The 72,089-nt window shown below is 37.6% G+C and overlaps 1 long non-coding RNA gene across 1 annotated transcript; it reads left to right on the plus strand.

Annotated features, from left to right (window-relative positions):
* Positions 1-39,689: 39,689 nt before the first annotated feature.
* LOC122004008 lies at positions 39,690-40,858 on the plus strand. The gene is made up of 2 exons (XR_006118185.1): positions 39,690-40,357; positions 40,523-40,858. It is a non-coding gene; the product is annotated as an uncharacterized LOC122004008 (long non-coding RNA).
* Positions 40,859-72,089: the final 31,231 nt, after the last annotated feature.

Here is a 72,089-nt window from a genome sequence, read left to right on the forward strand (position 1 = left end):
AATTCTTCTAAGGAAATAGTTTCTAAGTCCTTAGATATATAAAAAGCATCTACTAGCGATGCCCATTTAGTATTTCTAGGAAAAGAATTGAGTGCGTACCTTAGCGAATCTCGGTTACTTACCTTTTCTCCGATATTTGAAAGTTCAGTGATAAGCTCCTTAATTCTCGAGTGCAGATGCGCAACTGTTTTGTCTTCTTCAAGTCTCAGGCTGGTGAGCTGGTTGCGAAGTAAATCTCGTCTTGCGAGCTTGACTTTGGACGCCCCTTCGTGCAACTCAAGGAACTTTTCCCACAATTCCTTTGCTGAGTCATAGTTGCCGATCCAATTGACTTCTTGTGGTAGAAGGACGCTCAGCAGATGGAATTCTGCTTTGTCGTTTGCCACGTAGTCGGCCTGCTCCTTTTTCGTCCACTGGTATTTTTCTTTGCCCTCCGGTACTACAAAACCAATTTCATAATTAGAAGTAAATCAAAGTCAGTTTTGAAAAATACCTGCATTCTCTTTTTCCAGCTGGTGAACTCCCCCTCGAACTTCGGTGGGAATATGCTTGGTCCGACCATTTGTTCGGTGCTTCAATCGGCGGTTAGTCCTCCTGAAGCGTCCTGACTCTGATACCACTTGTTGGACCGCGTTGGCTGGCTAAAAGGGAGGTTAAATAGCCTGTAAAAATAAAAAACAAAACTACCCTTCTCGAACTTTCCAAAGAACACTTGCATAAATAATTTAAAAGCGATAAACTAAAAGGAAGAGGCACAGGAGTTTCCTTGGTTACAACCGGGGAAGTTGTTAATCCAAGAAAAGAACCGCACTAGTATCTCCTTCAGACGGAGAAGCCTCTTACAACAATGACGTACAAAAAATAGAAGCTAAACTGAAAATGGAAGCGCACAAGTGTTGAATTGCTAATTCTTGAATTGAATGAATAGCTTATGGACCAAGGCTGTATTTATAGCCTTGGTCGGGGTGCCTGGATGGTACCAGGCACCTGGGAGGGGGATAAAATTTTATTCCCTTCGCAACGGATTGCGTTTGACCGTGATCTGGTCAAAATCCAATTCTGGGCGCTCGGAATGGATCTGGGTGCCTGGGCCACTAGAGTTAACCTAGTTGACTTTTGGTCCGAGCCCTCTGCTCCGGTGCTGCTCGCCTCGGTCTGGGTCTGCTCACCTCGGTCCGGGTCTTCCGCTCCGGGTCTGCTCGCTTGTGTGATTTCAACCAATCGAAATAAGACTCACCCAAACCCAATTTCGGCCTTCTCGAGCAACCTTCCGCTCTGGCTTCTTGTCCCTCGGAAACGTCGCACGCTTCCTTCTCGTCCGCTCGCGTACTCTTCTGCAGCCCCTCGTCCCTCAGACACACCAAGCCCGTCGGCTCTCTCCTATGTCGCCCTTCTCGCTAGCTGTGTCTTTTGCTCGACCCCCTGTGCTCCTAAGCTCCTGTACACTTAGACACAAGGTTAAAACACCACACGACCTAACTTAACTTGTTGATCACATCAAAACAACCTTGGGGTTCCAACATCTATGTGGTCCATCTCTGATAACAATTGTTGTTATGGTGGAAGCGATTTAGATTGCTAGAGGGGAGGATTGAATAGTGACCAACAAATTAAAATCAACTATTTCTCTTGCTGACGATTTAGTAAGGGTACATACATTAAAAATAAAAGGCAATAATAAAAGAAAGAGGACATGAAGTTTAATTAGTTACAACCTTCGGGTTGTTAGTCCAAGAACTATGAAAGCTCTACTATATTCTTTTTCTACATAAATCTATCCAGAGGCGGGAAAATCTCTTACAACAAAGTAGTATAAACAATCGTAAAGACACTAGAGAATAGAAACAAAAGTATTCGAATTGTGTGTTGTTTTTGACTTCGAACTTCAACCCTCTATTTATAGTCTTTATCTTTAATCTGACCGTTTGTTGACGTAGCACTCTCCAATCGCCCAAAAGCGCTCCGGGCTCCTATATTCATCAAACTCAATCCACTCTGACAATGGTTGACTAATGCCTCTGGATGATAAGGCACTCTTTGGTCGCCCGAAAGTGATCTGTGTGCTTATATTCATCTGACATGGACGTCATCCTGATCCGTTTTGGCAGTGACTACTGCTAATGTAGCGAGAGCATCCAGGTGCCTAGTGAGTTTCAGGCGCTTGGACTTTGGGCATCTAGAATGGTCAAATTTTGGACTTAACCATTTGTTATCTTCTGGTAGCTTGTATATCTACTCGGTCGCCCGATCAGACTTCATCTTGATTGCAGTCTTGAGTAGTCTTCCTTTCAGCTTCTCATCCCTCGGATGCACCTAACCCTTCTGGCTTGATCCCATGTGTCATTCTCGCTCCATTGGAGTATTCTTCTGCATCTCCTCGTACCTCAGATGTACTTGTTGGGGTTCAATTAAAGTCTCATATTGGAAAGATTTGGTAAAGATCATGGGTTTAAAAGGATGTAGAATATCTTCATTGGCATAAGGCCTTTTGGGTAGAGCCCAAGAGCAAAGCCACGAGGGCCTAGGCCCAAAGTGAACAATATCATGCCATTGTGGAGATATGTAGACATCCTTTGGGCACAACAAATGGTATCATAGCCATGGTCCAAACCAGATGCAATGTGGGGTGGCCTTGAACGAAGTTAAGGGTGGGCCTGGAGTAGGTCAGGGTGATCGGATGCTTGCGAGGAGGTCCAGAGCAGGTCAGAGTGGCTGAATGCTCGCGAGGAGGCTCGAAGTATGTCAGAGTGACCGGATGTTCGCGGGGAGTCCAGAGTATGTCAAGGTGATCAGATGCTTGCGGGGAGGCCTGGAGCAGGTCAGGGTGATCGGATACTCGCAAGAAGACCAGAAGCAGGTCAGGATGACCGGATGCTCGCGGATAGCCCGAAGTAGGTCAAGCAAGATTGACCGGATCCAATTGCTTGCGGGGAGGTCCGGAACAGGTTAGGATGACTGAATGCTCACTAAGGGCTCAGACCATGAGAGTAATTGTGGTCCTTCGTTTGAGGGGAGGATTGTTGAGGTTCAATTAAAGTCCCATATTAGAAAGATTTGGTAAAGATCATGGGTTTAAAAGGATGTAAAATATCTCCATTGGCATGAGGCCTTTTGGGTAGAGCCCAAGAGCAAAGCCATGAGGGCCTAGGCCCAAAGTAGACAATATCATGTCATTGTGGAGATATGTGGACATCCTTTGGGCACAACAAATGGTATCAGAGCAAGACGCTTCAGGTGTTAGAGTGTATACTAAAAGCCTAGCTTTTGTAAACATTTATTTTTGAAATAATAGAATCACATTGGTCAAACGTCTATATTTATTTGTTGAATATAGTTGTTCAATTAATTTATAAAGTAGATAACATGGTGTGTGGTGTCACACACAGAAGATCATGTTATCGGCTCTTTATAAATTATAAACAGTTGCTCACGACTAAGATGAAAAGGAACAAACCATTGGTATAGTTGTAGTGTAATTAGGTGTTAGTTTATCTTGACTAATAAATTATACTAGTACACTCTAAGTGTATTGAGTAGGACCATTTTAGGTAAGTTCTTTTTATACTGACTTAATAAAAGAACTAGACTTTAGTTATTATGGAAGTGTGTACTCTTAATCCTAATATAATAACAAGCATATATATTTAGTATTTATTTCTTTAACTTATCAAAGGGTGAGATTTAGCTCGATAAATCAATAGGCCCAATAAGTTGAGAAATGATATTACTTATAGTGTGTGTTGTTGATTATAAAAGGAAACTATGTCCTAGTTATCTAGGTTGAGAATATCCCCAAGAGGAGCTCATAAGGATTGCCATGTTAAACCCTGCAGGTGGACTTAGTCCGACATGACAATGAAGTTGAGTGGTATTACTCTTGGAGCTAGATATTAATTAAGTGAGTTGTCAGTAACTTACTTAATTAGTGGACATTCGTTATCTTAAACACAGGGAGACTAATACACTCATGATAAGAAGGAGCCCATAATGTAATTTGGGATTGGTGTGGTAGTGCGATAATAACTCTCTAGTGGAATGAGTTATTATCGATGAACTTGAGTTGTGTGTTTGGGGCGAACACGGGATACTCAAGCTCATCAGAAGGTCAAACCCAATTTCTCCTCTAGGTCCCTGTCGTAGCCTCATTAAACCCTCAAGTCCATCCAAAGAAAGGCCCGTCTTGGTGTCCAAGAAGGGGGTCGATCCATTGCTTGGTGACCAAGCAATGGTCGACCACATCTCCTCTTAAAGGGCCAGCCCTTTGCTTGGTGCCCAAGCATGTAGGGGCCGACCACAATAATTCAAACAAGGAGGGGTGTTTTGAATTTTTAAAATCTTCTCTTTGTAGAAATCTACAAGTTGTAAAAGAGAGATTTTAAATTTTAAAACTTTCCTTATTTGAATTAGGCCACATGTTTTAAAAGAAAGTTTAAAAGTTTTAAAACTTTCCTTTTTTAACCATCTTCATGGTTTAAGAAAAAAAAGGAAGAGGAGTTTTAAAATTTAAATTTTCTATCACCATGTTAAAAAAGGAAATTTTATAAGAGAAGTTTTAAATTTTAAAACATGGTTTTAATTTTTTAAAATTTTCCTTTTTTAACTCCTACTTTAGGAAATTAGAAGAGAGCTTGTAAAATTTTATAAGGGATTATAAAATTTTATAAAAAATATTTTTTCTTTCTTGATGAGGTGGTCGGCCACCTTGCTTGGTGCCCAAGCAAGGGGCCGACCAAAATAAATAATTATAAATCATCATCCAATTGATATTTGGTGATTGATTCAATCAAGATGAAAGAAAATGAAAAATTAAAAGGGAAAAGGAAAACTATGAGGAAGATTTTAACTTTTGTAAAAAGTCTTTCCTTATTTGCCTTGGGCAAGTAATATAAAAGAAGGGGTGAGGAGGCCTCATGATACATCAATTCTTATTCTCTTGGTGGAGTCTCTCTAGGTGGTCGGCCCTCCCTCTCCCCTCTTCTTTTCCCTTTTGCTCTCTTCTCCTTGGTGGTGGTGGTGGCCGGATTTTAGAGGAAGAGTAAGAAAGCTTTTGGGTGGTGTTCATCTTGGAAGATCGTCGCCCACACGATGTCCAAGGCGAGGCGAGGAATACGACAGAAGATCTCGAGGTCATTAGCATACAAAGAGAAGATATAATTAGCAATTGTTTTCTGCATCATGTCAGTTATTTCTCTTTGTAAGAATTCCAAACACAAGAGGCACTAGATTTAGTTTTTCGAATTTATTTTTCGAGTTTGTGTTTTCTTTGTTTTTCGAATTTGTGATTCGATTGTTCTTTTTGATTAAACCTAGAGTTATTTAAGGAAATTAAATATTAGTTTTCCTTAAAAGGCTTTGTCTAGGCGGTGGTGGTTGCTCCCATATCCAAGAAGGCCATGTGCCTCGCCATGCAGTCCTGGAAGACAATTTTAGAAGTTAATATTTAATGGAATTACTAACATAGGTGGATTTAGATCAATAGTGTTAAGTTTCGCTTGCGATCCAAATCTAAATCATCAAGAACAGATAAGTTAAATTTGGAATCAATGATGTTAAGTTCCGTCTGCGATTCCTAATTTAACTTCTAAAGAACACAATAGGTTATTTAAGGAAAGGTTCGACACTTGTACAAAATTTTTGTACAGTGGAACCGGTACGATTTTCCTAGGATTAACCAACATCAGGAAGACTAACCGTAAAATGAAGCACACGAGATGGCCGAGCCAAGCATCTACCCATCAAAGTTCAAGGGGGAGTTCACGAGCTGAAAAAAGCAAATGGAGATATTTTTTAAAATCGATTTTGAATTGCTTTTAATAATGAAGTTTCGTTTTGTAGCACCCAAAGGTAAGGAAGAATACCAGTGAATGAAGAAGGAGCAGAGCGACTTCGTGGCAAACGGCAAAGCAGAGTTCCATCTGTTGAGCATCCTACCGCCACAAGAAGTCAACCAGATCGGCGCCTACAACTCAGCAAAGGAGTTTTGGGAGAAGTTTCTTGAGCTACATGGAGGAACATCCGAAGCCAAGATCGCGAGATGGGATCTGCTAAGGAACCAGCTGAGTAACATAAAATTGGAAGTAGAAGAAATTGTTGCACATCTTCACTCAAGAATAAAGAAACTAATCACCGGACTCATGAATCTCGGAGAAAATGTAAGAAACTGAGATTTGCTAAGGTAGCGCTTAATGCGTTTCCTAGAACTACTGAGTGAGCATCATTAGTAGATGCTTACTATATATCTAAAGATTTAGAATCTGTCACCTTAGAAGAAATATTTTCAACATTTGAAGTCTATGAAACGAGATGTGCAGATTCGAAGAAGGAGCCGAAGCACAATATTGCACTCAAGGCGAAGATGGATGAACTAGATTCAGAATCCTCTCTTGACGACGATGACGAAACGGCAATGATGGTAAGGTGATTTAAAAAATTATTTAAATCTAGAAAAACTAACCATATGCAGGGTAGAAAGAAAAAAAATTATGAAACAACATTTGTACGCTTTTATTTTTCTGTTTAGCCTTCTGATTCTGTGCGTTCATTGCTGTAAGAGGCTTCTCCGTTCAGAGGAGATTTTTAGTGTGTTTTTTCATCTGCCTTGGATTAACAACCTCCCCGGGTATAACCAAGTAAATATGTTGAGCCTCATCTTTTTAGTTTATTATTATTTCTATGTTTATGCAAGTGTTTTAATTAAGTTATAAGTTCGAGAAAGATTTTTTTGTTTTATTTTTGTGTAGGGGCTATTCACCCCCCCCAGCCGACCGCCAAGGATCCTAACAGCACTGAGCTCGTTGGCTTCTTTCCCGTGTCATCCTTCTAGTCCGCTTACATCTTTTGCCATGGCTAGTTGTCTCCGATGCTCCTTAGCCATCGACTACATGTGTGTTCTCCTAAGTTTCTTTACATTTAGACACACATATTAAATCTCACAATCACCTAACTTAAACTTATTTGATAACATGTCAAAATACCTCTAAGCACATACCCTCGGAAAAAAAAACTCTTCCCACCTCCTAGTCAACTTGACAATTGATTATAAATTAACTCCATAATTTATATCCTTTCACATAATATAAGAACAGATTATGAGAAATGTCTAGAATAAGCCTAATCACTTTTTTACTATAAAAATATACATAAACTAATTAATACTAAAAGTTGATACTTATAATACGATTATAGAAGCTTCTATAGACATTCAGTGTTTTTATTTATTTTGTTTGAGTCTTATATAATATATTTTGATCAAAATTATTAAATAGATTAAATCCAATCAAATTTCAAAATCGTCTCTCTATTACGTTCCTTGGAGCATCTCTATCCAGCTCAACACTACTAGAAAATGATGCTTTCAAAATTAGATTGTTTTGATATGTTTGACAGTGTGTAGTTGGATGGAACTTATTTTTCTAACTATATCGATTGTATAAAGACTTGGAATATCTGTACATCAGCTCATGGAACTTGATGACTAAACGTAGTCAAGTTGATTGGTTTGGGTTCGATGGCTTGAAAGTTTAACGAAGCTTAATGCATTCGAGAGATACTCGATAGTGATAAAAAAGTGACTATGTTCATCTTTAGCGTCCTCGTCAATTCGTCTCAGGATCAACACGAATGAGATAAATTATGGATAGTTATTAGACTTCAGAATAATGACTAACGTATGAGGAAGACATTTACCTCGGCTATACCGAGATTCGAACTCTAAATTTTATGATAATAATATTTTATGTATTAATCACTAGATCGGACACATCCGAGAGATTCTTGAGTCCTAATGTAAGGTGACCCTAAGATGGACTCAAAAGGCAAGGATAGAAAATGACATGTGGATCGGGTTTGAGAAGCTTGATGCATCCAAAATATCAAAGGCCTTCATGTGAGTTGTAATCTATGCGGACCCAAAGCGAAATGCATAGGTGAGAGGCGAAGGATGCCTGACATGTGGTGTATCCAAGGGGTAGGAGGTTCGACACAAGATGGATTCAAGGGCAATAAGAAAACATCTATAATTTTGAAGACTTGGCATGAAAACTAAGACATTGTGAGTGATGTATAATCTCGTGCTTTTACTTTTGATGAAGGTTATTTCGCTCATCCTTGAAAAGAGATAAATCACGTACGGAGCTATCCATTAGGCGGAAGGACATTTAATTTAATTCTCAAGAGAATGGATCCTATGAGAACATCAACGTGATGATGTATCTAGTCAATAGGATCTAGTATATTTGATGGTTATTTAGTTGATTGGACCGTTCAATTAATAAATGAGTTACCTAAATGTGAAGTTATATTTTTTAGCAACCAAGTTCTCATGTGAAACGCTCCTTGAGGAAACAATCCAAATTGAAGACATCACACACAATTCTTTAGTAGTCTCACCTCCTAAAGTGTTGCATTCCATTTCTATCTGAGAGGAGAGTGTCGTTGTAATCATCTATTGTGAAGGAGCAAAACTTGAATATTTTTATTAGACAATTTTATCTGAGATAGAAAGAAAGTAGTCTGAATTGAAATTATAAATTAAATCAAATTTATTTATTGAGTTGACTTAAATGGATAATTTCATATTGTTAAGTAGGGAAGGAAGAGCTATTTAGGATGATCGAGCTGGCTATAAAATTATACTGCCATGTATGCCCAAGTGCAGACTCCTAATTGCCGAGTTCAAGTACAGATTCCAGACTCCCGAGTGTAGACTCCTGACTGTCGATTCTGAGTGCAGAATCCCGACTCCCGAGTGCAGATTCCTGACTGTAGAATCCATGTGCAAACTCCCGACTGCAAAGTGTAGACTCCCGACTCCCAAGTGCAGACTCCCGACTGTCGACTCCAACTCCGAGTGTAGACTCCCAAGTTCGAGTGCAGGAAAGAAGATGTCGAGGCTTACTTTCAAACACTTTCTTTAAAACAGATTTGTCCTCTTTCAGCTGCGCTTTGAGGTTATGTTAGATGTCTATTTTTTAGGATACAATAATAGAACCATGTACATGATCAAGCACTGGTTGTTCATGATAAACTAAGAAAATACTATATTGCTATCACGAGAAAACCACCAAGCAAAAGTGCACAGCGGAGAAAAGATTTGGGGAACGAAGGTGGATGGAGATTCACTTCTTTACTAGAGCTTTCGCTTCTGCATCACCCTCTTGCTCAAGACCATGGTCTCCTTATATAGGAGCATCATTCCTCATTTACATTGAATGCTAAGTAAAGGTCATTCAATGTCCAAGGTTTAATGATAGTTGTTGGCCCTTAATGATCTACCATTACTATTTGGGAGGTTACAAAATCACCATTGATAATAGTTAATGCTTCCATTATCCTCTTGAGTAGCAAGCAAAAAGAATTCATGTGGCAATTGATTGTTCTACTTGGATAAATTTTGTCTCGATTGATATGACATTCGATGCGCAGGTCATGATCACACTCATTTTGGTTAATCGGTTGTGGAAGCTTTTACTCGAGGAGGTGCTACCGGTCCAGTGAATATCACTTATTCCCATGTTTATCAGTGGTGGTATACAATCGGATTATGCACTAATGAAGATCTTTATACTAGAGTTCTTTTTTTGAACAGGGCTAAGAGATCTTCCGAAGTTGTGGGATGTAAAAATGCATCGATGGGGAGTGTTCCACCTTAGAGCGAAGCACCCACGTAAGCATGTGTGGACAAAGCGGAAGGGAGAATGTCAGCTTAAGTAACATAAACATTCGTTTAAGATGATGGAATTATTGGAACCCTAAGGTTGTTTTGATGTGATCAAACAAGTTAAGTTAGGTTATGTTGGTTTTGATCCCTGTGTCCAAGTGTGGAGGAACTTAGGAGCATAGGAAGTTAAGCAAAAGATGCAACTAGCGAGAAGGGCGGCACAGGAGAGAACCGACGGGCTCAGTGCGTCTGAGGGATGAGGTGTTGCAGAAGAGTACACTGGCAGACGAGAAGAGAGCGTGCGATGTTTCTGAGGGACGAGAAGTTGGAGCAGAAAATTGCTCAGGGATCTAAAGACGTGGCTAGCAAGAAGGTCAGCACGAGAGAGAGCTGACGGGCTCGGTGAGTCCGAGGGACGAAGCTGCGGAAGAGTATGCTAGCGGACGAGAAGAAAGGATGTGACGATTCTGAAGTACGAGAAGTCGGAGCGGAAGCTTACTCAAGGAGAAGGCCGGAAGTTGGGTTCCGGTGAGCCCTATTCTAGAGGGTCGAAATCACCCAAGCGAGCGGAGCCAAAGTGGAAGACCCGGACCAAGGCGAGCAGAATCGGAGCAAAGGGCCCGAAACCTCAAGTTTATCATTATCGGCGTGGACTTTGACCGACGCGTCGGGGATAGAATTCTATCCCACTCCAGGCGCCTGAAATCGTTCTAGGCGCCCTGACTAAGGCTATAAATACAACCTTGGTCTAGAAGCTAAATACAACAAGAAATTTCATTTACAACACTTGTGCGCTTTCCATTTGTGTTTAGCTTCTTCATTTTTGTGCTTTCACTGCTGTAAGAGGCTTCTCCGCCTGAAGGAGTATTTAGTGCGCTTCATTTTCTTAGATTAACAACCTCCCCGGTTGTAACCAAGTAAATCCCTTGAGTCTCTGATTTTTTTGTTTATTCTAATTTTATTTATGCAAGTGTTCCTTTAAGTCCGAGAAGAGTATTTTTCTATTTTATTTTGTGTAAGGTTATTCAACCCCCTTTCTAACCGGCCCAACGGTCCCAATAAGTGGTATCAGAGCCAGGACGCTTCAGGAGGACTAACCGTCAATCGAAGCAAAAACGATGGCTGGAGCTAGCATCTACCCACCAGTACTCGAGGGGGAGTTCGCTTTTTGGAGACGTCGAATGAAGGTTTATTTTAAAACCGATTTTAATATTCTACTAACAATTAAATATGATTTTAATATGCCCAAAAGCAAAGAGGGAAAAGAACTTGAGAAACATCAATGGACTGAAAAGCAGCGCAACGACTTCATGGCTAATGGTAAGGCTGAATTTTATTTTTTAAGCGTACTACCGGTTGAAGATCTCGATAAAATTGGTGACTACCAAAGTACAAAAGAACTTTGGGAAAAATTCTTGAAGCTTCATGAAAAACCAAAAGAAGTTGAATCCAACTCCTCGATGGACACCAAGTCATCAGATGAATCTGAAATCGAGGAAATGCCGGAACAACTCTAATAGCTGAGTACCTACCAGAAAACGAACATGAAGAAAACTCGTTCGAAATGAGCATCGAAAGCATCGATGAAGGGGGAGCTATATCAGAAGAAAGCAGTAGTTCAGGGGGAGCTACGGACAACGAGATCGACAAGATAAGTTAGGTATGATCTCTCTCACCTAACAAGTTATTTAAATTTGTTAAAGAAATTAGAGCTAAAATTAAAGATAAAATTAAAGACTATTGCAAATTAGAAAAAGAAATTAAAGACCTAAAATTAATTCTAGCAAAATCTTGTCCATTAGAAGATTTTGATAAATTAAAGCAAAGAAAATGATCAATTAAAAATAGAAGTAGAAAATTTGAAAAATCATACATATTCAAAATTCTCTGCTTCAAATTTTAGAAATTATAAAGAACTACATTGGAAATTTAAATATCATAAAGGACAAATTAGGAAAATTTCAAAGAAATACGTTCCTAAAAAATATTTAATTAACCCAGTTGGCTGGAACCTATATTGGGTTCCAAAGTCTTGTTTAACTTAAACTTTAATTTGACTTAGCACTTTCAGTGATAAAATTAGACGTTTAATTTCCTTATGAGGCTTTGACTAGAAGTAGTTGATGATCCAATAACCAAGAAGACTTAGTGTCTTGCCACAGCTTGGAATCCAAATATTGAAATAAAATGTTTAATTGACTAACTGATAAAATATTAAAATTTAAATTAGATAATGCTTTGAATAGTCATTCAATTTTTGGAAAATTCTAAATTTTTCTGTGCATATCTGTTTAACTTCTTAGAAAATCTTTCTTTAGAATTTTTTAAAGAAATTTTTTACTTAAAGTTTTTTTTAAAATATCAGATTAACTTTACCAAAATTTCTACAAAAATTAATTCTTGAAAACTTGTTAAACCGAGGATTTTTTTTTTACTTAGAAATTTTTCTAAAAATTATTACAGTTTTAGAGCTATCAGAGTTTTACTAAGAATTTTTTTTTCTTGATTTTTTTTTTAAAATTCAAATTTTTATAAAAGTTACTCTTAGATTTTTCTTGATACCCCATTTTTTATGTGATCAAAGGGGGAGAAGGGAAAAATTAAGTCTAGGGGGAGGTAGCTTAAAATTAGATTTCCTTCTTTTTGTGCTTTATTACAAAATTTATTTTTACTTTGACTTTATTTATTTACCCTAGCTTAACTTGGGTTGCTCACATAAAAAAGGGGGAGATTGTTGGAATCCCAAGGTTATTTTGATGTAATCAAACAAGTTAAGTTAGGTCTTGTTGGTTTTGATCCCTGTGTCTAAGTGTGCAGGAACTTAGGAGCATAGGAAGTCGAACAAAAGACACAACTAACGAGAAGAAAAGTACGGGAGAGAGCCAACGAGCTTAGTGCGTCTGAGGGACGAGGTGTTGCGGAAAAGTACACCGACGAACAAGAAGGGAGTGTACGATGTTTCTGAGGGACGAGAAGCTGAACGGAAGATTGCTCGAGGAGCCAAAGACGCAGCTAGCGAGAAGGTAAGCACGGGAGAGAGCTGACGGGCTCGGTGCGTCCGAGGGACGAAGCTGCAGAAGAGTACGCTAGCAGACGAGAAGGAAGGATACGACGATTCCGAGGTACGAGAAGCCAAAGCGGAAGCTTGCTCGAGGAGAATGCCGGAAGTTGGGTTCCGGTGAGCCCTATTCCGGAGGGTCAAAATCACCCAAGCGAGCGGAGCCGAAGCAGAAGACACGGACCGAGGCAAGTAGAATCGGAGCAGAGGGCCCGAACCCATTCCAAGTGCTCGGAGTCCGGGCGCCCGGAACCTCAAGTTTATCATTATTGACGTGGACTTTGATCGACGCGCCGGGGATAGAATCCTATCCCACCCCAACTAAGGCTATAAATACAGCCTTGGTCCAGAAGGTAAATACAACAAGCAATTTCATTTACAACACTTGTGCGCTTTTCATTTTTATTTAGTTTCTTCATTTTTGTACTTTCACTGCTGTAAGAGGCTTTTCCACCTAAAGGAGTATTTAGTGCACTTCATTTCCTTAGATTAATAACCTCCCCGGTTGTAACCAAATAAATCCCTTGAGCGTCTGGTTTTTTTGTTTATTCTAATTTTATTTATGCAAGTGTTCCTTTAAGTCTGAGAAGGATATTTTTCTGTTTTATTTTGTGCAGGGCTATTCAACCCCCTTCTAGCCGGCCCAATAGTCCCAACAGGAATGTCTATGCTTTTTTTCTCCTGTGGGATTAATTGGATTGTTGCGAGCGGAACGGGTGGGGTGCGTTTTGGATGAAGTGATCTCTTATCGTGCAATCATATTGGGAATAACAAGGATATCTTTGAATACTCAAAGTTTCATATCCGAAGCACTCGTAAAATGAAATTTCCATGGAAGAGAAGCAAATGAAACAATTTCATAAAAATTCTCGTAGAATCGAGAATAAAGATTTCATTCTATGTATGCCAGATCAAACACATCTTAATCGAACCCATATTTGCCTAATGGATACAATCCGCTCATGGTAAGACTTCATATGGGTTTGATGTACTCTTATCCTTAATGAATGGCCTAACATTCAACGCATGCCAAAGCATACTACTATCCAAGAGGTTACAAGATCGTCATTAACAATAGTTAATGCTTTTGTTACCCTCTTAAGCAGCAAGCAAAAAGAAATCCATGTGACAAAATATTGGTTATTTTATTTGGGCAAATTTAGCCTCAATCAGATTGATATTCGACGCACGCTCATATGAGTCAACATAGTCCAGTGCAATCCAAGCCTTGGATTTACACCCCCTGCGCATTCACATGTGTGAGAGAGTCTCTCCTTATGTTTTGTTCATATCATACATGCATGTTCAACAATATAAACTAACAATAATGTTGGGAGATTGTTGATGCAATTATTCCTTGGGTCAAGGCTGACCAGTTTGACTAAACTTGAGTAGATTCGAGCTTGAGTGAGAAAGCTCAGGGAGAATATGTAAGAAAGGTCAAGTAAGTCAAGGAGGACCTATACATGACTGGTAAAGTCCTAATTGGAAGTTAGGAAAGACAAATCCTAACTCAAAGGTTAGGCAAAGGGAAAGTCCAAGTAGATCAGGAAGGACTATATATTGGGAAGGAAAGTCCAAGTGGGTCAAGGGGGACCGCACATTGGCAGAGCATCAAGGGTTAGGCAAAAGGAAAGTCCAAGTGGGTCAGAGAGAACAACACATTAGTAAGGAAAGTCCAAATGGGTCAAGGAGGACCGCACGTTAGAAAGGAAAGTCCTAACTCGAGAGTTAGGAAAAGGGAAAATCTAAGTGAGTCAGGGAGGACTACACGTTGGTAAGGAAAGTCCAAGTGGATTAAGGAGGACTGCATGTTGGCAAAGAAAGTCCTAACTGCGGTTTGATAAAGGAAACTTCAAGTGGGTTAAGGAGGAACACAAGTTGGTAAGGAAAGTTCAAGTGGGTCAAGGAGGACCGCACGTTGGTAAAGAAAGTCCTAATTGCGGTTAAGCAAGCAAAGTCCAAGTGGATCAAAGAAGATTTCACGTTGGCAAAGGAAAGCCCTAACTGTGGTTAGGCAAAAGGAAGTCCGAGTGGATCAAGGGGGATCACACATTGGCAAGGTAAAGTCTTAACTGCAGTTAGACAAGAGAAAAATTCAAGTGAGTTAAGGAGGATCATATTTGGTGATTGGAAGTCCAATAGAAAGTTGATAAAGTCTAAGTGGGTCAAAAGATTGACCGGACACTTAGAAGAGAAGTTCTAAAAGGTCACGGTTGATAAAAAATTAGGCAAGGGAACCCTAGACTTGGGTTAAGCAAGTTAGAGTTGGGTAATCAACCAGGCGATCGATTGAGACCTGTGCCAATTGATCAGCTGATCGTTTAAGCACATCTCTTCACGAAGTGCATGGTGAATCGATCATGTGATTGACTCACCCTGAACCCAATCGATCAATTGATCGATTGGAAATTGGTTTTCATGAAGCACAGTGCATTGCATTGTGCCGAATCGATTGAGAAGAATTCCAATCTATTGAGGATATAGCAAGAGGCTTAATCGATTGGCTAATCAATTAAGCTTGGTCGTGAGCGAACATAGAGCTTCTGAATCGATCAAGTAATTAATTGAAGCTACTTGATAGATTGGGTAATCGATTGAGAGAAGCTCGCGAGCGAATAGAGGGCTTCATAATCGATTGGGTGATCAATTAAGTAGACTCATAATCAATTGGCTAATCGATTAAGTGACAAAGAAAAGAGCCGTTGTGAGATTTGGACAGCTGGATGGGCTCAGATCTGATGTGGCAATCGATTAGTCTTAAGGTTAATCGATTGGGAGCCTTAATCCGTAGGATGTAAAGGCGACAACAAAGATTCAAATGCAACTCTTCTTCTCCACTCTTCACCATCGATCCTTGAGCTTTGGAAGACAAGTGTTGCAGTACTTTTCAACCGATCAAGTGGCATTTACAAGCTACAAGAAAGCAAGCAAGGTTTTCATTTGTATTATGTATTTTCTTCTTGTTTGCACTGTATTTTTTGTTTGTAAGCTTGTACGAGGTTTCTGTTGGGATCTTGACATCTGCTAGAGGGGGGTGAATAGCGTCTCATCCAAATCATCACTTTCTACACTTGTTAGTACGCAGCGAAAAACAAAAATAAATACTAACAATAGAAAGCAAACCTAACACGTTGATTTAACGTGGTTCGGAGATAAAGCTCCGACTCCATGACTGTCCATAAGGTGGACGATCTCGATCCGTCGGTGGATGACTCCCCGGAAAACCTCCGGCTAGCTCAAGCTCCTTGTCGGTGGAGAAACCTCGCCACAAACACTTGAATACAAGCACACCGATCACACGAAGACTTGGGAGACTCTAATAGGCTTTAACCAAGTCTATTTCGTCAACCATGCCCAAGCACCCCGAACTCTATTAAATAGAACTCGAGAACAAAACACTAAGTTGTTTCCCCGCTACCAGTCGACTGGTCCTTTAAGTGAAGTTGACTGTTACCCAACGGTCGACTACCAATCGACTACTACAGTGTACTAGTCGACTGATATAGTATATCAGTCGATTGCTACAGTGCTGCTACAATGTCATAATAGTACTGCTGTAGTGTCGCTATAGTACTGCTGTAGTGTCGCTATAGTACTGCTGCAGTGTCGCTACAGTACTACTGCAGTGTCGCTACAGTACTGCTGCAGTGCCCCCCCTAAAATCCATAGGATTTTACCCGAGTACAATCACTCAGCACTCGCCCTCGCCCTGACCAACCTAGACCTAGCCTTCTAGCTTCCTCCATCAGCCTTGCGTCCCTCGGATGTCTCTCCATCCTTCATGTCTTGCCTTCTGGAACTTCCTTCGGCTTTGTCCTATTGTCGGGTCTTCCTTTGCCAAGAGCCTTCTCACCTCCGGGACTTCATCCATTGCCAAGTCATACTTGGACTTACGTTGCCAATACTACATACTTGGACTCACACCGCCAAGACTCATCCTTGGACTTTTCTCCTCTGCCAAGATTACACTTGGACTTTCCTTGTTGTACCTGTATCCTGCACACTCACAGTGCATATCAAATACAACAATAACCCTAACTTAAATCTTTGCCCAAACATCAAAACCTAGGGCGCCTAGATTGCTCCAATAGTTTCTCTACCTTCGGAGTATTTCTGAGAAAGAGTATTTTTATAGTGGAGAGTGTACTTTGTGTAGATCCTTGGATTAGTCACCTCGTTGAGGTGGATACCAAGTAAATCTGGGTGTTAGCATTACTTTGAGTGTTTTCTAGTGCAACTTATCATTGAGAAGAGATTAGAGCTAATCACACCCCCTTAGCTCGCCGCAGTGTCCTAACAAGTGGCATCAGAGTGAGGTCACTCTTCATTGGACTAATTGTCAAGAGAACAACAAGCAAGAGGAAGAAGAAGATATTGAAGCTTGAAGCCCTAATTTCAAAGTCAAAGATTCATCATTAAGGAGCTCAAGTTCAAAGATGAAGTTTAAAGATGGATTCGGATACGATATCTGAGCATCTCAACCATTTGGCAGTAAAAGCTTCGACCTTTGGAAATCAAAGGTTGAAAATTTTCTCATGATGGAGAAAGAGCAATGGTTTCTAATGGAGGATTTTGAAACTCCAAGAGATTTAAAGGGAAAGCTCTTCAAGAAGAAGAAATGAATTGAGGAGCAAGTCAAGAGGTGTTAGGCAAATGATAAAGTAACAAAATTATTGGTTAATCTATTGACAAGCACCATATTACACCAAGTTGGAAAGTTTCAGCACTAAGGAGCTTTCGAGCAAATTGGAAAAATTTCATGAAGATCCAACCTTGGGGCAAAGTGAAGCAAAATGCAAAGAGGGAAACTCTTTGTATCATATACATGAGGATTCAAAAGTTGAGAGATGCTTAACGTCCGAGGAGGATATTGAAGAGGCATCTACTCAAGGATTGAGGGGGAGCACCAATCCTTGACATCGGAGCAATAAGAAGCCTCTACTTCTAGGTTAAATGAAAAATGATCATATGCCACCCCTACAAGCAAATAATGTATAACAATTTCAATTTGTAAAATTAAAAAATCATATCATTTGCTTTGAGTGTAGGAAAAATGGACACTATAAGAGTAAGTGTTCAAAGTTGACTATGATGAATGGTCAAGTGACACCTAAAGACAAGGAGAAACCAAAGGAGGCTGGCCCCGTGGTACACAAAGACAAGGAGCACATTGTGTGCTTTTCTTGAAATTAAAAGGGATATTACCGGAACCAATGCCCAAAGGGAATAGATCCAACCAAGAAGGAGGAAACTTAAGTCGAGGGGGAGTTTTTAAGAATACCACTAGGGTACTATTAGTTAAGGGTATTTCTTTATTTCATGATAAAGAGCATGCTATATCTAAATTTTATCATTTTAATACTATTTAACATGAAAATATAAAGCATGAAAAACCTAAGGTTAATTATAAATTATTTAATGGTAGGACTACCTCATCTAAGGTTAGGAAGGTAGATAACAATTCGGGCAAGAATTTTAAGGATTTTAGGTGTATGCCTAAAAGTAAAAATACCCAAGAAAATTAAGAAAAATCTAAATTTAAGGATTTAAGGAGAGAAAATCAAATCTTGAGGTCAAGATTTGATAAATTAGAAAAATAAAAGAATACAAAATGTCTTTAAGGGGTGGTCAAATGAACAAGATCTAGTGATAGATAGGTAAGAGCTAACTAATGACAAGAGAGGTTTAGGTTACAAATCAAAAGCCAAAGAGAATGTGTCCTTATACTATAGAGTTTCATATAGCTATGGAACTAACTCTAAGTCTAGGAATCAAGTCAAGATAACAAGGAAAGTTATCCCTATAAGTAATATTGAAAAGACTAGTGTGACTAAGACTTCTAAGAAGCATAAGAAAGTCACTAAGAAGGTCACAAGGGAAGTTACCTTAAGAGTTGACTGTGAGGAGTCTAGTGTGACCAAGGCTTTTAAGAATCCTAGGAAGGTCATTAGGAAAGCATTAAGGAAAATTATCTCTAATGAGTACCTAGAGCACCCAAGAAGTATCAATAGATTTTGAGTTCTTAAGAGTGTGTTCTCTATACCTTAGATGAGTTTAGAGAATATCAACTCTACTTGGAATGGTAGTTAACCCAACTTTGATAAGTTGATACTTTGGGGCATTTTCAAGGTATTGTTATACCTTAAAAATGAAGGATTAATGTTTACTCTTTGGAAGAGTAAAATGTGTCAAAATTTAAAGATTTGGACCTAATTAAATTGACATAATTAAGTTAGAAGTCAAAGAAATATCAAGTTAGGATTTTGACAATTTCTTTGGGAGATAAGGAAACCAAGGATTATTTTTAAATTGAGCAATTAGTTAGTGATACTTAGATAGATAATCTAGGTATTTCTTTTATGCTAAAATTATCATGATTGTGTATCTATCATATGTCATGACATCATATTTAGTATTTATATATGTTTATGAAAAATATCATATGTCATGTCATATATATGTCATTATTCATGATAGTTTTTCTTTTAAAAAATATACATTTGATGTATTCCATAATTATTTTCATGTATTATTTTAAAATTCATTATAATTAAGGACAATGATGTCAATTGACATCCTAGGTTAGATGATTAAATTTTAATGTCTAGTTAGATATGCATGATCCCCTAATGTTAAGGAAAACCTATTGTACATCTCAAAAGAACCATAGACTTGACTTGTATGTGTTTTTGAGACACACTAGATACAAGTGAGATGTTAGGAGGATGAACAAAACTCAAGGTGTTAATTTAGTGCATCTTTTTTAGTTTCAGTTTCATCTTAACAATAGATTATGAGAAGTCCAATCATTGGGAAAGTTAGTATACAAGTCATGTGTATTTAGTCCAAAGAACATGGTTAGAAATTATGTTTTGAAATCATTTCAAAACCACTTTAGAAAACCTTGGTGAAGTCTATCTTTCGACATGAGTTATCATTGATTAATTGAACACAAAGTAGAGTGAAACATTGAAATTTTTCAATAGTTTTTAATTTTATGTCAAAATTTGAAAATAAAGATTATTTTTTATAGAAAACTATTTTTTCTTGATAGTATATGATATAAATAATGTCTATATAAAATTTCATGATTTTTAGAAAATCATAGAATTATTAAGAGATTTCTGAATTTTGGTCTAAAAATGAAATCAGAAAAGAAATGTCAATCGATTCACCCACGGGTGAATTCATTGGTCAATAGATTAAAGGTCATTTTCGTGAACATAGAGGCTCACAAAATCAATCAAGTAATTGATTAAGTACCCCCTGTCTCGATTAGCCGATCGATTAAATCCCAACTTTAATAAATTCAGATAGGCTATAATCGATTGGTAGTTGAAACCAATTAATTAAGAAGGCTTGTTTTGGTTTAAATGGTTTGATTTCAATCTATTATGTCACGTTTAGTTCAGTTAACCATTCTTAACCCTCTTAAATGGATTTATAAGTATTTAAGGGAGGTTTTTCTTGATGAAACAAGAACGAAATGGTTAAAAAAAATAACTTGGAGTGTAGGAATAGGTTTAGTTTCAAAATACATTTTGAACCTCAAAACTTCAAATTTTGATTTTTCTAAAGGTTTAAGACCTCCAAGTCATTATTGGTACAATAATAGAAATTTAGGACATATTTTGAATGAGAGTTTCTCCTTAAAAGATATGATTTAACTTTATTTTCCGGATAAGGAAATAATGGAAGGTTGAGAATCTTCATTGTTATGAGTGCTTGAGGATGAGCATTGGAAATAATGGAAGATTGAAAATCTTGAGTGTGATGGATAAATACTCAAGGGTGAGCATACAATATATGCTCAAGGGTGAGCATATGATACCATGAAAGGTATGAGACTTTCATTGCGTTCATTTGATAAAATTGATTCTTAAGGGGACGAGTTTTTTATGTGTGTCGAAAGGGGAGAAAATATAGGGTTTAAGTTAGAAATCCACATTCATGCTTCGAGCATAGGATGAAGTTAGAGTTGGGATAATATGAGTTAGCCTAACTTAAACATATTGTCAAATATAAAAAAAGAGGAGATTGTTGGTGTAATTGTTCCCTGGTCAAGGTTGACCAGTTTAACTAATCTCGAGTGGATTGGAGCTTGAGTTTCGATAGTTAGACAATATGTTGTGGACAATATGTTATTCGACAATATGTGAGAAAGGCCAAGTAGGTTAAGGAGGACTGGTACTTGACTGGTAAAGTCCTAACTGGAGGTTAGACAAGGCAAGTCATAACTCAAGGGTTAAGCAAAGGGAAAGTCTAAGTGGGTTAGAGAGGACCACATGTTAGCAAGGAAAGTCCAAGTGGGTCAAGGAGGACCACACGTTGGCAAGGCAAATCCTAACTTGAGAGTTAGGCAAAGGGAGAGTTCAAGTGAGTCAGGAAGAACTACACGTTAGTAAGGAAAGTCTAAGTGGGTAAAGGAGAACCACACGTTGGTAAGGAAAGTTCTAACTGTGATTAGGCAAAGAAAAGTCCAAGTGAGTCAAAGATGACTGTACATTGACTAGAAAAGTCCAAGTGAGTCGAGGAGAACTATACATTAGCAAGGAAAGCTCTAACTACAATTAGTCAAGCAAAGTCCAAATGAATCAAGGAGGATCGCACGTTGGCAAAGGAAAACCTTAATTGTGATTAGGCAAAGGGAATTTCAAGTGGGTCAAGGGGGACCGCACGTTGGCAAGGTAAAGTCCTAACTACGGTTAGACAAGAGGAAAATCCAAGTGGATTAAGGAGGACCACACTTGGTGACTGGAAATCTAACGGAAAGTTGACAAAGCCTAAGTAGGTCAAAAGGTTGATCAGACACTTGGTGGAAAAGTCCTAATAGGTCACGGTTAATCAGAGATTGGGCAATGGAACCCTAGACTTGGGTTAACAAAGTTAGGGTAGGGTAATCAATTAGTTGATCGATTGAGGGTATCTCTTCGAGAAGTGTATGGTGAATTGATCAAGTGATCGATTCACCCTAAACCCAGTCGATCAAGGATTGATTGAAAGTTGGTTTTCGCGAAGCACAGTGCATTGCATTGTGCTGAATCGATTGGAAAAAATTCCAATCGATTGAGAATATCGCGAGAGACTTAATCGATTAAGCTTGGTCGCGAGCAAATAAAGAACTTTTGAATCGATCAGATGATCGATTGAAGCTGAGTGATCGATTGGGAGAAGCTTGTGAGTGAACAGAGGGCTTCGTAATCGATTAGATGATTGATTAAGTAGGCCTTTAATCGATTGGCTAATCGATTAAGAAATGAAGAAAAGAGTCATTGTGAGATTTGGACAGCTGGATGTGTTTGGATTTGACATTATAATCAATTGGGGGTAAGGCCAATCGATTGAGAGTCCTAATCCGCGTGATATAAAGGTGATGACAAAGATTCAAATGCAATTTTTCTTCTCCACTCTTCACCGCCGATCCTTGAGCTTTGGAAGACAAGCGTGTTGCACTTTCCAACCGATTAAGAGGCGTTTACAAGCTACAAGAAAGCAAGCAAAATTTCCATTTGTATTGTGTATTTTCTTCTTATTTGCATTGTATTTCTTGTTTGTGAGCTTGTACGAGGTTTTTCCACCTCCGGAGTGTTTCCAAGAAGGAGTATTTTCATAGTGGAGATTGTACTATGTGTGAATCATTGGATTAGTCACCTCGTTGAGGTGGATACTAAGTAAATCCGTGTGTTAACATTGCTTCAAATGTTTTCCGCTACAATTCATCATTAAAGAAGTGATTACAGCTAATCACCCCTCTAGCTCACTGGAGTATCTTAACAAATAGAACTATGAAACTTTCAATGTGAGACTAAAGTCTTATTCATAATAGAATCCTTTTCCTCTCCATATCTTTTCCATTCACATGTATATATCCAATATTTTTAGGGATGACTCCCAGCAAACCAATAATTCATGAAGTGACAATCTCTGAATCATAGAAATCAGTTATGTTAGAATTGTATTATAGAATAACTTCTCAAATTGATCAATTGATTTCAATTAATCCAGATAATTAGCGAAGCTGTGTCGTTGAACTAAGTATATATCAATGGACTAGAATTTTAAAACTTAAATCTTTACTAAAATATCAATTGATTTTAAATTACTATTAAAAAATCAAATTATTTAATCAGTGATACTGTTCAACAAAATAATTTAACTAATTAAAACCAAATATTTATTTCTTTTTAAAATGATAATTTTATGGTCAAATTTAGCCATTTGTTAATGTAGGTGATTGCCTTTAAATCAAAGCAAAAGGACAAATATAGACTCTTTTGAGAAAGAAGAGAAGATGCTACTAGCAAACAAAATAATCTCTTGGTCAAAAGAAACTATATTTTGTGGGTGCGCACCATTTAATTGAAACGCAATTAATTATCATAACATTTATAACAAAACAAAATATTAAAAATGGAGGCTCATGACTCTTCTCTCTAACTTACTTTAAGAGAGAATGCCATTGTTCACCAAAAACGATGAAGGTTAACCCTAAATTCCTCCCTACCAATCCCCAAAAGGCTCAATTTATTTGTAAAACATTTCATTCTCAATAAGAATTCCAATCTAAAATTGTCAAAAACCATCCCTGATTAAAAAGATCAAATTCTCTAATGTTATTTTCTCGTTTTTCCCTCCTATAATTGTGTTCCTAAAAGTCAAATTGTAAATGAGCAAAGTCAAAATCAAATGTGTGATATTTAAACTTATTTGATAATTTAATTAAGTTGAGTTAAATTGTGCTTAAAATAAACTAAGATATTAATTAAAGTTTAACTTAGTTTTTTTAATGAGTTTGAACAATTAGTAATATAATCAAAATCTCACATTAGAAGACATAAAAAAAATTATGAGTTTAAAAAGGGATAAATATATCTCCATTAGAATGAGATCTTTTGGGTAGAGTCTAAAAATAAAACAATAAGGATTTAGATCCAAATTGGATAATATTATATTATTATGAATATATGTGAATTTTTTGGTCCCAACAAATGATATCTATAGACCGGATGTTATGTGGGGTAACCTTGAACGAAGTTGAGGGGAGGTCCGAAGTAGGTCAAGAGTGACCGGATATTTATGGAGAAATCTGAAGTAAGTCAATAGTAATCGAATACTTGTAAGAAGACCTGGAACAAATTAAAAGTGATCAAATGCTCGCTTGAGGGAAGGATTGGGATGAGATTTTTTGTATAGAACTTAAAAATAAAACTATAAAAGTTTAGATTTAAAATGAATAATATCATATCAGATAAAAATACATGAATTATTTTAGACCTAACTTGATTAACCTTGGCTTGAATTTAAATGAATATTATTGAACTCTCGGGAACTTGTTTAAATATTTAAAAATTTTACAATTTTAAACTGATTTAATTAATTATTAAATATTTTAAAAGTCTATTTAATTATTTATCGCGTTGAGAAAAGTTTTATTGATTTTCATAAATTTGGTTAGTAAATATTATTCATGAGCCCCGCTACATGCCACGGTAAAACACTTTTACAATTCCTAAAGATGTATGTGTTCAAATTTATCCAATCGAATATTAAAATTGTCCAGGAACATTTAAATCATTTACATGCCTATCTTAAAGGCTCGTAGCAATATAAATCAACCCTGAGATCTTTAAGCCTCTTCTTTTTCATTTTTCATTTTTCATTTTTCATTTTGATCGACAATATAATAGTGCGCCATGGCCATCCCCAATCCACTTAGGCTAGCTTTGGACCACCACTTTATGCAGCAATCCATTTAGAGCTATGGCATCGTCGTGTAGGCTTGTCGACTCACCGAGAGAAACTGCCCTTTGCCAGCCTGATCTTCCAATCTTCTGGTGGCATGTAAAAGAGTCTTTTTTGTTTTTTGTTTTTTTTTTTTAAAGTCTGGCACCGAGCTCTTCTGCTAACTCTTTGCTTCAGGGAGAGTTTTAAGTTTACTGGCTGGAACAGAGAGAGAGCGGTCATATTGTTGGAGCGAGGTCAGCAGGTCCACTGTCCCCATGCTTTCCCAGTCAATACTGGCTCTTTGAACTTTCCCTTTTCTTCTGAATAAATGAAGGCGAAAGAAGGAAAGAGGAAAAGATGTTAATTTATTGGGTGCAGTTGGTGTGGCGCTGTGGCTGTGGTGGGTTTATGGTTCCTGGCTTCTTTAATGGTAGTAATTTATTGGGTGGGGCCGTGGGGTGACAAGACCTGGAGCTGCTTTGCCCATTTCCCGGCCGCGCTTGTCCCCTCGGTGCTACTGAATCAATCACTGCTCCCATTACTTGCTCTGCTTTGCCTTTCTTTGGAAATCAATGAAGGCTTCCCTTGTCCTTACTCCCTCCCTCCCTCCTTCGCTTGGCGACTCACCACTAACTCAGCCTCACTGAACTGCTCTGCTCGGCTCTACTCTGTTTCTTTTAAAATGGCATTAAGTTTTCACTGACTCGGGATCCAGCGAGTTGGGCCACGCAATGCCAAGTGTGGGAGATGGGTGGGAATCGGCCCAGCTCGCATCTGTATCAAAATAACATCTACTTCGCGAGCTTTTTCAAACCGTTTGAACAAATAACTCGTAGCGCCTTAACTCATAGGGAGGGTTATGAAGAACTGCATCGGACTTTCGGAGATTCGAACCTTGTAGTTTTGGTTTAACCTGAGACTGTAACTTTTGTTGTTGTTCCGTTGCTGCATGGGCTATGCTAACATGTAGAATGTTATGTTTAGCATAGTATTCGTACAGGAAATTTTGATTAAGAATTGTTCTATCAATCCAAAACTTCTGCTTGAGAAATACCTTCTAAAATATATTTTTTCAATCCCCCCAAGTGAATCAGACAAGGTTCATTTGTGCAGAATAAGAAAAAATTGATTTAAAAATTTCATTGTAAAAATATGCAGAAGAAATAAGAAGATACAATAGGATCGTTTATTATCTAATTGATAAGTAAAACATGTGCTAGTTCAAAAATCTTTGGGCTTCGATTGCCTAGTAATAATATAAATAAAAATCGAGGATTGGGATTCCATTATTGTTATTTTATATGCATATGGATACAATTATTTATGATTCCAGTGTAGTGTACTTATGATATAGCACTGGGGAATTTTAAACCGTATATATCATCTTACAATATTAGAGTATGATAGATGAATATGAAGAAGCATGCATAAAAGTATGTGCACTTAAGAATACTTTTAAAATCCCGCCTATTTTTTAAATTTGGAGAAGTGCTGATTTGTATGAACGTTAATCTTATGATATGTTAGGAAATTTTTATTATAATCATCCTCACCTTCAACTTATTTTGATGTCTTAAAGTTGGATAGATTGTTCCTTGCGTAAGGATTATATTATCCCCAATTTCAATGAATACAAGATGCTCATTAAATGATAAAAATAAGAAACTAATGTTTAGTTAACCAATTATGACATGATTCTAAATTTCATTCAAGTGAAGCGAAGGAAGATTTTTATGTCCCGTTCTAGATGAAAGAAAATAATTAGACTTTAAATTATATTATGAAAAACCTAATTTTATTTATATTTAAAAATTAGAAAAAGGTTATATCCATTTTATATGAATATAGAATGAATCAAAAATGTTCTACACCATGAACTGCACAAGTAATTTACTTAAATGGACCTTAGAAAGTTAAAGTAACTTAAGCAAGAGTTACAAAATGGAATAAATATAAAAAAAATATAAAATTGTGAAATGGAAGAAAATATAGTATGATGAAAGAAGAACCAAAAAGGACACTATAATATCTAAGCAAAAGTTAATAAATGAAATAAATATGAAAAAAAATAAAATTAAGAAATGAAAGAAAATAAGTATGATGAAATAAGAAAGAACGAATAAATTTATACTTTTTTTCTATCACTAAATAGAAAGGAAAGATGAATAAAAATATATTATTTTGTCCTCCCAAAATATCTAAATTTTGATGTTTAATACGTCATAAATAGTTCAAATTGTATAGGAACAATGATCAATTTTAGCACGAATTATTTGTAAGAGAATTGATACATGCAATTTCTTTTTCATTGACCCGTTTTGCAATTTGCATTTGGATTCCTTTTGTATTTATTTGTTCAGCTAATTTAATAGCTTTTTTCATTGCCTTTTGGATTGAAATTCAATTTTTTAATTGTAAACCTATATATTCCACAAGAATATTAGGTTGCCCATAGGATTTTTCAACCTTTGTAATAACAATATTGAGTCTTCGATTCACAAAATGCAATTTTATTTTATATTTACTTGTAATTCTTTGATATTTCCTGTTTGACTCACTATTAAAAAATTAGGAAATTCAATATAAATTATAACTGGGATCAAATCGATTCCTTTTTAATTTTATTCATGCAATTCATTCAAATAAGAGGATATTCTCTCTCTTTTTTTACATAGTTCTTAATACAATTTATTATTTTTTTACATCTTCTTGTAAACTTACAGATTTATCTTTTGATTTCTCAAATCAAAAGAAATGATGATGTTGAGTTATACCATGTCTGAAATAAAATGTATTTATTTTTTGTCCCATATTTTACTATTATATTTTTTTCCACTCATATATTATATTTGACTATACACAATATAAGGAATCTAAATATTAGATTATCTAAAAAAAATTTAGATTTTTTTTTTAATACAATTGTTATATGACAAGTGAGACTTTTTATATGATAATTATGTCATGCTCGAGGTCTTATTATTATTATTTTTATAAAACTACTCTTACTAATTTTAGCTTTACTAATAAATAGATTAATTTCCTTTAAATTCATATTATGACTAGCATTTGTTGTGGCCAAATAAATCAATTTTAAAATTGGATAACATGCTAGCATGAGTTTCAATATCATAACACCCTCTAATTTTATCAGTTACTCTTCACCCTCTGAAAACAGACATATTACTTATATTTTGAACTAAAATTCCTATTTCTTTGTCATATCTCCTATCAATGAATGATAATTTTTTTTTTATTTTTTGCTTATAGTATATACATGTATTTATATTGTATAACATATTTAGATATTTAGATGATATATATGTATAATGCTTTAATCTTTCTCTCCAAGGCGATTTCATAATAAACTTTCAGCTTTCCTTCCATTTCGCTTGCTTATTCTCGTTGGTAGGAACAGCTTGCTCAGGTTTGATAAAAACCAACCAATGTTGAGGCCTAAGAGATGACAAATCGATGCATCTCTGACAGTAGACGGGAAGGTTCTGGGAACCCTATCTGTCTCTCTTCAGCCTCTGGTTCCTTCAGTCAGGTTGCTTGGATTACTGACGTGTTTTGGCCACAACAAGGTGAGCTTTTGTGAATGCCTTTCATCCATTTTTTCTTTTATAAAACAATGGTAGAGATCATAATAATGGCTGGATCAGTGTAACTGTAATTCTTAAAGTGTGTACGTACTCCTAGTTAGCTCACTCCAACATTCAGCGTTTGATGTGTGCTGTTGGAGACCACTATTCAGGGATGATAACACGCCGTCGTCTCAAGATTCCCTGAGGTCCGAGATCAAAGGAATTAAAAAAAGTTTTTTAATATTTTTTAAAAAATTTTCTTAAGCCTTTTTCATTTGAATTTGGGATTGACAATGTGGTTTAAAAAAATTATTTTTTAAAAAAAAATAAAATATTTTTTATGTAAAATTTAATTTTCTCGCTAATATTTAAATATTTTTATTTTTCATTGATACCATTGTTAAATTATTTAATTTTTTTAGACATTGTTAAATGTAAATAAAATTTTATTAATCTTAATTTTGAAAACTTTTTTTACTAAAACATTTTACTTTGGTTATATGGATAAAAAAAATCTCTGATTCATATTATTAACGAGGAAGAAAAGAAAGAGCAAGAAAAAAATATTATTGGCGAGAGAGGAGAAGGATGTTCTTTGAGAGGATTATTGGAGAGAGCATAAACCTTTAGAATTGCTGATGAGAAAAGAAAAGGACACAAAGCATAAAGACTAGGATTTTTAAGAAATATTGAGAAGGAAAGAGTTTATTAGGTTTTATAAAGTATATAATTAAATAGAATAAAATCTTGACTAATTGCAATTATGAGAAAATAAGATTAAATAGAATAAAATAGGGGCAAATTACAATTATGAGGAAATAAGATTAAATAGAATAAAATGTTGGCTAATTGCTATTACGAGGAAATAAGGAAATAAGGATAAGGGTAAGGTATAAATACAAGGGTTAATTGATAATGAATTAATTGATAAGATGTAATTAATGAGTTAGCATGATATTTATTAACGTATATGCTATAATTAATTAATATTAATAATCCTAATTTGATTTTTTAATGTCTTTACTTAATTATTTAATCAATGGGCCCATTAAAATTGAGTCGCTAGGCATAGGTTTTTATGGCCTATGTCTTGAGTCAGACTTGGATGATAATTTCCCGGAGGATATGATATCCGATCCAATTGGAGAAAGATATGAAGTGATTTTTCGGACCCTGATTAATAATCGAATAATCAGGTAAGGGTATTCGAGTAATCAGATATGGGGACGGGTCTAATAGAATCATATCCATACACAACTAAATACCTGATTATATATATAAATATCTATATAAGAAAATTTTCTTTTTCTAAAACTCACTCACTATTTTTGTTGGTTTGATATGTTTTTAAGAATATGATTAAATTAGGAGTTGATTATAGATGTTTTATTTATTTATTTTTGCTATATTTTTTTAGATATGATGTTAATTTTAATATATATTTTTTGAATGATGTTAGTTGGATGGAATGAAGAAAATTATTTGTATAGAGTATATTCTATCCTTAGATGAGTATGAGTACGAGGATAGATATCCGATCCTTGATAGGTATGAGTGATTCTGTCCGAAAATCAAAGAGATGGATACTAGGGAAGTGATGCTTCTGCTGACCTCCGGTGGACTTCGCTCCCGCCTCCGCCGATGCTTGGACATTACTTGGATTGACTTCGATGCCCCTCTTGGTGACGATGTAGCCTAGGAAGCGACCAATCTTTGCGCCGAACAGACACTTACTCGGGTTCAGCTTTATTCCGTATGCCCTTAGCGTCCGGCAAGTCTCATCGATGTCTGCGCATAGGTCAGCAGCTCGGAGGGATTTGATGAGTATGTCATCGACGTATACCTCCATATTACGACTGATTTGTCATCGGAACACTTTATTCATTAGCCTCTGGTAGGTGGCTCCGGTGTTCTTCAGGCTGAACGGTATGTCGTTATAGCAGTATGTTCCATCGACCGTAATGAAGCTGACATTCTTTTGATCCTCGCGGGCGAGTGCCACCTGATGGTATCCTTGATACGCGTCAAACATGCAGATCAGCTCGCAGCCCGTCGTCGAGTCCACCATTTGATCTATCCTAGGCAGCGGATAGAAGTCCTTTGGGCAAGACTTGTTGAGATCGCGGAAGTCGATGCAGACCCACCATTTATTGCCAGGCTTGGAGACTAGCATGACATTAGCTAGCCAGCACGGGAATTGGACTTCCTTGATATGGCCGGCCTCTAGTAGCTTCTCTATCTCTGCCCGGATGATCACGTTCTACTCCGCACTGAAATCTCTCTTCCGTTGCTTGACCAACCGAGCATCCGGTCGGACGTGAAGCTCATGCCGAGCCATGCTCGAGGAGATGACGGGTAGCTCATGTGTCGACCAAGCGAACACATCATGATTCTGTTTGTGGCAGGTGATTAACTTTGCCTTCTTCTCCTCCTCCAGGTCGGCAACCACGAAGGTCGTGGCTTCCGACTGGCTTGGGTGGATCTGCACCTCCTCCTTTTCTTCATATACAAGGGTGGAAGGTTTTTCAGTAATAGTATTTACCTCTAGCCGTGGAGTTTTCAATAATAGTATTTATTGACTTCAGAAGAAGGTCACGAAGCCTGGAGGAGGACGATCTGGCGGGTCGTTAGTACTGTTTGGGAGCCCTAACATATGATTGGTCAGAATCCCATAGGTAGTCCTTAATCGATCTAAGGATGCGTCAGTAAAGCTTGAAGTGGTGGATCTATACTAGGGAGCAAAAGAAGATTCCCTAACCATGGAGTGATCTTCTAGACTACTAAAGACGGGTGAAAAGAAGAATCTCAAGGATGAACTAAAACAACTTATTGAGTAAGAAGGAGAGCTCGGAGACGAAGGAGACAAACAATGGCAACTACAGAATCAATGATTGTGTGTAGGGGCATTCTTATCTGACCTAATATAGCCCAATTTGCTCAATAGGGACCATTGGATCTCTACTATTACAGGAGTGATACAAATTTTCCACCTTAGGATCAAACACATGGAACAAATGAAATCCAAGTAATCATTACATGGTAAAAGACACTTTGTCTTCTCTGTCGCGGGTCACATTACATTAATATGATCAATCTCAGAGACACACCGATGCATTCTAGGCTCAAGAATTAAGGCGAATGAGACAGGCGACATAGTTAAAAGGGGTGATTGTATTTAAAATATAATGATCGAGACGTACTAACATTTAATGCATAATCTCTTCAGAAATATGTAATAGATCCGCCATATGGCTTAAACAGTCGAGGCAGTTGAAATTATTCCGATCACACAGTAGTCTAGTCAGTAGGATTCTCGCCTTCTTCAACTAGACTTGAAAGGGAGACTTGTGATCTAGAAGATAATTAGTAGGCACCACGTGGATAAGAGAAGTTGGTACCCCTACTAAGATGGTGGTTCAGCAAAGTGAAAACTGAGTTGACACTTGACTTCTTGAGCGCAGCCCAACCTTTGGGGTGCACCTCGACTTTTTGGGCGTACCTTGACTTCTGGGCACACCTCGACTTCTAGGGCGCACCCCGACTTCTTGGCGCACCTCGACTCCTCGGCGTCCTGACTCCTTGGTCTCCCATCTCCTTGACAACTCGACTCGGAATGCAGGACCATTTCAAGAAAATGATAACCATCTTGTAAATCTCGAATTATTTTAAAAAATGATAATCATCAAGCAAGTCTCTGATTATTTTAGAAAAAAGATAGCGGCGTGAATAAGTTTTCGATTATTTAAGAAATAAAATAATGATAACGTGAAGTATGGAACAGAAGGAAAAAGTATGTCATCTCCCTATAAAAGGCATCCATTTTCGGCATCCAAGGTACATACACACATCATCTAAACCATAATATTGATCTTCATTTTCTTCATTCTCTTACTTGAGCGTCGAAGTGGCTAAGTTGAGGAACCCCCTAATCGTCATTCTAACTTTTTTCTATTTGTCTTTGTTAAGGCTCATAGAACCATATCATAATCTTTATTGTCATTCAGTGATTAACGATTAAGTTGGCAACAAAGTCAACTCACCGATGATTCACCTGTCGGCGTTCGTGGACAGGATCAAGCATAGAGCATGACAAATTTAGATTCTATCAATGTTCCCAAGGTGGATGCTCCCAAACTGTTCACTTCCTGCTCAGTCAAGTCTCTGATGAGTACGCTTAGACCAGTTCAAGTATGTGTGCACTTCCTGCTCAGTCAAGTCGTTGATGAATATGTTTAGACTCGTTAGACTATGTATGCCTCGATAGGATTGCGAAGCGCATCAAAATGTATTGAAAAACTTTAGATTCAAAATTGATTAGTTAATTATGTTTAATAATATTGCAGTACAACGTTGAGTGATTAATAGAGATTGATTCTTTTTTAATGCATAAGCTGAGAAGCATGAAATAGATAGGCCTAGTATTCTTTTTAGATGTCGTCAGACAACTTTTAGTGATTAATAAATTGTTTCCCTTCTCATAATTCATAACCTTAGAGATCATTATCATTGCCATTATAATTTTCTTAGTGTTTGGAAGAAATGCATAATCTAAATACTTTTTTTTTTGTTTATAAAAAGGATTATTACTTTGGTCCGCCGATGTCACGAACACCATGATGATCCGAACACCGCCACTTTGCCGACGCCTGCTCCTACTCCTACTCCTGCTCAGGCTCCTAGTCCATCCGTCGGCACCTCCCGTGAGGTAACATTTTAAACTCAGAAAAGCCCCAATGACGGCTCCGAGCAACTATGTCGCCCATTAGAAGGCGCCGGTGAGGATGTTCATGTGGAAGTACAACAATGCGCAAAGGAGTGCATCACCGCCACCAGTGTTGGACAATCTGCTAGAGATTTTGGGAGAATTAGTCGAATTTAAATACACAAAATTAAATTTAACTTATCTGTCAAGATGACCTGAACAGATAATCTCAGGCTGCTAGCAGAGGCTAGTTTCTGTAAAGTGTTGATTGCCACTCAGTGAGCAGAGCAACCAAATGGTCGGGTAGGCAAAGCAGCAGAGCGGCTGATCAGGCGGCTGAGTGGCAATGCAGCCGGGTCAAGAGTTGGCAGGTCGGCCGAGCGGGCTTATCAGTCGAGTGAGAAAATTGTCCGAGCAGGAAAACTGTCCGAGCGGGTAGAGTAGCTGATCAGGCCGAGTGGGCGAGTACTTGACTGAGCAGAGCAGAGTAGTTGTGAGTAGTGCGGTCAAGCAACAGATCAATCTAAGTGACCAATCGGGCAGAGTAGCCAACCGAGCATAGCGATCGAGGGGGCAAAGGCAGGGCTGCCTAAAGGTAGAGTAGCCCGAGAGATATAGCAACTGATTAGGATGAGTGGCCAATCAGATAGTGTGGTCGAGCAGCATATCAATCGAGCGACAAATCGACTGAGTAGCTGAAGGGGCTAACCGAGCAGAACAACCTTATAGTAGAAGGTAGGGCAGTCCGAGTGATAGAACGGCCCGAGTGGGTAGAGCAGCCAAGCGAGCGAAGCGGCTAAGCGAGCGTGTGGACCGAGGCCTACGATGGTCGCAGTTTCCTTGAAATAAATTTGCCTCACCTCCGATTGTGCTTCGAGGTTTTCTTGAGTCGTCTGTTTTTCAGGATACAACAATTAATTGTAATGCACACCAAGCACTGGTGGCCACGGTGAACTGAGAGATACCCAACTATTATCATGACTACTCCACTGAGCAAGAGATGCATGACAGAGGAGGGGGAGCGTAGGTGGAGAGCTTCAGATTTTTGTGTGTTCTCTTATGCTCAAGATCATGGTTTCCCTTTATATGCTCAATACCCAGGGATAATAGCTAACTACCATCAATGGTCGACCATTACTACCCGGAAGGTTACGAACTTCCGTTGCCTTCTAATGTAACAAACAAAAAGAATCCAGGTGGCAAAATGTTAGTTGTTCCACTTGGACAAATTTTACCCTCTAGCATTCGACGCGCGCAGGACGTGCTTGCACACGAGCCAACATGGTTCCCAGGATACAACGGTTAACCGTGATGCGTACCACGCACTAGTGGTCATGACGAACTGAGAGGCACCTAATTGCTATTATGAGTACTCTGTCGAGCAAGAAATGCACGATAGAGGAGGGGGAACGCAGATCGTGCTCGCACTCAGGTCCTATGATTCCCAGGATACAATGGTTAACTGTGATGCGCACTAAGCACTAGTGGTCACGACAAACTGAGAGGTACCCAACTGCTATCACGAGTATTCCACCGAGTAAGATATGCATGACAGAAGAGGGGGAACGTAGATGGAGAGTTTCAGATTTTTGTGTGTTCTCTTATGCTAAAGACCACGGTCTCCCTTTATATCCTCAATACCCAGGGATTAATGATGGTCGACGACCATCAATGGCCGACCATTACTATCCGGAAGGTTGTGAACTTCTGTTACCTTCTTGAGCAGCAAACAAAAAGAATCTAGATGGCAAAATGTTGGTTGTTCCACTTGGCAAATTTTACCCTGATCGGTCTAGCATTCGCTGCACGCAGTGTTGCGTTCGGAGCGCAGCAGAAGACATATATTGAATCATGGATCTTTCGTGGTACATATAGTTTTACACAATTATATAAAAAGCATACCTCGAGTCCTCGGTAGGTGTGAATAATATCACAGACAAATAAGACAGATAAGAGCCCCAAGTGTGACTCCTCTAGCGGTATCCACGCGCACTAGATCACGAACTTGACACGATCCGTTAGGTGCTAGCCTCTTGGATCGACAAAGCCTTGGAAGCACTACGATCTCTTCCGAACAAAGAAGAAGTTGACGAGGGAAACTCAGAGAGAATCAATCTTCTTTTTGCATCTTTCCGAGGATGGCTATTTATAGCTTCCAAGGAATACGAAGAGTTAAGCTTTCAATTAATTCATCATTTATGATCTTCATTAATAAGGAAGATGAAGAGTTATAGGCTCCATAAATTCTTCATTTATAACCTTCATTATGATAACTCTTCAAATTCTTCATTAATTATCATTATGATGACTCTTCGAATTCTTCATTAATCATCATGATTATGACTATTCGAATTCTCTCTTCTTTGTATCAAATAAACCCATATTTGATCTTGATCTCGACTAGCTTCCGATACCATTATTCATGTCTACGTGCTATGCGTGCGCCCCTCTAGGTTTTATACACGAAGGCAGTGTAAATCCATACACAGACTAAGGTAACCGTCTAACAATAGGTTTTAGCCACCCAACGCGATAAAATTAATATCAGTCATAAACTGTAAACCACTATGAACCGATTACTGTGTAATTCAATCTCTTCATCTAAAGTCTACATCCCAATTAATTCGATACATTATGCATCATTACCAAATTAATTGTTTTACTTGATTTCCAAGATATAATAGACTCCTCTTGAATGATAAATCATTCCTCCCATGGCCATGAATTTTGAGTCACTAATATCTCTATCAAGCGGCCAGGATGTTAACTCCTAACCCAAGAGAGCGATGAATCCTCTATTGACTCAACACTATTCTCTCTATGTTTTGTCATACATCCAACTACCGTATTAATCACAATCCGATTAAAGACTGCTTTTAACGACATCAAAGCATATAACTCCACGCATAGAATAAATGAAGGTCTCAAGTCAAAAGATCAGTTACACTCGTTCATAAGAGAAATAACCAATGATGCTTAATATGTGATCTCCTCTTGAGCGGGTCGTGTCCAGTGTACCTCTAAACTCAAGGCACCCCCAAGTACAGCTTGGATATCCATCCCTCCGGTTTATCTCGACCTAGTCATACTCAGCATTGATCTAGATATCCATGTCCCCTCTAGATATCTATCCAATCAAGGACTGTTTTTAGATTAATATACGGATTAATTTGTAGGACTTTATCATTAATCGTATACGTACAGAAAAGTAAATAATTAATAAATAAATTCTTGCCTTTATTAAATAATTATCCACAAAATACATAAGGAGTGTCTTGGCACATAAGTGCACACACTAACACGCAGATCTTGCTACACGACAGAGGGGGATGCATGTCGTGCTCGCACTCGGGTCGTCTATTTTCTAAGATACAATGGTTAACCGTGATGTGCATCAAGCGAGTATTCCACTGAGCAAGAGATGTATGACAGAGAAGGGGGAATATAGGTGAAGAGCTTCATATTTTTGTGTTCTTTTATGCTCAAGACCACAATCTCCCTTTATATGCCCGACCGGTATCGGACCCACGGATCCACACATGAGAGAGAGTCTTTCCCCATACATTTGTTCACATCATCAATGCATATGAATAAATATAAATCAACTAATATACCTTGAAACTTCGAATGTGGAATTAAAGTCTCATTTACAATGAAACTTCTTTTTTCTTCCAACTCTTCTTCATTCACATATATCTAACAATCAGTCCCACTGGACCTTGTCATCCGCTATTTCTGGTGCCTATCGCAATTGATTGCTTTCTTTGCAGCTGCACTATACGATCCCACCGCCATCTTTTGCAGGCTTATTTCCTCGTCGACTTGTTCGATGTGCTACTAATCTACCTCATTCCGGCAGTCGGAGGATTGCACCCACTAAAAGCATCTTCCCTTCTTCGTCTTCCTTGTCACGGAGAGCAACCAGAGCAACCATGAAATGGCTGCAGGCAGAAGGAATCAGACGCATTTCTTTTAATTAGAAATATCACGGATGAATCAAAATGCTGAAGCTTCTGTATCTTTATATGGTTTGAAATATGAATGGAAATAAATAGAATGGAAATAAATAGGTGGATGAAGGAGAAGTATTAATTCCATATGGAAAGCTTCAAGATTTTATGGTTGATTTAAAACGGCAGAGACACTCTCATGAGTGGCCTTGCAAGGGTACACATCTAGGATTCAAATTTGTCTTAATCAAGTAGACTTATGTATGAACATAATATGTGCATCTAATTTCGAATTGGTTGGATAAAATTTGCCTAATTAAGTCAATCAATGTTTTGCCACATATATATTTTTATTTTTTGCTTAAGAGTATAGATAGTAATGACTAACTATTGATGGTGGATAATTATCATTATGTCTCTGGCATTGAATGATATTTACTTAGCTTTCAATACAGATGATGGATGTAGCTCCTATATAAGAAGGTCATGATCATATAAAAGAGAGAGCAATAGTAAAAAATTCTTCCACATTCATCTTCAAAGCCTTTCTCTGTCGTGTATTTCGCTTGACAGAAGCTCCGTGATAGCAATCAGGTACATACTCGATTTGCCATTAACAATCAGTACTTGGTTGTCTGCATGATTTATCTCGTTGTATTATGGGAAATAAACGTCCAATGTGACATTGAAGCACAACAAGAGGGGACGAATATGTTTTATGAAAATTGGGTCACACAGATCTTGACGACTCTTTCAGCCAACTCGGCAGCTTAGACTCTAGAACTCTGCAGCTCGGAAGCTCAGCAGCTTAGTCGACTCAGTAGCTCGATCAACCCAGCAGCTCAGCCTTATAAGATTGCACAATTTTATAATGCAGCTCAACTTTACAAGACAGCTTAACCATATATGATAGCTCAGCCTTACAAGGTAGTCCATTCTTCTAGACAGCTCAATCATTCCAAATAATTCATTCTATTTTACCCGAGTGAGATTATTGGTTCATCATCTTCATACAGAAATCTGAAATTAATTTTATATAATTTAAATTCAGTAAATTTCTTAAAATATCCGACAAAATTGGAACACATATATGGTTCCATTGCTTAGTGTTCTGAGAATGAATTTGTTCCCCAAACTCGCAAATGGATCGAAGTAAAGAGAGCTGGCCTTGATGTTCAAACGTTCATGTCATTAATAAAGGCAGCAAGCTCGCTATCTTCCTCTGGATGCCAATAAAGCAGCTGATTTTTAATTCAGATTAAAATATTAAAATTTAAATTCTTCTTCCTAATATTGCTACATTATGAATATTATTACATCCGAGCAAATTTAAGAATAATTAAGTTTGATCATTGATCCTTAAGATTGAAAGTTTGCCCTTTCCATTTAAGAATTATTTATTTGTTTAATGCGTCTACACTAACTTATTTTAACTAAACAAATTTAAACACTACTAACCTGGGCATTTATGACAAGGTTGACTTAATTTTAAATTATTTTCCAACTAAGTAAGGAAACCATCACTCTAAACTGTATATCAACAAACTTCAAACAAATTAAATAAAAAAGTTTCTCTGAATGAAGACTTGTTCATCACCCAGACAAAGTGAGCAATCCATTCGATGTCTATGTGTGTGTGATCTTGGTAAGAAACAGTGACTACGTACTGAGGGAAAAAACAAAGGTAGACATTTATTGTCCTGTAAACAGACTCGATCGACCTCTCCAGTCTTTTCATCCCCTTGAACAGCAACAGCAGGAGAAGCTAATTCTAATGTGTAACCTACCAGCAATAACTCTGATGATTTCATCTTATCTCTCTGCACGCTTCCTTGACTCCGATCGATTCCAGTCCAATCACCCGTCAACTGTGTTCACGACTCGTCTTTATCGATCAATGACACATATCTGCATTTACACGGCGAGCACTGCAGCAGTACTGGGGTGCAAGCCATATATAAGCATTATATATATAAGAAGGAAATGAGACATGATCCGGAATGGAATGGGTGTTTCGCTGACAAGAGTAATTGGAGCAAGGGAAGGGACAGATGAGGCTAGTTTAATTTCTAGGGAAAGGACGATGGAGGAGATCACATCCGATATCAATCAGTGGACTAGTGGTGGCTTTAATTCAGAGAAAAGAGTAGGAAAGACAGATATACGGCATGAATTGAGCCGCAGTGATCCATCTTTCACTCTGCCTCTGCCTCTGCCTCTGCCTCTGCTCGGCTAGCTCTGACCTTTAACCTTTTGGATCATACTGATCACTGATACGGGGAATGGATTCTTGTTTCTCAGTCGAGCCAAGGTGAGCTGCCAAGCCAAGGGGTCATTTCAACTAAAAGCCTGCAATGCATGCTGCTGTCGAAGGAGGCCATCATCACATCAACCTGGTGCTGCATGCATGCTCTTGACCTTTTCGCTCACACGTCCAATCCGACCTTTAAAGAAAGCAACAAAAAATGAATTGAAATCAGCTATCTAATTATTTTAGATTATATTTATCAACTTAAAGCAGAAAGTTGATCTTTCCCACACTAATTTAATGATCTGGATATCTGACAGCCGCAGTTGTTTATTGAGTTGCTTATCAGTTTCACAAAGATCAGTGAGCAAATCCAGCTGTGGCAGACAACTCGAATCAAACAGCTTAGCTGCGTGCTTTCAAGGCATATGAGCTAAACATTTCACCAAGGCTTTGAGTTGCACCGTCGTGGAACAGTTTCTCTCGATTTGTCTGCTTATTATCAGTCCTTTAAACTGATCGATCTGTAGCGGGCTAAACTGCACCACAAAATGAGAGAAATAATTACAGCATTTTTAGTGTAATAATTCTAACATGTGAAAGTACAGTGGTTTATTAGTATAATATATAATTAATATTTCTGAACAAAAGGAAAGGCGAGCTAATACCTTCTCACTGTTTCAAAAATTAATATATATTCTCCAGCTGATGTGATGTCGGATGGATTCATGGCTATTTAAGGACACACCTCCGTAGCTGGGGAGAGTATCTATCTGGCTTGAAGGTTTTGGAGGCCAAGCCTTCCTTTTCAAAGCCTTGTGATACCTTTTTTTGGGTTCTTGTTCTTGCCTGCATATTGTTGATCTTTGCTTATGAGATTTAAGTAATAGGGTTTTTGCAAAGAGAGCTTCCTTCAGTCCACTCATGGTCGGTTATGGGATTTGATTAGCTGCCGACTCATTCATCCACGTCCTGAGCAAGTGAAATTTGCTCTGTAGATGAGTGAATGATGCGGGAGGTAAATCTGATCTCATGTTGCCTTTGCTTGGACTGAAGGGAGCTCCCTTGTTCACTCCATCCTCCTGCACACAAACAATTAATTTTTTGGCTGCTGTAAAGTTTTCTTCTGATATGATTTTAAGCTCGCTATCGTTCTATCAAGTTTGCTTTCTTTAGTTTGTCGTCTTGAAAACACTTTTAAGTTGTCTTGTTTTTTAAGCTTCTCATCTTTGGCTTAAACTCATAGTCATACGACCAAGTTAATTTCTACTTGTAATGATCAGATTGATTTTGAAGCTTTTGTCTGATTAATTAGATTCTTACTTTGGATAAATCCGCCAAGAATGGAAGCCGCGTACGATAGTTGCAGTATAATCATATTGAACCGTAGCACTTCAGGAATGCATGTCATTGAAAACCCTAATAAGGTACTTGTTACCTACTCTACTCAGATTGTCTGACTGTTAAGGATCAATCTCATTGGCTGCATCAGTAGCCAACAATAAATTAACCATAAAAGTATCTGGATTATTCCCTGTACAGGGGAATTACTCAAACCCTAACCTTGCACGTGTTATCCTTGTTCATAGCAGTGATCTCCGGCGTCTGCAGTAGCTCCACAAGTTCCGAGCAGCTAGCAGCAGCACTAGTGGCTTAAACAAAAGAAATGGCAGGGATGCATCATTGCACCTCTCCCTGAAGGGCGACTTGTCTCAAGGAAAATGATGGATGGTTCCATGCGTCAGCTGGTCAGTGGCGGGCTTGCAGTTCCAAGTGGTCATGGCGTGCATGGCGCAGTCCTCGATGCTGCCGCTGCTCCCCTGTTTGCTTTCTTCTTCCTCTCTGCCTCTGTATTTTTAATCAGAAGCAAAGGCTCATGTGGAGTGGGCGTTTGTAATATTAAATGCAACTTAAACCTGTAGGACTAATTTCTGGGTTATGATAATGGCGAACACTGTTTGGCATTGGCTGCCATAATCTTGGGGGGAGGTTTAACTGTACTTAGCAGTGGGGAAGTTGATGAATGATAATTATTGTCCCTATAGGCATTATCAAAAGGTTGATCTATGTTTTATATGGCATTTAGGTGTGATTGCATCCATAATAATTGTGTAAATAACAAATGTAAGACTTGATGCTGAACTAGCTAAGATGTTGTTCACTTAATTCAAACCTTTTTCTTGTTCAGTCTTATAGCTCATGATGCACTTCCACTCTAGCAAAACTAATAATGAAATGATACGATAATATATAAAACTTGGGAACTTGAAATCCACATTTAGACAGAGTAAAGTTACAAAGGACAAAATCTATAGTAAACAAATAATCTTAAAATTAATAATTTACTCTATAGTACTGAGACAAAGCCGAAAAGTAACAATCTCTTTAAAAGTTAGTATTTTTTTTTACCAATTCTAGTGGCTCTAATTTGACGTCCAGCTTAGTATCTTACCTACTCGTTTGAAACTAAAAAGTTATGTAAATGCACTCGATGACTACTGAAATGGGATAAATAATAAAATCAAATGAGAATAAATAAATGCTAACAAAAGTAAACAATTGGTGTCTTATAAGTAAACACTTGAAATACTAATATCTCAAGTCCATGAAACTACGGAAAAATGAGAAAAAAAATGACCGATGATTTTATTTTTTTGGTCCTATCTATTACCGGGCAAAATAATTTGATTGTAACTTAAAATTTTCCGGATCAATTTGTTGATCAGTATTTGTAACTTTTTAAAAGGATTCGATTGATTATAAATATATATTTGACAAGTAATCTTTTAAAAATATACTAACTAATATATATTTGACAAGTAATCTTTTAAAAATATACTAACTAATATATATGTTGACTGGTAATTTATTTAAAAAGTTATCCGCTAATATATTTTTAGCCAATATTTTTACTTTTTTTTTTTAAAAAAAAAGATATTAAATTATTTTTATCCAGAATCATTTCTACCAAATAATAATCAATAAAATTTTTAAAAACTAATTAAATAATTAATAAAAAAAGTAAATTTATAAAGTTATAAATTATCCAAGAATTATAAATGAAAGTAAAATATCAAAATAACTAAAAAGGATTCTATTGATCATCTTCTCATTCGGGGTTCGGCTCTAACTATTTGTTAGGATGTATTTGATTCAAATTATCATTTATAACTTTAGATATATAATTATCAAATAATCAATAATTATAGAATCAAGATTACAGGATTGATTTGGATCAAACCAGCTTTTTGATCATCTTCTCTCATTCGGGGATAGGCTTGCAGTTCCAGTTTCAGAAAAATTAAGCAGATGGCAGTGAGTTCAGAGGTATTACAAGAGTGAGCTCCTAAGGAATGTACCAGCTCATGAAACCGTTCGCAATCTATCCATGTGTGCCATTCACCATTTATCTTGAACTTATCGACTTTTGCCAGGAGGACGCAGCAAGAATGAGCATGCTCACAGGCAACTTCGTATTCGCCACTGCTTTTCCTGGCCAAAGCCTCTGAGAAGGATGCCAAGGGACGTTATCCATTGTCAACTTTGAGGTAGCAGACCTGCCACGAGCAAGCAGCAGTCAGGCTTTCCAACACTCAGCAAGTTGTATATGCATCTAAATCTTCTGCATTCCATCCTTTAACCAAAGTTAAGCGGTAAACAATCATTTGTTCTTTGTCTCGCAATGCTTTTAGTGAATCCTAATAACAGTTAAATCAAAGCAAATCTGCAACTCCTTTTACTGCCATAAACATGCAACTCATAACTGGACATTAGATATAAATCAATTGGCAAATTAAACGAGAATAGAACATGAAAGAGCAAACAAATATAAAAAAGATCTCATTCAATGAAAAAATCAATAAGTTTTGTTGACCGTCCAAAAAGTATATCAAAGGATAAGTACCAAGAATCTAATTCGAATATCTAATTCATTTTAGATGAGTCACAGAGAGCTATATGCTTCATCACATAATTTCTCCTAAATATCTTTGGCAATGAGAAATTGTCAACCTTGTGTTCATCCTTGAGAATGCAAGTACTCCCCAACATCTATAATTTATTGCTCAAAGAATTTAGAAAGTTCTATTAATTTATCATATATCTTCATTTTTCTATCACTACTCACGATTTATTTCTTGTAGTAAGTGAAAATTTCCTTCATCTCCTCATTAGCCTCAGTTTGAATATCTCCCACCAAGTCATCTAGAACATCATCATATTCTTTTTTTTACGGTTGACTTCTAATTTGATGAAAAAATTGATGAATTTGGAGTTTCAGATTTCCTTATTGCTTGGTTGTCATTATCATATTCTTCATCTTTGTGACCTTTAGCTTGTTCGTTTTTCTTATGCTCAAATGTGTCGGCCTGTTCATCATATAAATTTATCTCTTCTACCGTATCAATTGGGGTTTCTGTTTCAAACAAGAATTAAACAAGATTTTAACCCGGAACAAAAGTATGCAATTACTTCAAGTTTGCTTTTGATACACAATAAAGAACAAATGGTAACCAATTTTATCATAGATGCCAGAATGTTTTCCAAACCTATTGAGACAATTATCGAGTACATGCTAAGGAAATTATATCAAATATCCAATCATAGAATTAACAATATATAAAACATAAGAGCTGAAATAAAAAAAAAAACTAGAAAAAATAGTATAATGATTAGCAAGATCGGAACATTCAAGCATACTGTACTGAATTGACAGAATCAAATTTGATTGCATGATAAAAAAACGAGCAAAAAGACCAGAACATTCAAGCACACTTGGACACCATATATATACTGCTGAAAAAAAATATAGCAAAGAAAATTATCAATGTCATCCAGGCACCCATTGAGCATTATTATTATTATATTGTAACATCTCAAGTCTCCCTTCCCGTAAAAAGGAAAACAAACAATTGGCTGGTATAAAGATCGTACCTTTTCTAGGAAGGCAAGTGGGGAACCTTCATGAGTTGGACGCCTTCGAGTGGGGAACGCCACTAGGATTCTCCACAGGTGGAGACGCCCTCGCAAGAGTGGGGAATGCCTTCGCGAGACGGATCGGAGCAATGCCGCTAGGGTGTCACGAGTGGGGACAACTTCACGAGAGGGAGGATTGCATTCATGAGAGGGAGGAATGCCACCCGCTTGGGTTCATTGCGAGTGGGGAACACTGCGGGTTTGATTATATTTAAGGGGCGGATTGATATTTGATAAATTTTTACAAGTATTTTTTGTCTCAAAGGATAAATATTGGAAAAAAAAAATCGTTAATCTCGGAATCGTTGAAAACCTTATACTTCCGAGGTATTATGGGTCACATGCCCTATTTGCTAACATGTTAAACATACATCATTACCAAGGAATTACTCATTATCTAAATTAAACAAGATTATTGTTGATAATTATAGGTAGATAACCAAAGTTACTAACAATAAGCTTGAGTCAAACGCACCATGAGAATAATACATTAGGTTGGTGTCGCATGGAAAACTGGTGTACTATTTCTTGTGTCTTGATTACTGGCTTATAACTCTTATATCATCTTCATTCCATACTTTGGTTGAGATATTTGTGCTTGTTGTGCAACAATTCTCTCTCGCATAGCATCCATCTCTATTTATGCACTCACTAGATTGCTAGGATGGTGAACGGACACAATGACCTGCCAAAAAAGTAAAAAACTATCAATTCTTGAACAAATTAAAATAATATACAAATAATAAATATTTTGATCAAATATAATTCAAGTGTAAACATATCCTACCGTGAAGATGTTATGGTCATAGTTGATAAATTTGAATGGTTGATAGATGGAGGAACAATTAATATGATAATTGTACTAAATGTTGTTTGAGAAAGTCCAATACCAATAGAAATAGGGACATACATATGGTTAAATTCGTTGGTAAGTAAAGTGATTTGGATGACTATTTATAATCATGTTTGACAATCCAAAAGAAAGGCATATCCAAAAAATAATAATAATAATAATAATAAATGGAGGTTAAGACACACGTCTAGAATCAAATATATCTTATTGCAATGTCCATTTCTGAAAAGGTCGTAAAATTAGAAATTAGTGATAACAGAATTATTTTTTATCGCTAATTGGTTCTTTTCTCGCACACAGTTGATTTCTCATTCAGCATGTGAAATAGAGAGATTTATCATACTTCCTAGGCTTTTCATACATACAGTTGAACATTAAAATGATCGAAACCTAGTTAGCTGGTAAACCTAGAACGTATCTCCAAAATCTAGGGGTGTAATCGAGTTGAGCCGAGTCGAACTCTTGAATGTTTGAATTTGACTCATTTATAATTGAGCTAAGCTCGAGGTTTATTTAACAAATATATTCATGATTCACGAGATTATTCGAACTTTTATCGAACCTAAATGAGCTTAATAAATATATATTATAAATTTAAATATTCATCAAAAACTAAATTATATATTTAAAAAAATTATAATATTCTTATTAAAATTTATAATTTTATTCTAATAAATAAATTTAATATATTTGTCTATATGTTTCATAAGTAGAATGTAAAATCTATAAATTCAATATCAAAACTATTATTTTTTTTAAAAAGTTGATTCATGAACTTAACGAAAATGTTCACGAGCTAACGAGCCGAATATTGTGAAGATTGAACTTGATTTATTTATCTTAACGGGCCTCATTAAACGAGCTCAAATGAACTTTTATCTAATCGAACTTCGAATAACTCATGAGCGATTTAGTTCATTTACATCCCTACCAGAACCCCAAGCGACCTTGATTTCATTTCATTCATCATGGATATGATAAACTGAACCTTGATCATTGCATTTATAAGTTAGCAAGGTTCAACAATTTCACAATGTTTACTCTAAGTTTAAAACAGAGGCATGAATAATAGCAAAAAAAAAAAAAAAAAAAAAAAAAACAAAACAAAACAAAAAGAGCATGTTATTTTGAAAAGCTGACAAGAAAAAAAATTCAGAGATGCATGTTTATATTATCTACAAGCCTGGTGCTCAAACCATAGTATATTTCCATTCGTTTAGAAAAAAAAACAAGGGACAATGGCAAAGAACTTGATGAGCATGTAGAGAAGATGGCAAACCACAAGCCTTATGGAAAAGAGAGTTTGCACTCAAGATTCTTCTTTAATAGGATGAAAAATAGTATACCTCTCATAATACTAAATTCTAGAGAGAAAATCTTATTGACTCAAATTTACTATAACTCAATTTTTAAATTTTAAAATATTAAACTCTAAATACATATGATATACTCCAAAAAAAATAAATATAAATAAAAAATAAAATAATGAATTGAGGCATCTGGATTTGATCCAGACGCCTCAACGATATTAAGAAAAATTCCTAAAATATCTTACCTTGTGTGCGTATGAATCCATAAGAATGTGTTTGCAGCATATAACTTGATATAAATAAAATTAAAGTTTAATTAGTAATATTATTATTGATTAAAAATTGGCTTATAAATATAAATTTTTTAAAATAATTTATAGTAATATTAAATATATTTTTATGAAAAAAATAAATATAAAAATTCAGCACATATCCAAATTTTATAAGTATTTTATAAAAAAAATAATTACTAAGAAGTATGATTAATAAATATTTTAAAATTATTAGTCAAATCTAATTTGACTGAGTAGCCAATAAAAAGATATTACTAAGTCAAATCTAATTTTAATTAGTAAAAAATTAAATATTATTGATCAAATTTAATTTTGATAGGTAGAAAATTATATATTATCAGTTAAATAAATTTGACCGGTGAAACAATAATCAAACTTTCGTCAATAAAAAAATTAAATATTATCAATTAAATTTAACTTTGGTTGGTATGAAATTCGGCCAAATAGATTTTACTAATAAAAAATTAAGTATTATCAGTCAAATTTAATTTTGTCTAATAAAAAATTATATATTAAGGGTCAAATTTAACTTTGATCCCTAAAAAATTAAAATGATTATTTATCAGTTAAATTCATTTTGGCTGGTAATTTTAAATATGCACTGGCTCAATGAAATTTGGATGGATAATTTTTGCCAGCAAATTTTTCCATAACGTAATATGATAAAATTATTATTTTTTAATAATTTGAGTGTGATATTATGGATTGTTGTGATGAAACGCGAACTATTTAAGTTCATCTATCAAGGGTGGAACCATGAAGAGTTTAGAACTCATAGATGGGTATCAAATTTGATGGAGAAGAATAAGAAAAATTAAGCGACTCTATATGCATCGGTTAGGAATGCTGTATTTGGTTTTTTTTTAATAGATAATGTACTGATGCATGATAGCATGTGGAGATTAAATTATCTAGAACTTATTGTTTGAAGCTTTATAACTTAACACTACAAGAAAATTGATTAATAGTGAAAAAGTTAGAGACAGAATTATAAATCCGTCGTTAAATTAATGATCGAAAATTTTTTGGTCACTAATTAGTGACAACATTAGAATTTCATTGCTATTAGCAAAAAATAACATTCAACTTATTTAATTAGGTGCATATAAATAATTTCCGGCGCTAATGTAGCGATGGAAATTAAGTGCGTTGCTGATTTAGTGACGACAATTAATTTCGTCGCTAAAACACTCAAACCCTGGATATGTCTATAATTCTGGTAATAATTGTATGTGTGGGTAATTATTTTAAAGTAGGGTTTTTGAAGTGAACGCTCCGATCCAATTTCAGAGCCAGAGTTTGGTTTGGCAGGGTTCAGGATTTGGACCAAGTGTTGAAAATTGGAGTTGTGCTCCTTTTGGAGTCATGTGTCTAAGCTTGTCATTGTTTTGGTTGAACTTTTGGTATTCCTAGTGAAGTTTATGGATGTTTAGTGTTAAAGTCCTATTTGTGTTTTCGTTGAACTTTTAGTTCTGAGTGAAGTTATGGATGTCTAGTGTCAAATACTATTCGTAGTGTTTTTAATGAAACCAAAGCTGAGAAAAACATAAGTCCAGAGAAACAGTCTTTCCTTTGGTCCGGGAAGGTTTGTTAAGCTACCGTATAAAAGTTTACAGAGACATAGGGAATTATAACTTAGAAAATTGCAAACTTGGAAAGCAATTTACAATAACAGCACTTAAAAGCCTACAGAGGGAGTTGTGGTATAATCCTCTTAGATGCTGAAGCATGCAAGCTTCGGTTGGTTTATATAGAAAAGAAGCACATAGGTTTCGAAGAAGAAAAGCAATCCAAATAACTGTTGAATCAGACGAATGAATTTCACTATAAGAAAATTAAGATTATACCACATTTATAAGATAATATTTTTTTTAAAAATAATTTTTTATAATACTTATAGTGAAAATCATTATCTATATTTTTTATTTTTTATTAAAAATAATATTTTTTTTAAATAAGTATGGTCTAAAGACAATGTTTTTTAAAAAACATGGGTCTATAATCACTCTTTTAATATCTACAAAAATGATTTTTTAACCAGTATTATTACTAACCTCCTCCTCTACAAAACCTCCCCTACGGGAAAATCCTCGAAAAACCTAGACAATTTATCCAAAGGCATATTCAGATTTTCGAATTTATCAAAAGGCATGTATTTGTGCAAATTACATCAAAATTAAATCTAAGTTTTGATGTTGTCAAAGGTTAAAGTTAAGTCTTGTTATGATCTAACAAATTGACTAAGTGTGCAAGTTGTTTTCTCAACCGGGAAAGATCTAGCTGGAGGCTAGGTAAGAGAAGTCTTAGCAGATCATGGAACCCAGGTGAAAGTCCAAGTGGGTCGAAAGGACCCGACACTTGGCAGTGTGAACGAGAGGTCTGGAGGACTGAAGATTGAAAGAAAAGTTCTGGCGAGCTGATCAAGACTAAGTGAAAAGTCCAACCAAGATCTAAAGGATCAATGTTTGGCAGGTAGGTTGAGGTAAATAACTGCAAAAGCGACAGTGAGGTCGGGTTCCTAAAGGGAACAACCTAAGGTTGTTGATCCAACTAAAAAAACCGGGAAAGTTTCCAAGTTGAGTTCAAAACACTGTTTTGCAGGTTACTACTCATGTATTTTATATAACTGTGCTAACATATATTTTACAGGAGTATATTGTCTAACACTGTTTTGCAGGTTATGTCCTGATCGATCTACCAAACGCAGGGATCGGTTGATTGAACCAGGTTGACTCAGCACAGATCAATTCAATCAGCAACGATCATAAGCAGAAGGAAACTACACTGATCGATCAATTGAACCAGAGGATCAGTCGATCAAACGATCAAAATTAAAGACACAGTAAATGCGAATCTTGACAAATTTCGATGAACAAGGAAGGAGTCCGTTTAGTCGACCGAACAGAGGGATCGATCAACCGAGCCCTTAATGGTCATTAATTATCGAAGATCGAATCAACATCGAATCTCAACCAGGAAGGAAGGGAGCGAGTTCGGACGATAGAATTAGAGATCGATCGACCGAACATCGAAGATTCTTATAAAAGAGAGCTCAAGGTCCGAGGTTGGGCAACTCTGTTCTGCTTCGAAAATAATCTCTGTACAAGCTTCTGCTACTGCTCTACAACTCAAGAGCTGCTCCATCCAAAAGTGCCGACCAAACTTCGTCGTCAATTATTGTCGATATATTTTATTTTAGAAAAGCTTCAATTGTATTTAAATTCTTACAAGATAGTAGGGTGTTACTATCTTGCATATTGTACGGACTGCTTCTTTCCGAGGTTTTCGGAAAGAAGAATATTAGTGGATTGACCATCTATGTGGTCAAGGATTCGAGCCTTGAAGTAGGAGTCGATCTAGGCTTCGAACCAAGTAACCGAACTGATCTTTATTTTTCCACTGCACGACTTTATTTTTAACGAGTAGAAGAAAAATTTTAAAAGTACGATATTCACCCCCCTTCTATCGTACTCATTCGATCCAACAGCATATGCTACTTTGTTATTTACCAAAAGATGCACTTTTTTACATATTTTCCCCATGTTACCCTCCTAATTACTTTTATTTTTATTTTCTCTGTTATTTCTCTCTCTTCTCTTTATTTTTATGCACGCAACATTTTTCTCTTTTCTCTCCTCTTTTTTCCTCTCTTTTGCACGTCAATTATTCTAAAAATATTTTAACATATCTGAGAAGCCGAAATAAACAATAGATAGTATATTTGAACTCCTTGCAATCTCAGAAATCCACAAGAACTAAAATGACTACAATCGGAGCTCTCTAGGTTTATCAGTAGATTTTGATCCAATGATGGACCTAGAGAGCTCCGATTACATCCATTTCAATTCCTGTGGATTTTTAGGGTTGCAAGGAGTTCAAATATGCTATCCATTGTTTATTTTGACTTCTCAGAGCTGTTAAAATGTAATAATAAATAATCACCAAAATTCTCCACGTTGGACCTGATATGATTCCATATCAGGCCCAATGTGGACCGAAACCTAATGATAATGATAGACCTAGAGAGCTCCGATTACATCCATTTCAGTTCTTGAGGATTTTTGGAGTTGCAAGGAGTTCAAATATGTTATCTATTATTTATTTCGACTTTTCAGAGGTGTTAACATATAATAAGAAAGAATCACCAAAATTCTCCACGTTGGACCTAATATGATTCCATATCAGACCCAATGTGGGCCTGATATAGAATGATATCAGATCCACGCTGGCTTGATATAGAATCATATCAGGCTCAATGTGGAGAATTTTGATGATTCTTTCTTATTACATTTTAACACCAAAAGTCAACATAAACAATGGATAACATATTTAAACTCCTTACAAATTTAAAAATCTATAGGATATGAAATAGATACAATCAGAACTCTATAGATCCATTAGTGGATTTTTGACTCCACCACTTCTTCACGCCGCTCACAACCTACTCTGCTACTCCTCTGCACCGCCTGCAACCTAGCTTCCTCTACCACTCCTCTGCACCGCCCGCGACCTAACCTCCACCACTCCTCTCAGCCTGCGACCTAATCCCTAACCCTTCAAAGCCACCAAAGCTTTCGCACGTCTTCCGATGCCCCCACCCCGATGATGCTTGGAAGGCAAACACGCCCCCACCCTAACGATCAAGTACTCCCTCACTTCGTCTCTCGATTCCGACATCTTCGATCACTTTCTCGCCAACCGCGCTTCCCAAATCGCCGTCGGAAAATCTCACGCACAGGCAGCTAGTGCTACTTCTTAATAAAATTATATATATATATATATATATATATATATATATATATATATATTGGATTTTTCATCGTCGGTCATTGATTTTACGGGTTTTTGCGACAGCGGCTTGGTGCTCGTTGCTTTCAATCGAAGCCCAACTTTCTACTTGTTGGATATTGGGGCCTTAAATGGACCAAAACGATTTTGAGGAAGGAAGCCATCAATTGTTGAAAGTCGTAATTGACTTCAAAATTGAAATCTACGATTTGCGTAGATAGATTTAGACTATTAATTTGCTCAAAACCGATTAAGGGTGAATGAGAAATTAATGTTTAAAGTCGGCCTAAAATAACATTTATTATTCATTAATAAAGTGCATGGGAGAATAGTCCCACATCGGAAATTCTCGATGTGTATTCTCTACTTATTAATGAAGATGTGTTAATGGAGTCAACACAAAAATAAAAGGATAGGTGCTCCCTTAGCCCAGGGCGAGCAGGTGCTCGCACCTGTGAGCCCGCCACCCGCCACGTGCGCAATGGGCGCTTTGTAGGCGCACTTTGCACTTCGAGGAGCATTGAGGAGCTTAAATTTATGCTCCAGGTGACATTGCAGTGCCTACGTGGCACTCGGGTGACGTGTCAGGCTCGTACTTGACATGGCAGTACCTATGCGGCATCCTCGTGGGCAAAGGGAGATGACTGGACAGTTGACTTAGGGAATGGATGGCTACCATTGATCAACGTTGATCAAATAGGTATGATGGATCTCTTGTGATGCGATCTAGAGCGTTGGATCGCAAAGAGTAACGATCTGACGGCTTGGGATGAGACTTGATCTGAAGCATCGAATCAATGGATCCAGATCCGATGGCCGATGACAATAGGCGGGATTTGAGGGTCACAACTCCTCAGATCTGATGGATGAGATTGAAGTGGGCTTGGAGAAGGGTTACAACCCTTCAGAATGGATGATCTAGATCGATCCAGCCCAAGGAACACATCCACTCACCCAAAGGACACTCAACCTCTTCTTTCAGTATAAATAGAACCCTCCAGATGATGGAATACTCACTCAATCCTCTCTTCTCTTCCTCAAGCATTCATCTCATCTTGTGCATTCAAGAGTCCAAGAAGTCTACTAGAAGGTTCGCTGGTCTCGGAAGTCGGAGTGCTACGATTCCGAGACGTTCGTCGTCATTGTATCTTGGGAACGAATTGCAACAATCCGTTAAGCACCATAGCGGAGCAATATCGTTTACGGAGATAGTGTCGAACACTAGCCTCGACGATCAGTTTGCATACTCCAGAAGCTACCCGGGATAATAGTCGTAAATGATATTTCGTGCAAACTGATATGGCTACCAACGACATTCCGACAGCCGTACCGACCGTCGTTCCGACCGCCATTCCAACAACCATTCCGCACGGAGAAAAGCCAGAAATTCACCGGAACCGACTTCAAAAGATGGCAGCAGAAGATGCTGTTTTATCTAACAACGCTAAACCTTGTACGATTTTTGCACGAAGACACGCCAGCCGCTACGGAAGGTAGTAAGGCTGCTAGCGATGCATGGTCTCACGGAGATTTTCTGTGCCGCAATTATATAATCAACGCCTTGGACAACACATTATATAACGTATATTGTTCTCTGGAGACGGCAAAATCTTTGTGGGAATCCCTTGAGAAGAAATACAAGACCGAAAATGCTGGATTGAAGAAATTCATCGTCGGTCGGTTTCTGGATTTCAAGATGGTGGACTCAAAAAGCGTCTCATCTCAAGTCCAAGATATGCAATTAATACTGCATGATCTGGACGCCGAAGGCATGAAGCTGAACGAGACATTCGCAGTTGCTGCGGTAATTGAGAAGCTCCCTCCATCATGGAAGGATTTCAAGAATTACCTAAAGCACAAGCAAAAGGAGATAGGGCTGCAAGACCTGATCCTGAGGCTACGAATAGAGGAGGATAATCGAAAGTCATCCGACTCCAGAGGAACCAAGCGGACTATAGACGAAATGTCCAACCTGGTCGAGCCGAACGCTAAAAAGCCGAAGCAGTTCAAAAAGAAGGCTCAAGAAAAGAAGTTCAAAGGCTCCTGCTACAACTGTGGAAAGGCAGGACACCTGTCCAAGGACTGCAGACGCCCAAAGAAGCCAACCAAGGGGCCAAAGGATGCAGCGAATCATGTCGCAACCTCTCTTGAGGACTTGGATCTCACTGCAGTTGTATTTGAAGCCAACTTGGTGGATACCAACCCGAAGCAGTGGTTCATTGATACTGGAGCAACTCGTCATATCTGTTCCGATAAGGCGATGTTCTCCAAGTATACTCCGATAAATGGCAGGAAGCTCTATATGGGTAATTCCACGACGTCGCCAATTGTTGGACTCGGAAAGGTTGTTCTGAAGATGACGTCCGGAAAGGAGCTAACACTCATTGATGTACTCCATGTTCCCGACATCAGTAAGAACCTAGTTTCTGGAGCGGCATTGGTCAAGACCGGATTTAGGCTAGTGTTCCAGTCAGACAACTTTGTACTTACGAAGAATGGTGTCTTCGTAGGAAATGGGTACCTAGAAAAGGGTCTATTCAAAATGGTTGTAATGCCTGTACTCCGAAATTTTGATGGTAATAAAATAAATGCTTCCAGCTATGTTGTTGAGTGTTTTAATTTATGGCATGATCGACTCGGACATGTGCATAATAATACTCTCAAACGTCTCGTCAAATTAAATTTATTACCAAACGTCAATGTTGACGGAACACACAAATGTGAAGTGTGCGTGGAAGCGAAAATGACGAAACTACCTTTTCATTCGGTGGAAAGGACAACAACTCCTCTAGAGTTAATACATAGTGATCTATGTGACTTGAAATTTGTGCAAACTAGAGGAGGTAAAAAATATTTTATTACTTTTATCGATGACTGCACAAAGTTCTGTTATGTCTTTCTTTTAAGAAGTAAAGACGAAGCCCTAGAGGCGTTCAGAACCTATAAAACAGAAGTTGAAAACCAACTTGACAAACGAATTAAAATAATTCGAAGCGATAGAGGTGGAGAATATAGTGCACCGTTTAATGAATTTTGTACAGAATCTGGCATTATCCATCAAACAACGGCACCTTACTCACCTCAATCAAACGGTGTTGCCGAACGTAAAAATCGGACACTAAAAGAAATGATGAATGCCTTGTTGATAAATTCAGGCTTACCTCAAAACTTGTGGGGGGAAGCAATATTATCGGCAAATCACATTCTCAACAGAATCCCTCATAAGAAAATGATAAAACTCCATATGAACTATGGAAAGGCCATGAGCCATCGTACAAATACCGAAAGTAGGGGTGCTTGGCAAGGTCAAGTACCTAAACCAAAGCAAGTAAAGATCAGACCTAAAACGTTCGATGCGGTATTTGCGGATATGCCCATAATAGTAGTGCATATCGTTTCCTAGTTCACATCAGACATTCACGATATACATGTGGAACAACCATAGAATCTCGGAATACGATATTCTTTGAAAATGTATTCCCAAATAAAAAGGGAAACGTTGAAAGTGATAACAACGGAAGTTCAAACAAAAATGACGTTACCGAACTTAGCTGTTATAAAAGGACTATTGACGATCAAAGTGAAGAGCCACGTCGTAGCAAACGGGCTAGAGTTGAGAAATCGTTCGGGCCAGATTTCATGACTTTCATGTCAGAAATGGAACCAAGAACATTAAGTGAAGCTCTCTCTAGACCCGATGCTCCAATGTGGAAAGAAGCTGTCAATAGTGAAATTGAGTCTATCATGAATAATCATACTTGGAAATTAGTAGGTCTTCCTTCTGGTAATAAACCATTAGGTTGTAAGTGGATACTAAAACGTAAGTATAAAGCTGATGGATCAATTGACAAGTATAAGGCCAGACTTGTAGCCAAGGGGTACAAGCAAGAGGAAGACCTTAATTACTTCGATACATACTCACCGGTGACAAGGATTACGTCCATACGAGTGCTAATAGCCATTGCATCACTGTATGACCTTGAAATACATCAAATGGATGTTAAGACTGCGTTCTTAAATGGTGAGTTGGAAGAAGAAATTTATATGGAGCAACCCGAAGGGTTCATGGCTCCTGGAAATGAGAAAAAGGTGTGTCGACTTGTTAAGTCGTTGTACGGACTTAAGCAAGCGCCTAAACAATGACACGAAAAATTTGACAAAGTAATGCTGTCAAACGAATTCAGAATAAATGAATGTGACAAATGCATTTATGTCAAAAATATACCTGAAGGCTATGTAATTGTCTGTCTATACGTAGACGACATGCTAATAATGGGCAGTAATCATGATGTAATCATGACTACAAAGAAAATGTTGACCAGAAATTTTGATATGAAAGATATGGGTCAAGCAGATGTTATATTGGGAATTAAAATTCTCAGGACATCAGAAGGGATAGTTTTAACACAATCCCATTATGTAGAATCTGTATTGAAAAAATTCAATGCGTACAATCTCTCTACAGTGAAAACACCTATGTATCTAAGTCAACACTTAGCGAAAAACCATGGTGAGACCATATCGCAGTTGAAATATTCTCAGATAATAGGCAGTTTGATGTATCTCACAAACTGCACACGTCCAGATATTGCCTGTACGGTCAACAAACTGAGTCGTTTTACGAGTAATCCAAACGACACCCATTGGAAAGCATTGATGCGAGTTCTCAGATATTTAAAATATACTATGAACTATGGATTACATTATGGAAAATATCCCGTTGTGTTGGAAGGATATTGTGATGCTAATTGGATATCAGATACAAAAGACTCCAAATCCACTAGTGGATATGTATTCACGATCGGTGGAGGAGCAATGTCTTGGAAATCCACTAAGCAGACTTGCATTGCTTGGTCAACTATGGAATCCGAGTTTATAGCACTAGACAAAGCAGCTGAGGAAGCTGAATGGCTGCGAAATTTCTTGGAAGATATTCCGAGCTGGATGAAACCTGTGCCTGCCGTTCTAATCCACTGTGATAGTCAATCGGCGATTGAAAGGGCACAGAGTAATATGTATAATGGGAAGTCACGACATATACGTCGTAGACATAATACCATTAGGCAGTTGATCTAGAATGGAGTGATTGCAATCGACTATGTTAAGTCCAAAGATAATTTGGCAGATCCTCTAACGAAGGGGTTGAGTCGAGATCAAGTATACTGCTCATCAAGAGGAATGAGATTAAAAATCTACAACTGAAAACGACTGTAGCGGTAACCCAACCTTGTTGACTGGAGATCCCAAGATCTTGGTTCAATGGGACAACGAAGTTACAGAAGTTGTGGTCTAACACATTAGATAATTTATCTCTATCCCAATCCTAGGATGAATTTGTGCTGTCCTAACTCATGTAGTGAGGTTAAGCTTATGCTTTTAGTGACTTCTATACTTGATAAGGTGGAGTATGGTAGGATACTCTTGATAGAAGTGTCACCTATGTGAGTGTGAAGACAGGCCGCTTCAATGAAACACTCATGAATCCAAGATGGTATCCATGGCCGAAACGGAACTAACCATGAGAACCTAAAGTAGGTGAGATAGATCTCTATGTGAGTGTTATTGTCTAAGTATACACCAACAGCTGAGCAGTTCAAGACATCATGTTCACTGCGCAGCCTAGTATACTCGATAGCATTTCACTACGGAAGGTTCAAAGCCACAAGCTACCTCTCCCGATGCAGTGACTTATCGATTGGACTCTTGTAAAGTGTCAGCATGCATACACACATTGCATTAATTTCCATTCATGTGGGGGATTGTTGGATATTGGAGCCTTAAATGGACCAAAACAATTTTGTGGAAGGAAGTCATCAATTGTTGAAAGTCGTAATTGACTTCAAAATTGAAATCTACGATTCGCGTAGATAGATTTAGACTATTAATTTGCTCAAAACCGATTAAGGGTGAATGAGAAATTAATGTTTAAAGTCGGCCCAAAAAAACATTTATTATTCATTAATAAAGTGCATGGGAGAATAGTCCCACATCGGAAATTCTCGATGTGTATTCTCTACTTATTAATGAAGATGTGTTAATGGAGTCAACACAAAAATAAAAGGATAGGTGCTCCTTTAGCCCAGGACGAGTAGGTGCTCGCACCTGTGAGCCTGCCACCCGCCACGTGCGCACGTGCACAATGGACGCTTTGTAGGCGCACTTTGCACTTGGCGGGATCTGAGGGTCACAACTCCTCAGATCTGATGGATGAGATTGAAGTGGGCTTGGAGAAGGGTTACAACCCTTCAGAATGGATGATCTATATCGATCCAGCCCAAGGAACACATCCACTCAACCTCTTCTTTCAGTATAAATAGAACCCTCCAGATGATGGAATACTCACTCAATCCTCTCTTCTCTTCCTCAAGCATTCATCTCATCTTGTGCATTCAAGAGTCCAAGAAATCTACTAGAAGATTCGCTGGTCTCGGAAATCGGAGTGCTACGATTCCGACCCGGGATAACACTACTTGGAGTTGCTGAGGCGCATGGGAGTAGACGCACAACATGTGGGTACACAGTTTGTGTGATTGCGGAAGGCCCTTCCTTTCTCTTTTCTCGTTGCATGGGGTAGTAATCATGAGCTCTTTTTAGAGCCTACGCCAACGTCTTTTTTAGTGTCTCTGTTATGTATTTTTTAGGCTATGTTTGTTTTATGTAAATGTAAATTTTATAAATTTAGGCTAAATTAAACACAAGGAACAAATTCAAATACAAGTGGACTATGAAGTTATACATTGTGAAGCTAATCCATTTTATTAATGCCTCATAATATCCTTTATTGCCCTGGTTAATGTTAAATTATTATGTCTGTGCCTAGCAAACAATACAAGCTCAATACTTGTATCTGATCAATTATTGAGAAGATATGCCGTATAAACTTAATAGATCTTGGAACTCAATCATATCTTGCTAATGCTCCAAATTCAGTTATCATTTCAAAGATTATGAAATTTACAGATTCCACACTAACCGTACAGATCTTTGTCAAATTCTTTTCCTTTGCAGCTTCCTGGTTCTTCAAAATTACAATAGTGCTGCCAACTTTAGTTAAGAAGCCTCCAAGATGCAATTAATCCCTGCATTTCACATTTCAGGAACTAGAATCAAAAGGTCAATTTCAGAAATAAAATTGATTTTTGGATATCTGGTTTCTCAATTTCCAGTTTCAGAAATCTAAGTTTAAGGGTGTTTTGGCTTGAATCATGAAGAGTTATGTTAATGAAAGAGTTTTATTTAACACCGAAATGATGAGAGGTACTTGGGTAGGATTAAGTCCACGTGGGTAGACTAAATCCAATTAAGTCCATATGAGTGAGCTTAATCTTCGTAAGATGGGCTTACATTTAATTAGCACACACAATTGATTGTCATTAAGGAAACTAAATCCTAATTAAGTGATCTAATGCTTTAATTACATATAAAGAGGGTTTGGATTAAATTGATGTGGATTCAATGTGTAGATTCAATAACCCTGTTCATTAACATTGATGGGATGTTAATGAGGGATGAACTTTATGGTGGATAATCCCTATAGGTTGGGCTGAGTGTATAAAGGAAGAGATTGATTCAATTAGGGTATGTTGAATCTTGCTCTCTTCCTCTTGCTTCTCCTTCCCCATTGAAAAGGACCTTTGGCTTACTGGCTCAATCCTATGGAAGACTCTCGTTGCACTTGTAAGATCTCCGGTGATAAGTAAGAAGTAATAGCCTCGCAATAGATTTAGTTCATCTCTTCGTTAGTTATTGTTTCAATTTCAATATTGCTTTAGAGACTGATGATAGTTAGATCCTGATGTAAATATATCCTTTAATATAATTTATTATTGATGTATAACAATTCTTACATGTTGAACTTGCTAAACTTCAAGATCGAGAGGTTGGAGATGGAACAACATCAATGCTTATCCTTGCTGTTGAGTTACTTAAGGTGGCTTAGACACTGTGCCTATTGAGTTCTTTTTGCAGTTTACATTATATTGTGAATTGTTGATGGGTTGTTATCCTTTGTTACATAGAGTAAATGATCTTGTGAGAGATAGGATTCATCCAATGTTTATAATCAGTGGCTTCAGGGTAGTGAATAACTAAACATTTTAAAAAATTTGTGTTTTCTTCTTCGGTGGTAGTCCATGAGCAGCATTAGTTTCTATAAGAATTTTAATTTTTATATATACCAAAGTATATGGTTTATAAAATATACCAATTAATGTTTCTCAATATCTCTTGATAGCTTGCAATGAGAGAAGCTTGCAAATATGTTGAAGGAAAGCTTTCTGTAAAGGTATGAACTTGTTAATTAGTTTATCAATATTGTATACTTTCAAAGTACTAGAACAATTTTCAATTTCCTCTGCTCACTTTGTAAGGATGTCATGTCCACATTTTGGTTGAAAAACTTGGCAAAGAATCTCTTACAAACTGTGCAAAGACAAGCATGCCCTCGAAATTAATTGCAATTGGCAGTGACTTTTTTGCGAATTTTGTAAGCAGTGCACATGTATATATTAGTTATCTTTGGTGCTCATCATTACCTCCAAAAGATTAGGCCTTTCATTACAAGCAATGATCCAAGTGTTGTTTCTGTGGAGTTTCTAAGGTCCTAGATAGCTTTAACTTCTTGATCCATCAAGTAGAAAGCTATTTATATGGCATACAAGAAGCAGTATATGTAACCAGTATAGCAGTGCACAGTTTAATATGGTTTACCATCCAAAACACAAATAATTGAACATTGGTATTGCTTAAGGCTGCATATTAAGTTTATGTAAAGATTGAGTGAATCAATTGCAAGGTTAAATAAGACAATACATCAGGTAGTAGTCTCCATACTGACATCACTGCTGATAATCTGCCTCAAGTATCAATGACTTATGATGCGATATCTTTCCTTATTTGAGTCAGTCACTTGTATGTGCTTGCCCTACGGATGTAATGGAATTGAAACTATAGGATGGATGCAAAGATAAGCAAATTGCTTCCACATTGAAAACTGAGGATTATGCAGGATGGAAGAAATGTAAATCTGCTTGGCCAATAAATTTTTTGAGCGTCCCTGTTTATCTATGGGTTTAATTTGTTAGCTTATTGTCTTTGTTAAATCTGTTCATTAGATTTAGGTTTAATGTATTGATTATGTGTGATACTTTATCTTAATTATAATGTAATAATTTAATGCATTGATTATGTGAACCGCTTCATCTTAATTATAATGTAATAATTTTCTTCCTCATAGATAAATGTGAAAAGAACTTGAAAATGAGGTTTTTTTTTTGCCAAGAAGGGTATTCAAATTTTTCGAGAAGATGCAATGTTAGAAGGATTGTTGCTTTTGTATAAATTTAACATGAATTTAAAGTTTGTGGATTATGTGTACATATTTTCTATTTGAATTGTATGATACATTTCTGGTTCAACAGTAAGAAGATTAATTAGTTGTATTTTCATGGTATTTTAATTAGTGTTATTTATAATAATTTAATTAAGCAATTCGTGATATAAATATAATAGACAACGATTTTATAAATAAATCTATCTTTTGCTAAAAAGTTATGTTTTAAAAAAGACAACGCTTTTTATTTATTAAAAAAATATTGTCTTTGCTAAAAAAGATCACTTTTTAAGGTTATAAAAGTATTGTCTTTGTAAAAAAGAATGACAATATTTTTTAAGCATTGTCTTTTATCGCACTTTTAATAATAGTACTTTTAATAATATTTTTTCAATCACATGGATAAGGCATAAAAAGTATTATCTTTCAACTTTTTTCTTATAGTATTTGTTGAGTCAGGAGATAAGAATGAATCTTATCAGTGGGTGATAAGTCAAGAGCATTTTTTGAGTGGGTGTCAGAAGAAAAATACTTTGTTGGTAAAAAGTGAGAGTTAGTGCTCTTAAAAAATAGTCAGATATTCATCATGTTGTTTAAATTGGCTTTATCTGTGGAGTCCATAGAGGGAGGTATAATTGAAATTGATGGTCCTGGTGAGGGTGATGTGTTGTCTTTGTTTTTGTACAACCATTCTTCATTTTTCTTGTGGTAATATTGATAGAGAGTGGAATGCTGAGTAGAGTACTTAAATGAGAAGAAAATAACTCATGTCTTTTGGCTAGTATATTTTTTAAGTGTAGATTTCTTTGGTTAATACAAATCAAATGGAGCCTAGTATTTATCTCATAACCAAGAGCTACCTTGAATGAAAGATCTCCAGTGTGTAAGTTGATCTTCAACAAGTTTAGCGGATATCCAGTCTTTATTAGGATTTGAAGGATGCTCTTTAAATTTGAGAACAGGAATATTAATTCCTAGTATATTTATTGTTGGACAAAACAATCTGTTGCCAGAGATATTTGGGAGTTTGTCAAATTTAAATTACACGAAATTAAATCTAATTTATCTATCGAGATGACCAGAGCTGATAATCTCAAATTGCCAGTAGAGGTGATTTTTGCCAATTGCTGTCCACGAAATGGCTGAGCGAGCAGAGCATCCGCACAGCAAAGTCCAAGCGGCCGAGTCCAAGCGGACCAAAGGGCCGGTTGGGTTCAGTAGCCAACCGAGTAGCAAGGTCGACCGAGTTGCTGATTAAACTGAAAGTACAACCAGGTAGTGCCGCTAAATGAGCTAAGCGGTCAAGTGATCTTGCGGTCGAACGAATGGAGAGGGCGAGCGAGCTTCTGCCGAGCGAGTTAGAGGTTGCCCAGGCAGACTAGCTGGGCGTAGAGGCTGGCCGGGTGGATGAAGCAACCAGGCTAGTGAGCCTTTGACCGAGCGAATCGACCGGGCGGGCGAAGCGTAGAACTTGACCGGGAGGACGAAGCGTAGAACTTGACTGGGCGTGCGTACTAAGTGAACCGAGGCTTGCGATGAACTCAATTTCCTTGAAATAGATTCGTTCTACCTCCGAATGTGCTTCGAGGCATTCTCGGGTCGTCTATTTCCCAGGATACAATGGCTAACTGTGATTTCCACCAAGCATAGGTGATTACGGTGAACTGAGTGGTACCCGTCTGCTATCACAGGCACTCCGACGAGCAAGAATTGCACAACAGAGAGAGGGATGTAGGTGGAGAACTTCTGCTACCTTTTTTATGTGTGTAATATTTTCCCCTATGATCGCAGCTTCCTTGTAACGACCCCGCCCCTTGGGTGGCCACAATGGCGGCCCAACTGGCGACCCCTTATGTCGTCAACCGACGACCCTTCGGTCGTGCCGTTACTCACAAGGACTTCCCACCCCTGGCCAGTGGATTTTTGCCTTCCTCAGGATTCAAACTCTAGATCTCCAGGTTAAATGTTTATGAATCCTGGTAGCCAAGTGAGCGGCGCTCACTTGGCTACCAGGATTCATAAACTCTAGTATTTAACCTGAAGATGTAGAGTTCGAATCTTGGGGACGACATAAGGGGTCGCCAGTTGGACCGCCATTGTGGCCGCCCAAGGGACCAAGGTTGGGCCGCTAGTGTGGCCGCCCAAGGGGCCGAGGGGCCGGGTTGTTACAATAAAAAGGCTAACGACCCAGCCCCTGGGCCCCTTGGGCGGCCACACTAGCGGCCCAACTGGCGGCCCAACCTTGGTCCCTTGGGCAGCCACAATGGCGGCCCAATTGGCGACCCCTTATGTCGTCAACCGACGACCCTTAGGCCGTGTTGTTACTCACAAGGACTTCCCACCCCTGGCCAGTGGATTTTTGCCTTCCCCAGGATTCGAACTCTAGATCTCCAGGTTAAATACTAGAGTTTATGAATCCCGGTAGCCAATAAATGAAAAATACAGATCACCGGCCTGGGCCTCCTGAAATCTTTATCCTGATCGACGACTGAATAACCATGGTAACCAGAATACCCTGCTCTGTCTGTCCCTGCTCCGCAAGGCCCAACTCGAAGAAACCCTGAATCAAGTCCGTGACTGAAACTCGGTGGCATGCCAAAGTCCCTCTGGACTTTCTGTTGAGGGCATCGACAACCACATTAGCTTTTCCCGGTGGTAGCTAATGGTACAATTATAATCCTTCAGGAACTCCATCCATCTCCTCTGTCGGAGATTAAGTTCCTTTCTAAGTGAACAAATATTTGAGACTCTTATGATCAGTGAGAATCTCAAATGTAATGCCGTATAAATAATGCTGCCAAATCTTCAAGGTAAAAATAATGGCGGTCAACCACAAGTCATGTACTGGGTAGTTCTCCTCATGTGCCTTCAACTATCGAGAAGCATATGAGAATACTCTACCGTGTTGCATCAAAACAGCGCACAAACCCTGTATAGAAGCGTCGGTGTAATATACGAAGTCATCCTCTCCAGAAGGTAAAAACCAAAATCAAAGTCGACACTAATCTCCGCTTCAGCTCCTAAAAGCTGGTCTCGCAGTCCTCTGTCCAAGTGAACTTCACGCCTATTCGGGTCAGGCGTGTCAACGACATAACAATCTAAGAGAAACCCTCAACGTATCTCCGGAAATATCGAGCCAAACAAAGGATTTTGCGAGCCTCCTGCATAAACTCCGTCTACTCCCAACGGTAACAACCTTTATCTACTGTGAAACCACGTATACCCCTACGGAAGACCGTGTGTCCCAAACATCACACATAAGACAATCAAAATACGCACTACTGATCTTCACATATAGATGTCCTCGTCGAAACACCTCTAGAACTATGCGAAGATAATGTACGTGACTCACCTTGGATCTGAAATAGATCACAACATTGTCAACAAAGACAATGGAAACCGATCCAAACATCCTAGGAATACCAAAATCATCGAGACCATGAAAACATCTAGGACACTGTAAACCTAAATGGTAAAATCAATAACTCATAATGTCTGTACTACAGACATTCCTAATCATAAGATCCCCGATAATAAGTCTGAGATCTAATCACCAACAGTATAAATCACCAAAGAATAGATCCTCTAGTGTGAGAGTAACGCTCCATCATACGAAATACCACATATGTGGGAGTAACGCTCTACCACAAGAAATCCTCCATATGTGGGAACAACGCTCCACTACAAATAATCCGAAATATGTATCTGCAATAAATATGGGAGCAATGCTCCGTTACAAGCAATCCGCAATATGTGGGAACAACGCTCCACCACAAACAATCCATAACATGTGTGGGAGCAACGCTCCACCACAACTAATACATAAGTGCCCAAGGCACCTAACTATCCAGCTAGAGACTGCACGAGATCTCTCTACCACAGATCACTGTGGGTAGCCTAGGGTATAACAACCCAGTAAGCATATCAAATCCATAGTCAACTCTATCATCATCCTAGTGGGTCGGTCACCCACAAATAGGAGAATTAGTTGACAGGGTAATACAACCAATAACATAATGTAGACACTCAACATTCTACATTCAACATAGGTAGAATCATCATGATGCTACCAACCATACACCTGGCACACATGCACACACAACATATGTATGATCGACATAATCCTCCAATTAGTACACACCAAACATACTCACAACATAGGTATAAATCATCGTGATACCTCCAACAATGCATACCGAACCCGTGTGCATATATCAACATAGGAATAATCGACAATACACCTCAAACAACACTCACATGACATATATACACCTATGCCAAGAGTATAATTAACGTAATACTTTCAACAAATCATAATCGACACGAGTGTACACACAGAACAAATATAATGAACAAGATACCTCAAATATTACACCGAACACATTTGCACATATCACAACTCAGATTAAATCGATAAGATACCTCCAATAAAACACTCAAACACATGTGCACATTTCACAACATAGATTTAATCGACAAAATACCTCCAATAAATCAATCAGACCACTCGGGTATATTCTACTAGAAACCCACAATAATCATAATCTGAAAAAATATACACTCACTACATGTAATTAGACCGTCCATCATAACACTCCTACAACACATAATAATCATATGTACACACCACATAAATATGCAGAATCAACATATTTAATCCAATCAATCTGATATTTCCTATGCTACCTTCTATGTTATCCAACTAGGTACATACAGTCTAAAATTAACGTACCCATGGAATAAGATACATCGATCCTCTATAGATTGATCAAACCGACGCATTAAAATAAGATTAATGCAGAATCAAAATAGTCGAGCGAAATGCTAGCGTTTCACAGCTCATCAAGTAATGATCTTTAATCGACCATTAATGTTGTTGTTGATCTGAGCTCCTATATAAGGAGTGTAAAATATCGAAAAAATGGCGAATAATGATAAGGGAATTTTTCAGAATTTTTAGAAAATTTTCTGGAATTTTCGAAGACCGTATGGACGAGTTTACGGGGAAAAAAAGGGGTCCGGGAAAGCCTGTTTTGGCTACCCATTTAAGCGAGGAAATGTGTATTTTCTTAATTTCCTTTTTCTTTTTATATTTCTTTTTCTTTCTCCCCGACGTCGTGCCCTTACCCGTGCCCGACGGTTTCCTCCTTCTCCTCCTACTTCTTCTCTCAAACTTGATCCTCTTCCCATCTCCCTCACGCCGCCGCCGCGCGGAAGTGCCGCCGGCCGCCACTGTGCCCTGCCAACGCCGCTACCCTCTCTCGACCCGAGCAGCGCCGCCATCCTTCACCCGTCGCCATTGGCCCTTCCTCCTCTGGCAGTGGATCTGACCAGAGGCTGACAGAGGTGCTGACTGGTTGTAGGCTTTCCTTTCCCGAGCCTAGACTTGATCTTCTGTCATCGCATTATTGTACGTCGCAACTCCTATCACTGGGCCCTGTTACATCACCAGATCACTGCCTTGCTGGTGCCTCTTCTCCCTACCCTGTTCGTGCAGAGAGATCGACAAGGATTTGGCCGCGAGTATAAGTAGAACATGGTGAGCATTTGTGCCTTTGTTCTGTTTCCCATTTGATTTCCGATGATGCTATTCATTTGATCTCTATATGGGGCATAGATCTTATCCATAGTATTTTAGTATTTTGAATTCCTGCCATATTGATCAAGAAGTGCTTATTGATAGGGTGGTTGTTGTATGGTGGATGATTTTTGGATAAGCTTGAGGATAGGGTAAGCATTGATTACCTAAATTATGTTCTGATCTAAGTCTTGCTACTGGGAATTTGGACTTGAATCAGATACTAATATAGATTATATTGAATATGGAGGATTTCATGATTTGTATGGTTGGAACATGTGTAGATCTTGTGTAGGCTTGATTTGAGGCTGTAATTAGTGGTGATGTGAGTAGGGTTTTACCCTAATTTAGTTTTAGGGATTTTATTTAGCTATTCTTATGAATTTAGCTAAATAAAATACTTATATGATGTTTGTCGCAGGACTCTGATTCGAGACGAGCATCTCGACATCGGATTTGGATTGGATTAGACCTTCCTATTGGAGGCGGGTACCTTGACTTATCTTTGATAATGTCATGTTGATATGTTTAGTATGTTATAGCCTTTAGTAATAATTATGTTCGTTCTTGTTTCGATATGTCACTATCGGATACCTGTTACATGCTTGTTTGCTCACCTGTTATGCATTTTATGTTAGTACCCACATGATTATATATATGCTCATATCGTAGTGACATACCATGCCTCATTATGCTCAGGACCTAGGTTTTTATACCCTACCTGACCTGTGTACCTTAGGTCTTCAAATTTGACCATCGCTACTACGGTACATATTTTATATATATGGATATTGTTACGCTAATCAGGTTATTTCCATGCTTAGTGTCATGCATCATCTCGCATGATTGCATGCTGCGCGATAGTCTGCTCCATTATTGTCGAGCACATCGTCAGTTACATGTATCCGTACACACCACCACTCATGGGTTAGTGGTATATCAGACAGGTGTGTGACAGTTCTGCTGTTTGGCTCCTTTGGTCTGGTGACTCAGCGTGGTAGCCAGCAGACAGTTCTGCTCTGTTTGGTTCCGCTGGTTTAGTGTAGCATGTTGGTTGCTACTCGCAAAACCTACCTAGAGGTTCCACTGTACAAAAATTTTGTACAAAGGTCTGAACCTTTTCCTAGCTACCATGTGTTCTTTTAAATTAAATTTTGGATCGCCTGCGGAACTTAACACGTTTGATCCAAAACTTAATCTATTTGTTCTTTTAGGTTTTGACTTGGATCTCCTGCGGAACTTAACACGTTCGACCCAAATCGCCTTAAATTATTAATTCTATTAAATATTAATTTCCATAATTGGTTCCCAGTACTGACGTGGCGAGGCACATGACCTTCTTAGATATGGGAGCAACCACCACCGACTAGACAAAACCTTTTATAGAAATCTAATATTTAATTTCCTAAAATAACTTTAGGTTAACCGAAAAGAACAATCAAATCACAAGGAAAAAATAAAACAAAAGAATACAACTTCGAAAAACATATTCGAAATACTAGAATCGTAAGCCTCTTGTATTTGATATTATTTCCATAAATAACTAGCATGATGCGGAAAGAAAAATTACTAGCTATACCTTCTAGAAAGACCTCTTGATCTTCTACCGTATTCCTCTTCTAACCTCGGACGTTGTGTGAGCAACGATCTTCCGAGATGAGAAACCACCAAGCACCTTCTTCTCCTCCTAGCTAGGTTCGGCCAACACAAAGAAGCTTCACCAAGGACGAAGAACAAAACACCAACCAAGCTCCAAGGGATGCTAGAAAAGAGGCTTCTTTTCTCTCCTTCTTCTCCTTCTTAGATCCGGCCACCAAAGCTATCTCCACCATGAGAAGGTTTCGGCCACACAAAGGAGAGGAGAGGAAAGAAAGGGCCGGCCACACCCAAGGAGAAAAGAGAGGAAAAATAGAATAGAGTCGTTAGCCTTGAAGCCTCCTCTACCCCCTCTTTTATAATCCTTGGTCTTGGCAAATAAGGAAAATTTAATAAAAACTTCCTTAATTCTTTTGCCATTGAAAAGGAAAATTTATTTAATTAAAATAATTTTCTTTTCAAATTATAATGGCCACCTCTTCTCCCCAAAACAAGGAGAGTTTTAATTAAAACAAAAATTAAAACTTCCTAATTTGTTTCTAGAAATTTATAAAAATTTCTCCAATAATTTTAATCCCTTCATGATTGGTTAATAAAAATAATTTTATAAATTAAAATCTTTCTTTTAAACATGTGGATAATTTCCAAAAAGGAAAGTTATCTCTAAAATTAAAATCTCCTTTCAATCTACAAATAAGGAAAGATATTAAATCTTTTCTTAATCTTTTGTAGAAACTAATAAAAGAGAATTTTTAATTTTTAAACTTTCTTTTAAATCATGAATATAATTAAAAGGAAAGTTTTTACCAAAATTAAAATCAACCTTTTAATCTACAAATAAGGAAAGAGATTTTAACTCTTCTCTTAATCTTTTGTAGAATCTTATAAAAGGAGGGATTTAAATTTTTAAACTCTCTTTTAAATTATATTATCCACATAAGAAAAATTTTAAAATTAAAATTCCTTTTTATTTTAATAGGGACGGCCACATGAATTCACCCATGAACATACCCATGGCCGGCCCTAGCTTGGTCTCCAAGCTAGCTTGGCCGACCCCTATAGGATGGGTAAGAAGGTGGGTATAGTACTCTATAATTAAGAGGCTACGATAGGGACCAAGAGGAGGAATTGGTTTTGGTCTCCCGATAAAATTAAGCATCCCGTGCTCGCCCCGAACACACAACTTAATTTTATCAATAATAATTCATTCCACTAGAGAACTATTATTGAACTACCGCACCAATCCCAAATTACATTTTGGGTTCCTTCTTATTATGAGTGTGTTAGTCTCCCTGTGTTTAAGATAACAAATGTCCACTAATTAAGTAAGTTACTAACAACTCGCTTAATTAATATCTAGCTCCAAGAGTAGTACCACTCAACTTCATCGTCATGTCGGACTAAGTCCACTTGCAGGGTTTAACATGACAATCCTTATGAGCTCCTCTTGGGGACATTCTCAACCTAGATCACTAGGACACAGTTTCCTTCTATAATCAACAACACACACTATAAGTGATATCATTTCCCAACTTATCGAGCTTATTGATTCATCGAACTAAATCTCACCCATTGATAAATTAAAGAAATAAATATCAAATATATGTGCTTGTTATTATATTAGGATTAAGAGCACACACTTCCATAATAACCGAGGTCTTTGTTTCTTTATAAAGTCAGTATAAAAGAAACGACCTCAAATGGTCCTACTCAATACACTCTAAGTGTACTAGTGTAATTATATAGTTAAGATAAACTAACACCTAATTACACTACGACCTTCCAATGGTTTGTTCCTTTCCATCATGGTCGTGAGCCACTGTTTATAATTTATAAGGAACCGATAACATGATCTTCTGTGTGTGACACCACACACCATGTTATCTACAATATAAATTAATTGAGCAACTACATTTATCATAAATGTAGACATTTGACCAATGTGATTCTTATTTCTAGATAAATGTTCATACCAAAAGCTAGACTTTTAGTATACACTCTAACATAGCAGCGTGGTAGTCGGCAGGCGATTGGACTCTGTTTGGCTCCGTTGGTCCGCTCATGGGTAGTGTGATGCAGCGTGGTAGCCGGCAGAGATTTCCTCCCCGTCATCGTGTACCGGGAGATGAGAGCATCGAGCTCCCCCATTTATGATTTGGGGTAGGAGAATAGGTGTACTCCGACAGCATCCCGTCTACTCGGTCACTCATCAGGAGCAGTGACGTCAGAGTGCACGGTTGTCACAGCCCTACCCACTCGGTCTCACCATTGTGTGTGAGATGGTTGACTAGCGTCAGGGGTGACCATGTCATTGACATCATATGCATTTATGCATTTACTAATTGTGTTTGTTGCATTTATATGCTGCATTTGGATGGATGCATATGTTTGACATGCATACAGGATTTATGATACTTTCGGTCTGACGACCTGACTATTCTGATAGGAGGTCCTGGTGAGTACAGTTCTCTTCAGCCTTTTCTATTGTGCATTTCTAGCTTTTGTCCAAAAGACTGTACTCCATAGTTATTACTGTCTGTTATAGCTTACTATACATGTCAACTGGTATTTGCTGAGTTGTTGAACTCACCCCCGTGGACATTATTTTCAGGTACCAGGTTGTTTACGGAGTCGCTTGGAGCATCCTGTCTGCCGGTCCCCACGTCACATCAGAAGACTTACAGTTTCTCTTTATGTTTTATTTGATTTATGTGTCAATGTATTTATCTTTTGTGCTTCGGTTTTTGTTTCTGGAGTGTTGTAGTTGTTACGTGGTATTTTGTATTGTTTGTTGTTTGTGTAAGCCTAGCCGGCTAGTAGTCGTTTATTTTAGTTTGTATGTGTGTCCGTTGTATTTCCGTTATGTTTGATTCTGGTACAGCCTAATGGGCTGTTAGTTTTACATACAACTACGTAGTGGTGTTTTCATTGTATCAGCCGAGTAGGCTGCATATAAACTGCGTGGTTGTGTGTTTATTCCAACCGTCTATGGTTGAGGTATATTGTGCATGTAGAAATGATTTAGATTGTCAGCCGTACAGGGGAGGTGCTGCCGAAATTTCTTCGGACAGGGACTCCCCCGGGGCGTGACAATTTAGTGGTATCAGAGCCAGGTTTACGAGTCTTATATCCCGTGTTTCGGATTTCATGTTTTAGTTTTCTCGATGTGACTTTTCAGGTTTTGGGACCTGGCAGCAGCAGGATATCTCCAAGCTATAGGAGGTATGTTGGTATAATGTTATCCTACCTTGTGTTAGTATATGCATTGTTGATTGTGATAGTTATGACATGTATTGGCATTCTTTATTAGTATTTGTCTGATGTTGTAGCGCATATTACATGTGATGGGTTAGCCACTGATGATGATCGACCCTATTAGAGATCAAGGATTTCAGTTTCTGGTGATTTTTCATATCATACACCAGTAGTTTTAGCTTTTGTTACTACTAGTTGGTTAGCAGATTGAGGCACATACCAGCCTCTGCTATTATTAGCTGGGTAGTGGATAATATCTATATCTTCATGTTGACCTAGCCAGTAGTATACCATTTTATCTTAGTTAATTTCATCAGTAAATGATTGATTTACTCTTGTTAAATTGGTCAATAGAAGACTGATTTACGCTTGTCGACTTGGGTAGTCGTAGATCGATTTACCTTAGTTGCTTGCGGAGGATTAATGTGCATTTGTTAGATTTAGATAGTCAATGACCGATTGATTTGTTTTGGTTGGTCCGATTAGTAGGGAATCGACTTACTCTATTTTATAGAGATGCTGATCTTTGGGTTATTCGTGCTTAGTTGGATATCTGAGCACATTGAGTACATGGCTTGTACTGACGTGGGGAAAGACTGAATTAGCCGTATACCATTGTCGTGACACAAGCAACAAAAAGTTTACATGACAAAATATTGGTTGTTTCACTTGGGCAAATTTTGCCCCAACCGGTTCAACATTTGGCGCGCGCAGGTCGTGCTTGCACACGAGTCAACTTGGTTCAGTGCAATCCGGGCCCTGGATTTGCACCTCCCCTACACACCCATGCATGAGAGAGAGTCTCTCCCCTTGCATTTGTTCACATCATCAAAGCATGTGAATCAATATAAACCAACTAATTTGCCTTGAAGCTCCCAATGTGGGACTAAAGTCTCATTCACAATGGAGCTTCATATCTTTTCCACTTCTTCTACATATGAGCAAAGATGACGTAGTCATTCTTTGTGACTTTTATGTAGACATATTTATCACATTCATTAATCTTGAATCCACATTCCTTTATAGCATAATCAAATTTCTCATGCCACTGCTTTGGTGCTTGTTTCAAGCCATATAATGACTTCACCAATCTACAAACCTTGTTTTTCTATCCTGACACAGAAAACCCCTCAAGTTGGTCCATATAAATTTCCTCTTCTAAATCCTTGTTTAGAAAGACT

This window comes from Zingiber officinale, chromosome 7B, assembly GCF_018446385.1.
Source record: "Zingiber officinale cultivar Zhangliang chromosome 7B, Zo_v1.1, whole genome shotgun sequence".
In the NCBI taxonomy this organism is placed as follows: domain Eukaryota; kingdom Viridiplantae; phylum Streptophyta; class Magnoliopsida; order Zingiberales; family Zingiberaceae; genus Zingiber; species Zingiber officinale.